Genomic DNA, 71,603 nt, shown 5'->3' with positions numbered 1-71,603 from the left:
TGGATCTGTGGTTTCCATGGCGAATAGTATTCAAACCACTGGGAGTGAGGGTCCCCCAGGGTGCCTCCAGCCGCCACATGCTGAGATCGCACGGCTCCTCCCCGTCTCCAGTGGCCCCAGATGCACCTGCTCTGAGGGAGGTCAGTGTGGCGAGCGCGGTGTGCATCTCAGGCCGTGGTTTTCCAGGACCTCCTCGCCGAACGGGGGCAAAACAGAAGAGCGGGGGAGGGTGTCATAAAGGGAAGTGGGGAGGAGGCGGCCTGGGTTAGTCTTGGCACGTCCAGGGAGCAAGTAAGCAAACACTCGAGGGGCAGCCAGCCCACTGAAGGGAGCTAATGTAGCGGAGGGCATAACGGAGGGCACCCGTGCCCCACGGTAGTGAGAACATGCGGTGCTCCCGCCTGCCCCAGCTGAGGCGGGCGCGGCTTTTTTGGCGAGGGGGGCATCCGGTTCCAGGAAGGGGCCAGGAGCCTCAGGGGGAGGGCACCAGTGACACAGCAAGGCATTGAGGTGCCATGAAACTTTCAGATAAAGAGACACGTTTTGCTTTCTTTTTGTAAAAAGCCCCAAATAGCAACGAATGAATCTCTCACTTTCCCTGTGTTTCTCTCAGTCTCTCCATCTCTGTCTGTCTGTCTCTCTCATCTATCGTCTGCTGAGCGGTAATTTTCCAGTAATCCAGGGGTCTTAAGGTCCTTTTTTGGGCTGGTGGGAAATTAGCAGATTACTTAACCTGTCCGAATATCCTTTGTCAGAACAGTTCGAAGGGATTTAGGTTAACCTTAGGTTCCTGAAGCTAATCACATCTACCTTCCCAGTCTGTTTTGGTGGCTGTGGTATTGCACAGGCTGACCGCGCCTCTGCTGCCCCTGCACGTCCGTGCGGACACTGCGGTCACGACTTCGCGCCGTGTCCTGTTCCCTTAGGCGAACGCAGCCCACCAGGCACGTGTTGGGCTGTGTGAGCATCTCATTTCCCGGGACTTGTGCAGAGGTCAAAGAATACAAGTTTGGAGGAAACATTATAAAAGAACGCCTTGAGTCTCAAGGGGCAGTTTTCTGCTTCCAAATTCTCATCTTTTCTGACCGCCTTCTCCCCCAAATCTCCAGCCTTTTCAGGAAGCCTTGCCAAATCGAGCAGCAGTCAGAAGCAGGTGTTGGCAACCCCGAGATGTGAGCTCCAGGCCCATCCTTCATTTCTTGCCTGCTTTGGGGGGGCACACCACTTCTGGTCTGGTCTGGCATTTCCTTTTCTGGCAAGTGAGCCTGTTGGACTTAATGCTTCTGAAGTCCGGTCAACCCCTGGAAAGTTCTGCGAGTCTCTCCCTGCCCGTCCTGAGGCCATGGTTTTTACGCTAAACTTCAGAGACCCGGTCTGATGAGTTCCAAGTGGTGATGGAGAAGTTGAAAGATGTCTTTGAAGTGGAGAGAGTGTGTGCCTGACTCCTGGTCAGTATTCTGACGACGTGAGACCTGGTCTGTTCCCAGGCCTGTTGCAATGCGTTCCGTTCCACTTTGTATTAAGTGTGTTGCGAATTCTGCATTTTTGAAGTTTCCAGTTCTCTGTCTCTGGGCACTCTGACCCAGCCTCGTCGAGAAAGTGTAGTGGCCTACGGTGTGGGTTCTAGATCTAACTACAAAGACGGATGATTTGAGTGTGTCTGATAAATTTGCAGATTCACCTGTCGTGTTTTGGTGTCTAGCTTTGTTTTTCTGAATGCCCTCCCTTTTATAAAATTAAAAAAAAATTGTGGCAAAATATGCACAACATAAAACTTCCACCTTCATCATTTTTCAGTGTCTAGTTCAGTCGTGGTAAATGTATTCATATTGATGTGCAGCTAACGGAATCTCCAAAAGACTTTTCATGTTGCAAAACTGAAATTCTGTCTCCATTCCCCTCCACCACAGGTCCCCATTCCTCTCTCTCCTAGCCTCTGGGACTTGCATTCTGCCTTCTTTCTGCATTTGACCTAGACACCTCATATAAGTGGAATCGTACACGATTTGTCCATTGTGACTGGATTATTTCACTTAGAGAATGTCTTCGAGGTTCATCCATGCCATAGCATGTGTAAGAATTTCCATCCTTCCTTAAAAAAATTTTTTTTTTTACATTTATTTATGTTTGAGAGACAGAGTGAGATAGAGCGTGAGTAGGGGAGAGGACAGAGAGAGAGAGGGAGACACAGAATCCAAAGCAGGCTCCAGACTCTGAGCTGTCAGCACAGAGGCTGACACGGGGCTCGAACCCACAAACTATGAGATCATGACCTGAGCTGAAGTCAGATGCTTAACTGACTGAACCACCTCAGGCAACCGCCACCCCCCCCCCCCATCCTTCCTTTTTAAGGCTGAGTAATATTCACTGTGCATATATGGCATTTTGTTTGTCCGTTCATCCCTTGATGGTCATTTGGGTTGCTTCTAGCTTTCGACTCTCCTGGTTAATACTGCTGTAAACAAAGATGTACGTTTCCTCTTTTGTTACAGCATTCTATTCTTATTTCGTGGGGGCAATGTCTGCATTATCTTGCTTATCACAGGAAATTAATAGTATTCTGTACTTGTTTTTGATTTTCTCTTGGTTTTCATTCTCTTTTTGTTAAAGTTCCCGTCTTTCCCTCTTCCTGCCTTCCCTTCTGTAGTGGGTTGAATGGTGGCCTTAAAATAAATATGTCCACAACCCACTTGGACCCTGTCACTTTGTTTGGAAAGAGGGTCTATGCAGATGTTACTAAGTTAGGGGTCTCGGGACGGGGTCATCCTGGATTACCCCTAAGTCCGTTTGCAATGTCCTTACACGATACACGAGAGAGAGAACAGAAGCCCAGGTCAAGATGGAGGCAGAGATTGGACGACAAAGCGAAGGTGCTCTGGGGGTCCAGGAGCTGGACCTTAAGGAGACCCGCCTGTGCATACGCTGTATGTTATGTACACGAGGCTCCTGTTCCCGGGGTGGAGACTTAGAATCACAATGAAGTAAAGGGACCGGCCCGTCTCTCCGTGGTCCATCTGCGCAGGCGTGAGTGTGGGGGGGTGGGGGTGGGCGGGATGCCCAAACTGGTCTGGCCGGTCTGTCCCTGTGGGAACCTTGAGCTGTTATTGCTTGAGGGATAGTTTCCATCTCCATCATGGGATGTTAGGGTCCTCGCCTGAGTAAGGAGGCGAGCTGGAAAGAAGAGCTGAGGGAAAAATGTGGGACAAAGGCCGGTGGCTACAAGCAGGTGAGCTGTAAAGGTCAGGTCTTGGGGTCCGGCTGTGACAGCTGGTGTCCTGGATCAAGGTCCTTTGGTCCCACACCTCCAAGCTGACCCCAGGTCTTTTGCGAGGGTAGCTCCCCAATTGCTTGTATAAATTTCCACCACCCTGTCTGCTTCTAGAGCCCCAGCCCTGCCTTCCAGCATCCACTGTGTTTTCCAGTCCACTGGCCTCTGCCCGGCCCGAGTCCCGCCTGTACGGGTGCAGCATTCTTGGGGCCCGGGTTTCTCTGGTCTGCTGAGTCCGGGCCACTGGGGTGATCTCCAGCGCTGAACTCCCCGGACCTCTCTGCCCGGCGTCTTCTCCCGTCCTCTTCGTCCTTTGAGTTTTTGCCTTTTATCTCTTTACTGTCATTTTCATGGGACTTGGGGAGGGAAAGATATTCAGTCCGCCTGTGTAAACAAACCTCCCCACCCCCCCCCGCCCCAGCTCTTTCTCTAAAAGCTACGTTGAATACTCTGGGCGGAACACAGGGGAATAGCTCCAACAGAAGCTGAATTTGGTGCAGGAAAAATGACTGCAAAGGAAAGAGGAAACGGCCAAAATGAAAAGCGTCCTGCACTGTGATCGCTTCACAAGCGTCTTTTGAGGTCCAAATACAGGGAAGTGAAAACAGTGCAGTGTAGTGCAGAAACAATCCCCTGACCCTTGAAGAAAATTGGGAAGTCCTACGTAAGGATGTAGCCTTAAGAAAGAACCCTGAAAGGTGCCTGCGTGCGTGCACAGCGGCGCTCAGCCCGGCTGTACGCCTCCCTCTCTCCGGATGCACCTGTCTCCTGGGGCTCCTCTCTCCCCAGCCCTTGACTGAGGGTAGACTATGTAGGAACTGGCGGATTTGACGGACGACGGACCATCCCACCCCCCGCCAGTTGTTAAACATTTACCAACACATCACTGCATGTGGTTCACGTGCACACACACACACACACATGCACACACCTCTCTACAGGTGCTGAGTGAAAGTTGGCATGTATGGTCTTCCCTGATGAAGGCTTTTTACCCTGCACTGGCCTTCCATGGTATAAGACCCTCGCGCCTCTGTGAGTGTGCCTTCCTCTGTCTGCACCCCTCCTGTCCTTGCCCTGCACTGACAGGGCAGGTTTCTCTGTGTGCCTAGGACCTTCTCCTGCAGGGAGCCTCCCTGTGTCCTTCAGGTTGGATTTGGAGTCTCTCCTCTTTGCCCCCAGAACAGGCTCTGCTGACCTCTCTCTGAGCCCTCATACTCTGTTCTGGAATCTGCCGCTTTCCCTGGATCCTGAGCTCCCCGCCTCCCCCCTGCCCCAGCACCTGGCCCCAGCCTGCTTCTCAGAAGGGCTCAGGGACTGTTGAAGGAGGGCGTGGGCACAGCAGTCCTGATGGTCTGCGTGCGGTAACGGAGCGGAGCCCCAACCCTCGGCGGGAGCACAGGACATCTCACAGATGACCACCTTGTGTCCCCACCTGCTGGTGACTGCCTCGACCCCAGCTGGTCCCCAACTCTGCGGTCTCGAGCCGTCTGCACCGGTTTCCTGGCCCACGACTGTCCAGTGCTCTGTATTTGTGCCTCCATATGCTGAGACCCACGATGGGGACCCAAGATGAAAAGAGGTAAGCCCGGCCGCCAGTCGCTCACGGTCTAGCTCGGAGACAGGCGAAGATACACCAGGAACATTGGAAGGGGGGACTAATGTGCAACAGGAGAAGAGGAAGCTCCTCAGGAAGGATCAGGAAAACTTTTCCCCGGGGGAGTTAGGATACACACCGGAAAGGAACACGCCTTATTTCTTGTATGAGAAGTCGGGAAGAAGGAGAAAGCCAGTCCAGAAGATGGATGTGGTGAGGGCGGGGCGGGGGGGGGGGGGTCCTGAGAGCACGTGGGTGGAGGTAAGTAAGTTGAAGGCGGTCCCCATGGGGCATTTCCCCCCTTTTGCTGCGCTCACCCACGCAGAGATAAGGAATCATTTTCCCGCGCATCGCTGACTGTTCCTAGGGGATCCTTGGACTTGCTCTGCCTCTGGGGCCGGGGACCGGCCTGTTGGCAGTGGGGAAGGTCGTGTCCCCATGCAGGTGGGAAGACGGGGGGTGCATGGGGTCTCTGTGTGGGTCCTGCATGCCCCGTGTGAACACTCGTGGCTGGACCAGGCCCGTGCTCGCCACCCAGGCACGCCTGCTCTCCCTGCTCTCCCGCGGGGCGTGTGGAAAGCCTCACCCAGAGACACCAGCCATGCGACGAGGGCTCGGAGAGTGGCTCCATGACCTGCGGAAATGTCGTGACCGGCAGCCTCCCCGGTTCTCTGCCCTCAGCTCCCAGAACGTGGGGAGCTCACCCATCAAAGGCAGTGGTGACGGGGGGACAGGCCCGGAGCCCCTTTGGCTCTGAGCATCTCAGGAAATGAAGGGACGTGAAGCTGTTACCCGGATAGACTGTGTGAAAATCTCATTAATTCATAATACAAGGGAGCAGGCAAATGGATTCTGAATTAATTAGACTTGCCTTACGCGGAAGTGTCGCTGGGGAAAAGAGGGCGTCCCATGGCTAAGAAATCCCCACTCGTTACACTGCCCGATGTGGCGTCGTAGGTAAACCGAGCGGGAGGAGGAGGTGTCCCGTGTTTGGGCACAAGTGACGCGTGGCTGGGGGCGCGGTGGTCACGGCCCTCTTGGCTTCTTGGTCAAGTCGGCTTTATCTTGACTGTTGCCTCGGCCTCCGGCCCATCTGGGCGGTTCTCAAGCCCTTTCCTTCCATCGTTGTCTTTCTTTCCTTTCGAGTCCAGACCAACCGAATGGCTAGCCAGCTCTCCCATGGTCTGCTTCGGATTTATCGATTCCTAAAGATTCACTGTTCTTTCTTTTTTGTGGCTGTTGTTCATTTCAAGATCTTGGATCCTGTCTTTACACGTGGCTCCCGTTCATCGGATCGTGTGCGGCTTCTTCCTCTTTTTTGTTTTTAAGGATCTTATCATTTGCATCCCATTTTCAAACCGTACAGAGATTCTCCGGGGATCCTGTGGACACCCTCCCCCCCACCCCCACCCCTGCTCGCAGCCGCAGCCGGGCTGTCTCATCTTTGGCTGCCGAGCACGACTTAGCGAGTGTGCGGAGATATAGATGAGCAATTATCATGTCTGTGCTTATTAACCTTTTCTTTTTCCGTCAGAGTCAGCTTAACCCAGGGCTTTGAGAAGATTAGGCTGTAATGAAATACTAGCCTGAACGAGGGGGAGAGCGGCCCTGCCAGGCATGGAGTCGCGGAACCCCGAGAGGGCGGTAGGTGTGATAAAGAACACGGGAGGGAGCCCACCGGGGGTCCCCACTTTCGCAAACGCCCTTCACTGCCTCGTGCCGGTCCCCTCCCCGTCCCCCCTCTCAGGCCCCATCTCCTGCCAGCCGTCCATGTCCCACAGGGGCCAAGGGAGGCCTCTGCTGCTGCGGCCTGGGGCAGGCCAGCCCCGCACTCTGTCCCGGGGCACCAGGCTTGTGGGCCCATCTCGATCCCCGGCAGCAGCGGCCTCGTGGAGGGAGGCGCCTGAAAGGCCTTTGCAAATCGGTCCGTGGACAGGGGGTAGAGAAGGAGTGCACCAGCTCAGGAAGGATGCTCGGGAGCACAAGAGTGCCCTCCCTCCTGAGCTCTGCCTGGTCCCATGCCCAGGCTGCGCCGCCCACTTGGGGACCAGCCCCGGAGAGCCGTGGGGTGGGTCTCAGTCACCTAGGATGCCGTCACCAGGCTGAGACGCTCACAAGGCAGGCAGCCCATCCTCTGCACACGCTGGCCCCAGGGGCCTCCTCCTCCCCCTCCTCCCCCTCCTCCCCTCCCCCCACTCCTCTCCTCCCCCTGCTCCTCTCCTCCCCCTTCCTCCCCCTCTCCTCCTCCCCCCTCCCCCTACCTTCCTCTTCCCTCCTCTTCTCCTCCTCTCCTCCCCCTCCTCCCCCTCCCCCTCTCCTCTCCCTCCTGCCAGCTCTCAGTGAGGACCTCACTGTCCTTGGTGCTGGTGACTTTTCCCTTTTCAGACTGTCTTTCTAGAATGAGAAGGAAGGAAGCAGACGATGATCAAGATGATAAAGCTGGAATCAAAGGAGGCTGAGCTCCTTTTTTTAAAATTAGCAAATGGATTTGGGACGTTTGAATAAATGTGTGGGTCAGGGCAAAGGAGTTGATGGAGGGAGGAGACTGAAGGTGTAAAGAAAGAGTTGAGCATCGAAGCAGAGCTGTGAGGGACTGTCAGAAGGGGTGGGGTCCTATGGTCAGCCCGGTGGCGGGGGGTGGGGGGTGGGGGTGGAGCGGAGCCATTGGGCTGCACGGGACCGACGGCCACTGCGTTCCAGTGAGTTGGGAAAGAAGGAAAAAATCGTCCTACAAGGCAATTTGTGTCGGGGCTCAGCTTTCTTTAGCTTATTTTTAAATCCAGGCTGATTTAGGATTTTATCCATTTCTCCTGCACCCTCTTTCGAACCCTTCACTCACAATTAAATTTTTGGTTGATCATTTCCTTGCCATGGGTGAGTGGCTCTCACTGCAGGCCACCTGTCCTGCTTTGGGACACCCTCTCACTGCTTTACCCAGGACTAGAGAGGGAGGGGTTTCCTCTAAATCTGCAGTGGGTACTGGGTGGCCCAGGGGAGCCAGAAAGGGGGAAGAGACCGACATCTTAACCTGAAGCAAGCAGGTTTTCGTTGTTGTTAAAGAATATTGTATATTTAAACGTAAATTCTTCATGCTTTTTCACAGCCTAGGAATAATGTGTTCTGCACGCAGAAAAAGAAATCTGTTAAACTTTCTGAAAGAAATTGATTAAATGCGCACATGCTCGAGTCCCCCGCCCCCCATGGCCTCCTGGAGATGGCGGGACAGGGATTTTTAGTTTGCATGGTGTCAGGGAGCACCTGTCTCTGCGTCTTGTGCCTCCGTCTCCCTCAGAGATGCACCATTCCATGGGGATTCGGATGGACGATCCTGTACTGGATTGTCTTAAGCCTCCTTCCAGCAGTAAGAAAGCGTGACTATTCAAGTTCAAGTTTAACCTGAGAGCAAACCATCCCTAAGCTTTCCTGCATCCATGACTGATGGATGGAAACGGGTACTCTTTTTGTGGCAATGAAACATCACGTGTGTTTCTTCATCAACCCTCCTCTTCATCCTCCTCAGAAGCGTTTCTGGAATTTTCAGCAACACTGGTCTGTGCCTACAGCCACAACTCCCCGGTGTGGACCACACGTTGGTAAGTGAGCCAGCCCCAGCCGCCAGAGAACTTGTTCCTTGACCCCTCACCTGCTTGCCTCACGCTGTCTGGCCTGGCCGTGGCACTGTTGGAAGGAGGGGCCTTCTGCCTCAGTCTCTGGTTCCCATCCGAAGAAGTCCAATCTGTTGGGCAGATATGGCTGTTGCCCCTCAAGCCCCTGGACGGAGGTGCCGGACTCTAAGCAAAGGCAGGAGAATGATCACTTCCCCAACCCAGTGTCAGTTCTCTGTTCAGCGGGACCTCTAACTGTTCTGTGTCCAGACTCACAAAGTTTCTAGTAAAGTTCTCCGTCTTTCACTGGCTCTCCCCCTGACCCGCCATGGGGAACAGACACTGTAGCGTCTCTCCCAACCACCTTATCTTTACTCCCGGCCCCTCAGATCCCCCAAAACTCCTCTCTCTTTTCCCCATCACTAGGCAAAAGCTCCCATCTGCATCAATGCATACAAACAATCCCCAGTGGTGTTGCGTTGTCTACACTGGCAGCACGGGAGGGGGGCGGCTCTGGCGAACTCTATTACACAAAGTCAAAAAATTGAGAGTCTTTTGAGCTCTTTGAATATGAAACAACTGTTTTCTGAGCAATCAGAAAACCTGGGAAAACAAGTTTACTTATGGGACAATGGGGTAGGGCATTTGTGATCAGGAGTCTACCCAGGAGTCCTGGATCCTGGGTTGACGTCTCGGACAACTGTGCCCTTGGGAGGGAACTGCCTTAAGGAACATTTGGAAAACAGGCTAAACCTGGACACGGAAGCCCTCGGACCGTACGGGTGACACCACAACATACCATTATACCCTCGATACTGTCCCAGGGGCTTTGTCTATACTGATTCTCATAAAACCACAGCATAGATATGGGCCATCTTCTTCTGGAGCTGATAACATTGTATCTCCAAGAGCTGATCTGTCTAAACACACATAGACAGTGAAGGGCGGTCAGCTATCAGCATAATTCTAACTCAGTTCAGACAGGTTCTGAAGCCGTGGCTCTTGTCACACTGCCATGCGCTGGGAACATGTCTAGTCTCCCCGACCCCTTTCCTGGCCCGGGTCATCCCTTCCAAGGACCCTGCATCCTTGGAACAAGGATCCAACAGGAGCAAGATTCAGATATTTCAGCTCTTTTCACAACATAGTTACCAATTCCTCTTCCTTCTCTCCTAAAGTTGGATCTCATCTCGAATTTCATTTCCAGATTTCCCTGGCTTTGGGTTTGTGCTTCCTTCCCCCAAACCCTATCTTACCCTTTTCCCTGAGGACACATTTGCCTTCCCTGAGATGAGGCTCTACGGTCCCCCTGCGGGAGGGTTCTGGGCTTACCCTGGCTCCCCCTGATCTAGCTCTGGGTGCTGGGACTTGCCTGTCACTGGACATCTTCACTTCCAGTGCCTCCAGCACCGTCTCCAATGGAGGGTCCTTCAGTCTCAGGAGGCGGGAGGGTGCAAGGTGGGATTCCTTCAGGAGCCACCTAAAGGGGCTACCAAGGGACCCAGTGCAGCCAGAGCCATGTTGAGAGGCATTGGGACAATGCACCTGGTCATGGAATAAGACAAGAGGAGGTGGGCCACATTAGTGCATCCCCAGGCGATGATCAGAAGCCCTCTGGAAATGGATTGGAAAAGAGCCTGAGACATCTGGGCTTGTGGTTTCTGTCCTTATCTGCTGCTTGACCCATGCGTGTCCTCATCAGTGGCTGTGTGATAACCCTGCCCTGACCTTGTGGGCTCACTACCCCGAATAGCCTGTGATGTTATGAATGGCTCACATCAAATCTGACCTCTTAGATGCCGACTTCCAGCTTTCAGTTTGCCTAGGAGAGGCAGAGAAGACCGGCCATTTCAGAATATGCCAATAAAATTGCTCATGGGTTGAAAGAACCGCAGGCCCTTTTGATTTATATCAGCACGTCGTGCTGTTCGTCAAACGTGCTCGGAGGTTCTCTTCTTGAAATTTCAAGCTGTAACTAAGACAGGCACCTTTGCCTGGGAAGCACCTGCCTCCGTACCCCCATTTTGGTAATTCGTATAGTAAAACCAATATGGTGGCAACTCATGGCCTGCCAAGAATGAGCAACAGTGTGGCCCTTGGCATATGCTACATCAGAGGCCCTTAGATGATGAGATAGAGGTATTCTGATACCTATTTTTAAGTGGCCGATAAATTATTATAAGAACAGTACAGGATTTTCATTGCTTTACATTCACAGAAAATTTGTAATTTCAGGGTATATGATTTCCGTGCAGCTGTAATTGTGGCACGTAGAAAGTTTAGTAAAAGTCAAGTTTTTTGAGCTTATCTTCAGATGATCAGGATCATTCATTAGTCTCATTTTATGTTGAAACAACATAAAATATCATAATATTTATTAATATGTATGTATCAACAATGGAATTTTGCACATTATTAATAAATATGTTCATCTTCAGATACGTCGATTTCTTGCAATCTTTTTTGAACTCATGTTATCTATTGCACATTTTTATAAACTGGGGCATCCATGGAGGGGCCTCAGAAGGACTGTAATCCACTTGAAATTATATATAAATTTTGGCAAGAATGCCTGTGTGCAGTTTCTTTTTTCCCCTGGGGAAAAGACTGGAGTGTTTCATCAGTTTCTCAAAGGAATATATACCCCTTAATTGTGTAAACTCCATTGTATCCAGAATGAAGTCCAAGGTTCTTAGTGGCTTATATGACACTCTTACACACACACACACACACACACACACACACACACCCCTGCACGCACAGTCACATCCCTGAGCACATCCTGCACACGCACACACCCCTGCACTTGCATATACTCCTGCACATGCTCACACACTCCTGCACAAGAACATACTGCTGTGTATACACAAACACACTTCTGAGCACATCCCTGCACATGCCCATACCCATGAATCTACCCTTGCACATGTATGCACACCCCTGCACACGTGTGCACATACCTGCACATGCACACACACCCCTGAGCAATCCCTGCACACACCCATGCACACACACACCCTTGCACATGTGCAAAGACCCCTGCACATGTGCACACATACCTGCACACACACACACACCTCCGAGCACATCCCCACACATGCACACACCCATGCACACATGCACAGACCCCTGCACGTGCACACACCTCTGAACACGCACATACCGCTGTGCATGCACACACACACACACCTCTGCAGATGCACACACCCACACATGTTGCTCTAATTTGCTTTTTTAAAAAATTTTTTAAAAATGTTCTTTGAGAGAGAGACTGACAGAGCGTGAGCAGGGGAGAGGCAGAGAGAGAGGGAGACAGAGTCTGAAGCAGGCTCCTGGCTCCGAGCTGTCAGCACAGAGCCTGACGCGGGGCTTGAACCCATGAACTGTGAGATCATGACCTGAGCTGAAGTCAGGTGCTCAACCGACTGAACAAACCAGGCGCCCGTAATCTGCTTTTTCTCATTTACACTTCTTTCCTTCTGGCACCTTAGCCTACAGCTTTGTCAAAATTCTCTCTGTTCCCCAAAATAGTTATTATTTCCACGGAGGGTGTGCTTCATGTCCTTTGACAAACCGCTGCCCCTGCGGGGTCTAATGCCTCCCCTGCTGACGTGCGGTCTTCCACTCTGTCCACCCTGTGCCCTTGAAAGGGCCTATCTGCGAGCCTGTCACAGGCCACCCCCAGCAGCCATCACAGTGCCCGCGGACCGCAGCTCATCATCAGCACTCGCGGAAGACAGAAATGAGCTAACTAGACAGTTGTAGCCACCATCCTGTAAGCGCTCGTGTTGAGAGGTGTATCTCATTTTCCTGCCCGTGACTGAACGGCGCAAGTTCCGCCAGTCTACATCTTTGAAGAGGGAGGGAGGGCAAAGGGAACGCCATCTTGTTTTTGTGCGTCTGCGCCCATTCATCTCCAGTCTCTGTGTCACTATTGTTACGTTTCCAGAACATTCTTTAGTCATTAAAAAAAATGGAGGCGTGTGATTTTCCATGATTTTGTACACCCTCAATGCGCTATTTATCATCTGTTCAGATATGTTCTATTGATCAGTAGTATTCGAAACCCACCATTCATGCCTTTTTGGCAACAAGATTTGATTTATCTGTCGTACTTTGGCACGGCTCCGTCCTGATGCAGTCCATTTGTTTCGACGCCATGCTGCTTCGCTTCAGCATCCACAGAACTTTCTCGTTGTTTTATCTGGCTGAAACAGTGGGTAGGTCTTCATGTGCTCTTGATCTGGGCTTCACAGGCTTTCTCTGGGGAGTGGATTTTGGGAAGGAAAAAAAGAAAAAGAAAAAAGGTTTAATGGTGGGAAGTGAGCCTGCAAATGTGGGCGTATAAAGCCCATCCTTCGAGAAATGGGCAAGGTCATGGATGCAAGATAAACCTAAGTGCAAAATGACTGTGGTGAATGAGTGTGTTAGTGTGTGCACGCACGTGTACATGTACACATGTGCACACTGGTAAACGTTTATTTCCTTAGCTCTCGTTTTGCATTTCCCAACCGTGGCTGTTGTGAGGAGGAAGGAGATCACCTGTAAAACAGTCACGGGCTGTTGGCCACATGTCGGAGCTCAGGAAACATCGGCTGATATCTTGAAGCTTCTCATTGTTCTTTGGAGTGGTGCTGATAGTTCCAAACAGCCGCATCCTATGTAGGGTGTCTGTGACCCTTCTTTCTTGGTGCCTTGTGCCTTTAAAAGGGCATTTCCTGTCCACAAAAGCACAGAAGCCCATGGAACCCAACCGGTGCTGACCTCCTGACTCCCGTGCTCAGGTCCTGATCCACGGTTGTCCCTCCATGTCCCGATCGGCAGACCACCTGGTCCTGCACCCCAGCTCTGGAAGGTCTTCTGCTGTGCGCTGTTTTGGACATACGTCTTCAGCTCAGCCTTTGGCCTTCACTCTTATTCTTTGATTTTTGTCTCCAAGCTTCTTGATCTGGTCTCAAGTTGCATCCCGATTGAAACACTGAAGCAATCACCTAGAATCTTCTGGCCTGGATCCTTAATAATTCATGCAAAAATCGCTGTCTGTTACTGAGGAAAACACGTTTGCCATGTGGAAATGAGGTAGGAGTGCGTTCTTTAAAACTATGAGCTCCAAAGAGCCAATCCCAGACCTTTTTCTTCTTGCAAGATTTGTGACAGCAGAAGTCCCCATTTGTAAAATTTGCTCATACTCCCCACCTCTCCTGTCTGTCGGCATTGTCTGGTTGAATGAAATTCCCAGATGGACTTTACTTCTTCTTCTTTACCGTTCCTCGAGTCAGACGGTGACAGCACAAATTGTGTGTGAGCAGCGATTGGAAGGATCCTCATTCCATGTAATTTAGAAACAGAGACGGTCTGAAAGGCTCACTGATTTAATTACAGGATGTAAAAGTGGGCGATGCATGGCGCACACAACTGACAGCTGATGGGGGACCCCGCCGGATAGCCTTGTTTTCATCTCTGAAATCATGCTGACAACCCCCAGGGGAGTTTTGAGAGGACAGTCATAAATAGACACTGTTCCTGAACTGCCGGGGTAAATTACCAGGTAACTTCGGGGGAAAGTTGCGTCAATGTAACATGATCTCTTTCCCCATATTGCCTTCTTTTCTTCTCATACCTTTTAAAGGCCATCTGTCTGCTGGGAGGACGAGGGGAACAGAAAACGTCCCTCACGTAGGTATTTTCTGAGCACGCAATGTCCTCATTTGTAGTGCGTGGCATATCTGAGCAGGCTGGTGATGGGCTCCGTGCAGCACAAATCTACAGACTTGCCCTGTGTGGGGACTGACCTCAAACCACAGGGGAAGTGTGCCCCGGGCTTCTAGAGATGTCACCAGTCACGCTCGTGGCCGCCCACTTTCCAGTTTGGTAGCTAACCTTCCAGAAGGTCTGACTCAGGATGGAAACCTCCAGTGACCTTATTCCTTACCTTTTATTTTGGCCCCTGGCTGGGAGGTTCTGCCCCGGGCCAAGTTGTTGATTCCAGATTGTTGGAGAACAGAAGGACATAATTTCATTCCACCCTGGAAACCACTGTACCCCCTCCCCCATCCACACCGCTCCCTGCTACCTCGCCTCACGCAGGGCTCCTGGACCACACACAGGCGCCCCACCTGGGGCTGCTGGCCGGTGCCTCCGCACCACGTTATCCTTGGTCGGACGCCTCGGCAGCCATGCGACATAGTTCTTGTGTTTGAGCTTTTTATCTACCCAAGGGATAGAGGCACATGGATGACCTGTGGACCAAAGGCTCCAGGGCAAGGCTGGACACTGATGAAGGGCCACCATGTCACCAAATGAGAAGCTCTGGAATGACATAGCAGAAGAGAGGCTGTGACAATCACAGGGACAGTTTTCCTCACCTTGTCCTGCACTTCTCTTCAGGATGTCGAGTCTAGCTGACCCATCCCTTTGCTTCCTGTAAGTGCCTGCCTTCTGCCATCAACTCACACCTGAGCATGTGACCTTTCCCCTGTCCTCATGCACCTCAGCTATCTCCTGAGGGCCAGGTGGATCAAGTCCTCTGTCAACTGCTCATATTGCTGCTCTGGTGACATCACTGCTGTCTCGTTCGTGTTGGCACTCTGGTCCCTCCACTGTCTTCTGTCCTCTGGTGATGGTGTCACAGCAGATGCATCCGAAGTGTCCTCGTGATGTTTGGCTCTCCTGTTCCACGAACCCCACTGTCCTTCTCACTCTTCAAGACGAGGCTAGACTCTTCCACCCTCCAGGAGCTCGCCTTGTCATCTCCATCCACAGTGCTCAACAATCAACAGCCACCAGCACCACTTTTGGTCCTCCTAGTATCATTGTGACATGGTTATTATTATTATTCCCATTTTGTGGATGAGAAAATTGATGCTCGGAAAGGTTACAAGTTGCCTGAATTGTTACAAAAAATAACAAGTTTTAATCAAGTGCCTATCAGGCACTGAGCTGAGCTCTTCATATATGCTATTTTAATTCTTAAAACACCCCCATGCAATAGGCATGGTTTTCGCCCATTTTGCAGAGGAGAGTAAGGTCAAGACAGCAGAAATGACCAGATGATGCACAGAAGAGCCAGGATCTGAACCTTAATGACTATGGTTCAGCTGCTCATCCAGCCCCATAGTTTCGTTTTTAAACCCCACGCCAAAAGAGCTTAGTAATGGGCAACTGTTGTCATTCTTTAAGAAAGCATTCCACAGATCACAAAAGACTCTGCCTGCTTCCCAATCAGGCGCAAGGCTTGTTCTTACTTGTAGGGAAATATCTGTAGATGTGCATCGTAGGAGGCAGAGGCAAACCACTAGCATCGATAGGAACACTGTAATGTGTATTTTGTACAGGTGGACTCGGACCCAAAGTGACTAGACGATAGTGAAAACAGAAATAAATAAAGCAATAATTTGTCTCATTGTATATCTGCTTAATTACCCTGGTCGATGTGCAAATGTATCGTTAAAAAAACAGCTTTACTTGGTCATGTTTTGCATTTTGCTTCCCTGCTTCAGCTTTTTCTTCCCCTAAGTAACTCTTAACATACTTCAGTGCTTTAGAAATAGCCTTATCCAAGCTAATGACATGAAAATAAGGAGTAATGTATACTCAATTGTACATAATAGGGTTGTAACTCCACGGAGAGATGCCTGAGTGCTTTGCTAATGTCATCAGAAATTCAACACGGAATTCTAGGCTCCAGTTAACGCGCGGGATGGTTTGATTGGTTTGCCTGTCGGGCAGCCTGAGCTGACTTTGCTGCAGGATGCTGCTCTCACAGGGGCCCCTCCAGGGACCTGGGCTATTGGGGAAGTGGAGGCAACGGCGGGGTCTACCAGCTCCTCTTAATGCATGAGGATGCCCTTCCAGAGTCCTGCCTATAAAGAATACGACGCCAGGGACCGTCTGGGTGTAAAGTGTGTTCGGTGGAGATTGACATTCCCAGACCGTAATAATACAATATCATTTGCAATATAGGTCAGATTCTTCTCAGTGATCAGAGACCTTGAGCTAGGCATTCCCACCCCGGCAGAACACCCTGCTCTTGTTATTAAGTGCCCTCCCTCTCTGCCACACCAGTAACCAACCAATACTAAATGGTTGGATAAATGTGTAAGTCTCTGTGCTCAGCTGCAGTGGGCATGGGAGTGTCCCCCGTAGGGCTAAGAGGACCCCAAGGGGAGCCCACTGGGAATGTCCTGAGGTGGCGGGGACAGCGTTGCTGATGATGCAATCGGGGCCATCGTCTAGGCGAGCCGGGATATCCGCCAAAGCTGCATGTGAAGGCTGGCGGAGTCAGGGATGGAGCTGAAACAAGGCCAAGGGTGAGGACGGTGAACGAGAATGAACGGCCCCACTCGGCAGCATGTGGCTCAAAGGAGCCACGTGAAGGCCACGCAGTAAGGAAGATGCAACCGTCAAGAACAGCAATGGTTTCCGTTTTGTAACTTGCGACCTATTTTCACATGCATGATTATTCTCACAAAACCCCGTGAATTCCAGGAGGAGCACCGTAGGTCACATGACCTAGACCAACATTTCTTAGCCTGGGACTCCCAGATCCCTTGAAACACCAAGCCGGCCTCAGGGTATCGCGTGCTGGTTAAGAGCCTGGAGTGGGAGGCTGGCGAGCGCGGGACCCGCCTGCCTCCCCGCTTAGTAGGCACGCGATCGGGATGAGTCACTGTCCCCCGGGTCAGGTTCCTCTTCCTCAGAGTTGGAAGGCAGATGCTACTTTTCTCACGGTGTTGTTGACATAATTCACTGAGTTAATAGGATGGCACACAGGGACCACTACAGAAGGTGAGGATCACTGGGCACATTTTGTTTTGGAGGGACTGTCTCTTGCTTTCATCACATTTTTGAAGAGTATAAACATCTCTCCCCCCACGAACAAACCACACTTGACCTGGAGGAGGAGAATGAACGTGATTAGCTGAGCTGCCGCAGCCCGGAAGGTGGCATGAGGCACAGGGATTCCAGCACGGTGGCGGGGTGGGGAGGGAGGACGCATGGAGATACGCTGGGCAGGGGCCACTGGCCCTTCTCACAGGGAAGAGTGGGGACGACGTCCACAGAGGGCGTGCACGTGGCGGACACAGGCTGAGGTCTCTATACACCGTGTGGCACTCGCTCTTCAACACTAGAGGGTGAGTCCCCCTGTTACCCTGACTCGACACAGCAGGAGCAGAGCTCAGGAGCTCCCCGGCCGAATCACAGCCCCCATCCTTCTGGTTCTTGGGGACAGGCTGGTGACGTCAAGGCGGGGGCAGTGTTTGAAATGGGGCCCTGATGCTTCCTTAGGATCTAGGAGAGTAGGGAGGTGGGGTGGAGACAGGGGACAGGGCGACACTGCTGGGGGCTATGCTGGGGGTGCTTGTGAGCAGAGCCTGCAAAGAGCTGGCAGTGACGTGGTCTGGCTCAGGTGCAAAAGGTAGCATGCAGGACAGGTGCTCTTAACCTCTGCCTCACCTTCTTCTCTCTTCCTGTCAGGTCTTCAGGCTTTTGTGGAGAAGGAGGTGAGGGGCTTGTGGGGTGGGGTCAGAGAGAGCGAGGGGACACACCAGAAAGTGTGGTGTGACCTGCTAGGTCCTTGACTTTTCTTCTGGAAACTCAGTCTGGACATGGTCACGGTTGCAGGGTCCCCGTGTGTGGCCCCGTCAGCTCTCACAAGGGGCGGTGTGCCGCCGGGGAGGAAAGGACCCTCTGGGTCAGGATGTCCACACGGGCTGGGCGGTGCTGGCTTGCGGAGACCCCACGCAGGCTGAGGTGGCACAGGCCACCTCCCGCCCACCACGCTTAGCTCCTGCCCCTCTGGCGGCCTGGGGCCCCCACGTTGTTCCTTGTCACCGCGCCTCGCACAGAATTAACTTTTCTGCCGGGCAGGGTCAGCCCAATTGAAGCCCGAGAACCACCATGAGCTGGCGTCTTGTGTCTCTGCATTTCCCGGGGTTCAGGTATTACAGCTGATGTCTTCGTCGTCATCACCCCGTGCTCCCCCCTTCGCGCTGGGGCTCATCGGTGCTTTCTCCTCCTCGTTGTGTCTCTGTCCCTAGCTTCTCTTTCTGTATAGCTGAAGAACAACGACAGTGCGTCTGCTATCTCCTCCAAATGCAAAACCAGACAATCGGCTCTTACGCCGGACATACTGATTTCTTAACGCTTGTGAAATCCTGGACAATTTGCAAATCACCTTCCTTTTGCTTGTTCATGTGGCTGTCCATTCAACAGGTGCATCATGTCTCACTCCCACCCTCTTGTTTTATCTGGCCACTTCTTTCCACTCAGTGTGAGGACGGTCCCTTCACAGGGTGGTGCCGAGACCCAGGAACCCCAGCGGGTCACACAGTAGGCCCCGGCTCCGGGCATCCAAGCTCCTCGTCCAGTGGTCCTCGGTCTCCAGCAGGTTCAAAGACTCTGGTTAGCGACAGAGACTGTACTGTTCGGGAAAGCGGGAGAAGTGAAGTGCCCGGTAAAATCCCCGTGCGCCTCCGGAAAAGTGATCTTTTCATTAGAGTGACTTACAATGGGATTTTCATTCTAAAAAGCTCCCGGCTCCAGAATGATATTTGTGAAATGCTTAACCCCATGGGGGATTCCTTCCGATAGGCAGACGAAAAAGTACCATAAATCTTTTGTTTTATGGAAATACATGAGCTACGCCCTCACGCGGTGTGCCAAATTCGGTGCATATAGGAAGCTGAACTTTCATTAAAAGGTGACCACCGAAGGCCATAGACCAGCAAGGTCAGACCTGTCCACAGTTCTCTGGAGAGGCAATGGGGAAACACCTGGCTGGGTCGGCGGCTGCCAAGGCTAATTTCAGGTGGTTTCTGAGCAGGACGTGCAAATGCCCGGTACAGAGAGTATGGACGTTGGGCCACTAGCTAGCACATAGCTGCCGTCAGGTCGGGGCAATTCACCCCTGCCGGTCACCAGGGAACGCGCACAGAGAAGAGTGCACGTCAGACACTGAGAGCTGAGCAGATGCCAGAAGCGTGCAAGAGCCAGGCACAAGGAGGAGGCAAGGCGGAAAACCCGCAGGCTCCTTGTCTGGGCCGGGCCTGACTCGCTGAAGTGGCCTTCACTGCACACAGTCTGTTCCGCGGGCCATCGTGGGATTTCACCGGAATCTGGGACACTCTGTACCCGTGGGTGGGTGAAACAGACGACTCACTTGGCACCGATTTGAGGAAGTCGGAAAAGGCCCAGAGAACCCAGAACGAACCGGACTTCCCCCTCCCCAGAGCATCCCGAAATGCCAGCCACCCGCAGTCCCTGAAGCCACCGCTTCGGGAACCTTCCCTGCCTCCAGTCCCAGACGCGGTGCTGACGCGTGTCTCTGAGGGAGGCTCTGGGAGCGACCCCGCACCGGTGAGCTCGGCTGCGGGGCCGAAGCACACGGAAGGGAGAGAGGCAGGGGGCTACCGGTGGGCTCTTGTCGGATCCGCCCTGCGGGCAGTGAGCCCAGGCTTCCGCGGGAGTGTCGTGTGCACCAACTGTGTGCCTGGACTTTCCTTCCGCAGGCTGATCTTCGACACGACCCCGGCCAGGGAGTTAGGACGGTGGTCCCCGCTGAGCTGCTGTCGGGCAGGACTCAGGTCAGGTTCCTCGTGCGCGGGGCACAGACGGACTTCGCAAGGGACGCGTATAAGACAGAGGTAGCAGGAAAGCAAGGCTGTCCCCAGAGGGGAGCTCGGGGCCGGGACTCTGTGCCGGAAGTGCAGTGTGCGTGCGTGTGCATGCGTATGCGCGTGCGTGTGCATGCGTACGTGTGCGCGCACGCCCAGGCCGGGAGACGGGCGGTTTCCTCGCCCGCTCGGGCTTCTTAAGGCCACGGTGCGAGGCGGCCGGACCGAGGGGTCCCGCAGGGAACTAAGCGGGTCAAGGCCTCGGGACATGTGTGAGGACACAGGCCAGCTTTGCGGGAACTTTCTGGTAACTGACCTTGGGTGCAGGGGGCTCAGGTTGCCCGGAACCTGCCTCCGCCCCCCAGGGCCGCCGGCAGTGGGGACGCCGAGCCTCCCGCTCGCTCCGCCTGGCTGTCCCTTCACTGCCCTCCGTGCTGCCAACGCAGTGGCCACTTCCGGCACGTGACGTGTCGTCTCGGGCCTGCGTCCTTCCTTCTGTTGGCCCTTTTCGGGCAGCCGGGGTTCTCACCTCTGAGGACACCCTCTACACACATCCTTTTCGCACACCTGCCACCCCCCCCCCCCCACGCCACACCACCCACGTGCCAAGGCACACACATGCCACGCCACCGACGCGCACGTGGCATCACACACACCCCATACCACACACACGACACAAGAAGGGAGCTAATAAGGATTGAGTGCCTCTTCTGGCCGTGCCCTTGCGCCGTATCTTAGACCCAAGTAAGTTTCGCAGCAATATGGAGAGGCGTTTATTCTGGTTTATGTAAGAGGAAACCGAAACTAAGAAAGTCGAAGTGACTTCCTCCAGCTACACAGCCAGTGCCTGCTGTCGTGTGGGAAGATGACGCCAGCCTGGCCGGCAGCCAAACACAGACATCTGTTTCCACAGAGGGGAAGAGCGGGTGCGGGGAGGGTCCCCGGCGGGGCCGGGTCCTGGAGCAGCTGTTTCCAGGCGTCGTGGCCTCCCGTGGCGCCCGCTCCCTCCGGGATTCTGAGGGAAGCCGCCCTCGACCGCGGCCACCGGGCGTTTGCAGCAGAAACGGCTGGTCCCGGGAGCTGCCGTCGAGAACACGAAGCAACGCTGCCTGCAGCTGCCCCTTTCGTGACCTCTGGGGCAAACGTGCTCCTCAGAGCCACCGTCGGCCACAGCACGAGGACACCGGGCTGGGTGGACCCAGTGGCTCGGATGTCTTCGTCTGGCCATCTCGTCTCTCCCCCTAGAGGAGGGGACGGCTCCGTGGTCTTTCAATGCCTGTCTCTCTGGGGAGCGAGGGCAGGGGTGGGTCAGGATCAGGACCGGGACGCTCGGGCGGGAGCCACGCCAGCCGAGCGTGTGGGGCAGGCAGTGGGCGATGCTGTCCTTCTGCTGGACTTCAGGCGGTGCTTGATACCTCAGGCCCCTCCACCCCCCCCCCCCTTCCTGGGTCCGAAATGAGGATAGTAACATCTAGCGCATCCTCAGGATCATCGTGAGGAGTTACCTGAGATTATGCGCAGGGTGAGAAGTAAGGGAGATGATTCATTTTCAGAAATGCCAAATAAAAGCTGTGCTGTCTAGTTAACAGTAGGTTTACAACCTGTTGGAAATATGTAGGAACCCCTGCGCCCACCCGCAGTGGAGTCCCAAACCCTCAGGCCCTTCACTTCCTGGTTCTTCTTCCCCTTCCCCGTTTGGCGGGCTTTGCAATGAGCATGCGCCAAAGGACAAAGGAGGGACTGAATGTCTCTGCATCACCTCAGGGAGTGGACATTTGTTCCAATCAGGCTACTTTTCACATAGGTGTCATCTGGGTCAGGCTGTAACCTCTGCAGCACTCAGCCAATGAGAAACCAGGGGAGGGACTTACCTCTGCAGCACTCAGCCAATGAGGAACCAGGGGAGGGACTTACCTCTGCAACACTCAGCCAATGAGGAACCAGGGGAGGGACTTGCGTGCTGGGAAACAAATTGTCTGCTGTAACCTCCCAGAGCGTGCCTGTCAGACACCTGCTTCTGAAAGAACGTGGATTAAAGCCTCGCTTCACCGTGCTCCGAGTCTCCTCTAGCCTCCTGTGATTGGGTCGGTGGGCTTATTTCTCACAATAGAAAGTCCAGATACAACATCAGTGGGATTTCTGTTCCCCTGGCCCGGGGTCCTCTTCCTACACAGCCTCTGCTTTTAGCTTGGATGCCACTCTCTCCCATGGGCTTTCTAGGTCCCCTCGTCCCGTCTAGGTGTGTGAGTAATTTAGGGAGGCTTTTGGCTGCGAGTGGTGGAAGAGACAGGAAAGAGGTGAGGTCAGTTCTGCTACAACAGATTGCAAGGACTCCTAACACTTGCCAAACTATGCAAGATCGGACGATTAGTCGGTGAGGGGGAAAGTGGAGGGAGGGGCACAGCACCGGGAATCGTTATCAGTGACATCAACAAGCGTGAGAACCTCATAAAAGCAGCCCTGCGCTTTTACACACGGTTGAGACTGCATTGGTCCTACAGTAAACACGGTAGTGTCGTAGCTCAATTAACACCGAGAAAGGCCCAAGGTTTGCCTGAGGACTGGAGGCTGGACGGTCAGCCTGCGAACGGAGGGGAGCTGAGGAAGGAGGCAGATGTGGCGTCCGAGGGCAAGGTCTAACACCAGACTGGTGGGTGCGGCTCATAACAGGCCGGGTGGTCTGTGGCAGCTGGGAGGTGTGTGTGTGTGTGTGTGTGTGTGTGTGTGTTCCCAGGCTTGGACCGGCGGGGTTCAGTCTGTTCTGTTGAACTCATGTTTCTGCGAGTGGAATCATCCATCTGCAGACACAGCATGTACTTAATTCTCAAATTGATCCGTCATATATGAACCACGCTGACACAAATGTGTGTGTCACAACCAGCGTCAGAGCAGAACTGGCCACTGCAACGTGCACAGGATCCCTGGTGCTCCCACCGCAGCGGGCGTCAGACAGCCTTCCTGAGGAAGAGCGGGAGGTCCCTAGGGCAAGGATCCGTGGCAGTGTCCGTGGCCTCGCACGTTTCCAGTGCCACGAGTGACTGCAGGTTACTTGTCCCCGGTCGAGTGCCTTTGTAGATTATTTCACCTGGTTTGACTTTGCTAGAGCTCCAAAGTGGGTAAGTACCTTAAAAGTACTTCTGCAAAAAACATGGATTGAGGTTAGTTACTAATATTGCGAGCGCAGATCAGCAAAGAGGAAAAAACAGAGCGGCTGGATGTCCTGCTCTCGATGCGAGCTCTTCACCCGTCACAACTGGATGAAAATGGCAACAGCCCGACAAAATCTGACAGTAACATACACCGACTTCAAAATTAGGAAAAATCATTATAAATATAGATTTACATCCACTCTTGTTAACTGTGAACCTCACCTTCTGTGTGCAGAGAGTAAATGCCTCGGGGTCTTAATGAATACAAGTAGGCATCTATCATAATTAGCGAGGCATTGAAAACTAAATCCAAATATGGGGGCAGGCATTTAGAACTCCTTTGGCAAGGCTAGAAGTTTTATGTTGTGTAATCACGTACCTTGCAAAATTCCCCTAAACTCAGTGATAGTGCTGTGAAGCCTCTTTTGAATTTCCTTAGTAAAAGAAAACAAAACAAGACAAAAAGACAAAAAGCTACACCAATTAATCAAATATTTTCCGTTCTGCTTGGTAAAAATGGCTGAAATAACACAGAGGAAACAATGTGGCCTATATACACAACGGTACCCTCTGTCTTCAAACGTTTTTGGAAGATGCATGCAGATATTTTGGAAACTGGCAAGACACCAGTTCGTGAATAAATTACTCAGTCTTGGAGGTCAGCTATACCGTTGGGTAAAGTACAGATGTTGCTGACACGTTCAACCTTATGATATTTGCTGGACGCAGTTTCAATAATGGAACACACCAAGAACAACTTCTTTACGATCTACTAAAGAAAGATGTGGTACAGCTCTATTCTGAACAGCAAATTATTTGGTTAACAAAGCAATATTTTGTAACAAAAATATATGTAAGGGTAACCAATGATGCTTTGCCTAATTACCAACAACAGCCCAAACGAGAGTTCTGGTACCTATCGTTCATTCACAGCATTATTCTTAGGAAGGGAGCCTCAACCATGTTGCAATACTTTTTAAAGACTTGGAAAATAAATACGAAAATGTTTTGTAGGAAAGACGTGTTTGCTGTTTATCACGTTGCCGAGTACTTGAAAGGGTTGTCGAACTTAAACATCTCCATATAATTGCTGAAAAGAATCGAGACGCGGTACCCAAAGTTAGGAAGTGCAACGAATGATTTGCTTCAGTTTGGATCTCTTATGCTTTGGTGACATCTATTTTTCAACTATGACAACGATTTAATATCAAAAATAAGCCGAAACTTTATTGTACCACAAAGCGTCACACCAAACAAAAAAAGAACAAATACTTCATCATATTTCTTTCACTAAAATATAATTACTAACATACTTCTTATGACAGCACAGATTTTTGTTGATACATTAAAATTAATTTTAAGAATTATTCATTTCTCTTATCTCAGCCTTCGAAGAGTTAATTTTTGCCCCCATTCTATAATGTACGCATACGAGTAGTTGTGTGTCTAGAATGAATGAATACATCGATATGCACAGGCATTTTTTATTTGCTCAGATTGTTTCACCAAATGGGTACGTGATCAGAGAAAACGAAATTGGGCAATGCGGTTCTGAAATGAGTGCGGCTGTAATACTCTGACAAAGGCTGAGACCGACTGAGAGACCGCAAGGCCAAGGAAGAGGGAAAAACGCTCGAGGACATCCGACGATCTCACCACTAATGAACCCAACTTTGGAATACACAGACACACAGACACCTGTAAAATGACCGTGACTGCTAGGTGTGCTTCCCCCAGAACCATTCTCGTGGGTAGCTGGAGGAGAAAAGCATATTTACACCACCTCAGATTCTGACCGCCAGCATTTGTCAGTAAGACTTTCCCTATTGTTTTGATCTTTTTATTCTAAATCCAGTAAAATTTCTTTTAACGTTTATTTATTTTTGAGAGACAGAGACAGACACGAGCAGGGGAGGGGCAGAGAGAGAGAGAGAGAGAGAGGGAGAGGGAGACACAGAATCTGAAGCCAGGTGCCCTCAGTTCATTTTAAAATTAAATTCATGTTGGGACGCCTGGGTGGCTCAGTCGGTTAAACGTCCGACTTCGGCTCAGGTCACGATCTTGAGGTCTGTGAGTTCGAGCCCTGCCTTGGGCTCCGTGCTGACAGGTCGGAGCCTGGAGCCTGCTTGCGATTCTGTGTCTCCCTCTCTCTCTGCCCCTCCCCTGCTTGCTCTCTGTCTCTCTCTGTCTCTGTCTCTCTCTCAGAAATAAACACCAAAAAACATTTAATTTAAATTTGTGGTTCTCAATAAATGGTAGCTGGCAGATCGCTGGTTCTCAATAAATGGTAGCTATTACTGGACAAGTTATCATTCATTACAGCGAATTCTTTACGACGCAATGGTAGGATGGTGATCACTTACTGTTGGATTACAGTTTTCAATCCTCAGAAGTCCCTATAATCCAAGAGCATAGAGACCGAGCAATGCCTTTGTCTCAATTACTTCAGTCCTAAGATGCCCGACATAGTAGACATTCAACTAGTATGACTGAATTCTCTGAGAAAAGATATTTTAGGTTATATGTTATGAAATTACTCATAGTTGATGATTTTTTAGGCCATAAAATAGCAATATCACATGGTTTAGTCTACTGATTTCCAGGGCTCACTAAATAACCTTTTCTGAAATAACTCACTTAAGGGAGAATTTTAAAGGTTCCAGTAAGTGATTAGTTGAAAACTTCTTGGAAAAAAATGACACTATAACATTTTCTTTCTAGCACAATCTCTTCTCTATAGATGAGGGGGAAAAAAAAAGTCACAGACACTGGGATTACTCACATTGATTTGGAGAGATAAGGCCAGAGATGAAGTTCAAGTACGGATACAAAGATTTTGCCTTTGTACTTTCTGCCTCAAGATTCGGGCATTTCTGGGGGCACTTGGGTGGCTCAGTCGGTTGAGCCTCCGAATCTTGATTTCTGCATGATCTCATGGTCATGATCTCATGGTTTGTGGGATCGAGCCCCATATCGGGCACTACGCCTGAGAAGGCAGAAGCCTGCTTGGGATTCTCTCTCCCTCCTCTCTCTCTGCCCCTCCCCTACACGCGTGCTCTTTCTCTCTGTCTTTCTCAAAATAAATGAAAATTAAAAAAAAAAAAAAGATTCAAGCATTTCTGATTTGAGAACTAACCTATTCAGCAACAAGGATGTTTAAGCATCCACCGTGTGGCTAAGGAACTAGGGGGATGCTAAACAAGGAAAACACACGAGGAGACCCAACGGTAGAACAGGGGCGCCCAGAGCAAGATTGAGGAGCCTGGACACTAGTGAGGCATGCTGGGAAGAGGTCTTGGGAGCAGAGGCCAGGACCCAAGTTGGGCTTCCAGCTCTGTGAAGGGGACAAGGGCCAACGTCCGGGGAGAGGCAGAGCGTGAAGGATGGCGTCAGGAAGATGGGCAAGCTTCAGCCGGAAACTCGTCGTCGTAACTCTCATTGCCATCGACGTCATCATTTGTAGCCACGTTCTCCACGCATTTTATTCCACAGGTGGGAACACAGCAGCCCCCACAGTAAAGCGACTAGTCCAAAGTCATCAACCACGCACGGCCCACGTTAGGGCACGATTTTAACCTATGAGGTTGTGACTCCGAGTCCTGCGGTATCTCTGCCACTTTTCCCTGTTGGGGAGAGAGCGCACCCCCCCCCCCCCCCCCCCCCCGCCCCAAGTGAAGTTTCACTTGTGTAGATCTTTGGAATTGGATTGTGGTATATATCCACAAACTAATTAAGCAATTCAGTAAATGCATTTAATTTAATTTTCCCCTGGAATATGTCATCACCAGTATAGCTATTTGGGGGGGGGGTGGTGGGGAGGGGGGGGAAAGAAAGCGAAACAAAACAAGAGAAACCATTCCTCCGTTCTGTGCTCACTGCCTTTTATGGGCATTCTCAGATTTCCCCATCAAGGTGGCTTTGAATCAGTACCAGGCCTTCTTTCATGTGGATAACAATTTAAAGATGTGATTTTCGGGGCAAGCGGCTCATAGGGGCTGGTTTTCGGTGCAGTCCGGGGACGGCGAGCGAAGACAGGGAGTACCGGGCGCGACCACTGGGGGGCACTGTGGCTCCATGGAGGGCTGCCAAGGGCTCCCCAAGGACCCGCCAAGCTGAGCACAAAAGGTGGCATTTCCAAGGTGTGCACAGCGAATTTCTTGATGAATTTACCTCCTCTGTGGAATTCTTCCTTTGAGGCGCCCCCCCCGACCCCCCCACAGCCTCGCTGGAGGTTGGCTGCTCTCCGACTGCGGGGTCCGGGTAGAGCACGCGGGTGTGGCGTGGCCCCGGCCAGCGTCCCGCCACCCCACGGCCCCACGGCCCCCCAAGAACGCAACTTCATGTCACAGGGACAGCAGTCCTGACGACATCACTTAGAAGATTAAAAATAAATTGAAGCACATGTCACTTCAAAGGGAGCCCGAAAAGGACATTGGCAGGATTTGATGCATTAATGAGAAGGAGCCTGCTCTCGATTTGAACTGGATGGAAAGAGATAAGATTTTAAAGCTTGTAAGCTGCTAGTATTTCCAAAGGAATGGTTCGATTTTACGATTTAAAAAAGGAAGCCCTTCCCTCCCCCCATCCCTGCACTTGAAACCTCCTGGCTTTGACTTGGCTGTGCGCCCCACGCGGGGCTGGAGGGCGGGCTGGGGTGTGTGGGGTGTGGGGCCAGGCACCCGGTTTCCCCACGCCTGGATGGGGGGGGGGCAGTCTGCAGGGCCAGCAGCCCCCTCCGGGCCAGGCCATCTGTGCTGCCTGGGCCACCTCCCCCTGGGTGGCCTCCATCTGTAGACTCACCTAAAAGCCATCCACCTCCGGCTGGTCTTTTGTTTCAAAGACCTTCCCCAGCAGACCCAGCCCCTCTCCCAGCCTGAAATCCCACAGCTTCCAGCAGCCACTTCCTGGCTAATGGGGACGGAGCCTAATCATTCTTGTTTCTCAAGCCTCATCAGGAGGCCTGAGCGCAGAGAGAGAGGGCAGCTCTCGGGGAGGGGAGCGTGGGCAGATGTCCTCATGAAAAATTTACAAGGAATAATCAGAGGCTCTTGCTCTTCCCCCTGCGGGCAAAATCCGCCGCCCCCACCCCCACCCCCCTGCTTGTTGCTCAGGCCCCCGCAAGAATATTGGAAAATGCCCCATCGTTTTGAAGAAAATCTGGCTCCGGGAGGCTAATGCATGGTGTTTGATGCGCTCGGCTGTCCTCCTGAGACTGGGTTGCAAATGTAGTTCAGGCGAAATTGATGAAGTATCAGTTAATCTGAGGCTGACAGTTTAGAGAGGTCACAGCTGTGAGGGCGGCCAGGGTCTCAGAGAGAACAGACGAGGAAGAGTTAAAGAGGCACAGAGAGCCCGGTGGAAGGGAGACATCGATCTTCTTGGTGGACAGGTCCCAAACCTTTGTATGTTGCCATATCTCTGAGCCCCCTCCCCCCGCCCGCCCCCTTAAGGACCATCACACACACACACACACACACACACACACACACACCCCTGCAGAAGTCCAAACCCACGCCCCTGATGTTCCTTGCTCCTTAGGAAGGAAGGCGGAGAGGGCTCCTGTTCCTAATTGAAGCAGGCAGTTAGCTCGCCTAATGCAAATTTCCTTTTTTTAATTGGAACTCTGAGTCATGTCTGCCCCTTCCTGCATTTCCTGCTCCAGGAAGACTCATCTAGGTAGATGGCGTATCTGCAGAGGGGGAGCCATGCACCGCTCAGAAGAGGTTTTCTGGGAGTGGTTATCAACTCTCTGGAAAGAGATGAGAACAGACACAAATTCACATTTATCCCGAACTGTTTTCTGTGTGAAGATCTAGGACTCCAGGACCCAGGGATCCAACACGGAGCGATCGATGGCTGCCGTGTGGCCGTGTTATCCGTGTGCCTTCCAAGTTACCATGTGGCTTTTACGTCTCGATTCGCCAATCATCGGGCTTTATGGGATATGAAGCCGCGGGGGGTGTGGACTCGAACAGCCGGACTTTCCCTGAGCTCCGAGAAAGATTTCAGCATGACTGCCATTTGCTTGCGGGAAAATAGGACAAGAGGTGGTAATGGACTGAATGATTAAATGGCTGGTAGACCAGAGCTGGGATTCTGACCCAATGATAATACGGGCCGTGGTTAACGTTCACCCAGCCTTTATAAGGTGCGGGCTGTGCTAAAGCCTTGTATATGCAGGGGACTTGTATCCCTCGCTGCAAACTCGGGGGAAGATATTTTCATTATTAGTGTGATTATTACCATATTATCTCTTTTTAAAAGAAAGGAAAATTGAGGTTTGCAAATTGTTAGCACGATCCATTCCCTCTGTCTCTTCGGGGCTGGGAACCTTTTCCTTTTCCTGGAGGTGGTGCTGGGATTTTGGGGGGGGGGGTGGCTGTTCAATGCAAAGGCTGAAAAATATGACTATGAGTGATGATAGCCAGATTGAAGTAACCGCTACTTTGAGTAATTACAAGTATGTGTCTTAACAGAAACACAAGTGCTTCTTCCCGAAGTTCATGGGGGTAGTGTACAAAGACAACAGCAGCCCCTGGAGAAAGGAACGAACTATTTCCCCTGGAAACAGGAAGTCGCCGCACCTTCAGAGGCACCTGTAAAGTTCGTGCACGCCAAGTGCAGCGTGTGGGGGGGGGGGGGGGGGGTGGGTTGGGACTCGCCCCGGGGCGCCAGGAGCAGTCGCAGTCGCAGGCCGGGCCCGTGGTGCCGTGTGCACTGGGCGGCGCGGGAAGCGGACGCGGCGATCCTGGGTCCGTCACGATCGTACAGGGTGTGTGAGGTGTTGTTCTGAGGTCCTGGATCGGGAGTCCCCCCCCCACCCCGCCGTCTCCTCCCCGCGCGAGGTGGGTGCCGCAGTCGCCTTCCTGGGCCCTCCCCGCCGCCCCCCCTCTCCCGGGCCTGCACCGCCTGAGGGCCCGTGTCTCAAACCGCCTTGAAGACGGTTCGCCTGGTGTTTCCGCGGCTTCAGGCTTGAGACGTAAATGCGATCACTCCCCCCCACCCCCCACCCCCCCAATCCCCCGCGACGGCCAGAACCTCACAGCTTGTGCCTGTGGGTCTAACCAGACAGCACACCCCACATGTGGAACAGCCTCGTGCCCTTTAACCTTTGATCCTTAGTTGCAGAGAAGGGAGAGAGAATCTGTGAATGGCATCTGAAAACGTGCTTCTAAACGTGGGTGCAAAAACGCATAGCAGCTGGCATGTTGTGTTCTTGTTTCTGACTCTATAACAAACACGTCAGTGCAGCTACCAGGGCAGTGACCAGCGACCGGTTCCCCCCCCCCCCCAGGGACAGAGAACTGACCTTCACTTGGGTGTGAGGAGCAAGCGCCCCCTCCTGGCCAAGGAGAAGCTCTGCACACAGGTGACTCCAGCCCACCTTGGGAAAGCCACGCCCAGCGCACATGCGCTTTTCAGTGCCCTCCTCTGCATCGTCTTTCTAAGGAAGAAGAGGGAGGTGTTTCTGTGCACCTCTGTCACATGGGAGGGCTTTGGGGAAGCCCTCCAACCCCTGGTTGCTCCCCAGAGCAGCAGCACTGGGGAGGAAGCACGCAGGAAATGTTCCCGGAGGGCCTTGTTGCCTTTCTGCAGCCTGAGTTGATTTGGGGCCGGGGTGAGCCATACTCTCCACGAGTGTACGTATTCCACCCTGCTTGCTCTGCTCTTTAGAAACAATATCCAGGGGCGCCTGGGTTAAGACTCAGTTGGTTAAGCATCCGACTCTTGATTCTGGCTCAGGTCCTGATCTCAGGGTTAGTGAGTCAGAGCCCTGCGTTGGGCTCAGGGCTGACAGCACGGAGCCTGCTTGGGGTTCTCTCTCTCCCTCTCTCTCAGTTCCTCTTCCCTCATTCTCTCTCTCTCTCAAAATATATAAACGTTAAAAAAAAAAAAAAAAGAAACAATATCCATTAACGGTAGGGTATTCTTCTGATCAATTCAAAGAGTTCCTAACTTTAGAAAACCTTAGCTAGTTGTCGTCTTAATTCAAAAAAGGGGGAAAAAAATAGAAGACCACCAAGCAACTCCTGATGATTTATAATTAGTATCAGTATTAGAATTATATGCATCTAATACAGCGATCCAGTGAGGGCCCGGGCCCAGTAGTGCCACTGACAACTTGTTGGGACTACAAATCCCCGGCCCACCCCGGACCTACTTATAAATATTATAACTCCTCCAATGGTTTCAATCGATAGCACATCTTCTTTTGTTTTGTTTCACTTTGCTTGACTTTTATAAGAATACAGTCAAAAGTTCAATGAGATACAGTGAGAGAAGAAAGGCAGGAGCCCTGGCTGCATTTCAGGGGCCTCAGAAACTTACCTTTCTGTGTTCATCCCCGTCAGTACCTGGGTCAGTACCCGGGTGCCATGTTGGATTTCCCCAAACGAAACCAGTGAGCCGTCGGCATCATGTGAGATATGAAATTAAAAATAAAAAACATTCAAAATCTCCTAATCTCGCAGCTATGTAAATATTTATCTCAAAGGAGGTTTTCAACATGGTTTCACTAGGATCGGTTCTCTGGTAGGCTGCCCAGTTTTAACAGATGTTTTGAAAACCAACTCCAGTGAAAAGTCGGCTTTGTAACTTTATCGCAGGACCTCTGAGACCACATGGGTCAGTGAGAAGCTGCCTTTAGATTATCACGATACTAAGACAGGAAAGGAAAGGCATCCCCTGTGGGCCAAGGTCATGTGCCTGAAGACCTTTGATGGAGAGTTTAGGGCTGTGTTGTCTGCCCCTCAGCCCCGGGGAACCCTTCGGCAGACCTTCCTGTATCCTTCAGGGAGCCAAGTTGGCCTTCGTCGCTAGTCTAATAGATGAACCTTAAGACACAGATCTTCAAGCATCAGTCCTCTGAGAAGGACACAAGCAGGGGTACTTGAACATCTGGTGGTGAGAAGGTGGCGCAGAGGCTTCATCTCTAGGTGTGCACGTTGGCTTGGGCAATTCTGCTTCCGGTATGTGGTTGGAGCTTTTCACGCAGAAATCAGAGGCTCCCGACCACAAAGATGTCTTGAAGGCAGTGATTTCCTTTAAAAGAAGATAAATGGCTTCAAAATATAGTTTGCATGTGAATCAACCTGTAAAGTACATTAGCCTATATTGCTAAGTTGGATTTGGGCAGACCTGTTTCAGGAAGTACACTTTTAACATGTGTTCAGGGCTGATAAGAACTGCGTCTAGGCGCTGATTTCTCTGGGCACATAAAATGCGGGAGGCATTGACAGGTAGATCAGCACAGAGCAGGCTGTCCTATCAAGGACTCATTTACATGTCAATGCCAGGCCCGGGGCGGTTTGATTACTTGGCTGGAATCTGAGCTTCCAGAACAAATAAAAACAGATAGATAACATTTGTGACTCTAGAGTTTCTTTTGCTCTCTGGTTACTTGTGTGTGTATTCTTAACAGATAATAATGTGAGAATGTGGGAAGTCTGGAACTGTTTTCATGTTCTAGTGCCCTTTATGCAGTGGTGGCCATTTGGACGGCGAGGTGAACTGTTTAACAAAATTGCCCATGAGGCCGCTCGTGTAATGTCTTAAATTCTGTGATCAGTTTTGAAGGACAATATCTAAACTATTATAACAGTGAGGGTCTGGGGTAAAAAGGAAACAAAGGACTAGTATACCAGTGTTGATTCCTTTTCAACTCTCTGTCCCTCTGTCCCCACCAATGAACAGCCCCTAGTGGACACTGTCTTCTCACATTAATGCTCGAGATGAGTATCTGTCCTTCAGCTGGGATAGTTGTCACTATTAAAATTTATTTGGTACCAAGTGACAAAATGGAATTGTCCCTTAATTGGACACGCATTTGTTGAGAGGGTAATATATTCGCTAGCTGTCTGCCATGGACATCTGGTGTCTTCCTCTGCCCAGCATCCCTTCCCGTCTTTTCCTGGAAACAATACCTTCTTCCCTAGAGGAGCGGCCCCTCCTGCCTTCCATGGGCATCCGGGACCGGCCCCTCCTTGTGCTCTGTTCTCCTGGCCCCGGTGGTTAGCGCAGGAGTGGCATAGCCCCCAGGAGACAATCCCATGACTTTCGTATGTGGACTCTGGAGAAAGACAGTCCCTTCCAGCCTCCTGTGGCTGAGGTGATGAAAACCTGTGTCTTCCTGAGGTCATACCTCACGGTCCCCTGACACCCGGAGGAAGACTGTGGACATTGAGATGAAATAATGTCACCCCGTGAAGGAACCAAAGCTGAGAGACAGACAGAATTTGGACAGAGTCAGCATTCGAGTCTCTGGACTCTGTGAAGTCAGCCCCATGGTTCTCACTCACTATGTAGGAGTGAACAAATTCCTCGTTGTGTTCAAGTGAGTTTGGATGGTGTCAGACATGTGCTACTGAAGGAGTGTGGAATAATACTCTGGCCTACAGGATAATTTGTCTTTGTGTTTACAGTATTTATGAAGCTAATTATATCAAGTCATTAGTTCTAAGCACATTATGGAGATTTTTGGACACCTCTAAAAGGGATTGATAGCAACATTCCCTTGTGCTCTTTTCCCCCTTCTCTTGCTTCTTTTTCTCATGACGAGGATTAAAATGCCATCCTCTGTTAAAAAAGAAACAAGGGGCCCCTGGGTGGCCCTGTCAGTTGAGCGTCCGACTCCGGCTCTGGTCGTGATCTCACGCTTCATGAGTTCGAGCCCCTCGTCAGGCTTTGCGAGGACAGCCTGTCAGCACAGACGCGGCTTTGGATCCTCTGTCCCCCTCTCTCTGCCCCTGCCCCGCTTTTGCTCTCTCAAAAGTAAATAAATATTTTTTAAAAAAAGAAAAACACGTGCAAAATAGGGTGATTTGCCACCGTGAAATGAAACCAAGACCTGATTTACTGTTTCGGTCTCTCGCAGAATCGTGACCGTTTATTTTTTTTATCTGTGATTTTGTTTTCAATTATCTTAGGCCTTATCACGTAATTTACACATCTGTGGTGATGCTACGTCTCCTCTATTTCCAATGAGTTGGCGAGAACACCATCTCTCCATCTCTAATCATACATACGTGGTAATTCTACAGTTGTAGTTTTGAAGAGCCGTTGAGAAGACAGCCCTGAATGGTAACTTGAGTCTGGCTTACTAAAGAAATCACAAGCCAGGTTGGCTACAGTATCTTGTCACACTGAACTTTGAAAGCATCTGACCTTCTGGATCATCTATAAAATGCGAGAAGGGTTACATACTCTTTATTTAATATCATATGTAAACCACACTAAAATCCTTTCATTAAGCAAAGGGCAACATTTTAGGTGCAGGGAATTTTATTTTACTTTTTTAACTTACTTTTTACTTTTTACTTTATTATTTTTTTATGAATATAATTAATTGTCAAATGGGCTTCCATACAACACCCAATGCTCATCCCAACAAGTGCCCTCCTCAATGACCATCACCCATTTTCCCCTCTCCCCCACCCAGTCCCCCACCTTCAGTTTGTTCTTTGTATTTAAGGGTCCCTTGTGGTTTGCCTCCCTCCCTCCCTGTTTGTAACTATTCCCCCCCCTTCCCCCATGGTCTTCTGTTAAGTTTCTCAAGATGCACATATAAGTGAAAACACATGATATCTGTCCTTCTCTGACTGATTTCACTCAGCATAATACCCTCCAATTCCATCCACGTTGCTGCAAATGGCCAGATTTTATTCTCTCTCCTTGCCAGGTAGTATTCCATTGTATATATAAACCACATCTTCTTTATCCATTCGTCAGTTGGTAGACATTTAGGCTCTTTCCATAATTTGGCTATTGTTGAAAGCGCAGTGCAGGGGATTTTAATTAAACTGACATAGTTGAGACCAAAAAGATACCGTGGACCTTGTAGCTTATCTTCAGCTCTTGCAACATGACTTGAAACACAGCTGGGTGTTGCTGTTCTATGAGACAGTGAAGAGATTTCTTCGGTATTTAAACATATTCATATGACCCGTTCGATAAACCTAAATATAAACGCAATCTCCTACACATTCAGAGATGGCATTCACCATGTCTGTGAAAAGCTCACATTGCTAATTGATTCCAATCGTGTCTTCAGAAGGGGAAATCAGTGATGGCACTTGGGAACCAGAATTCCTGTCAAGTTCTAAACGCTGGGCGTATGCATTTAGCCATGAGCCAATCTGATTTAAATCAGCACTGTCCATGAGAAATATTCTACCTGCCATTTGTGATCTGAATTCCGGTGTACGAGAGCCATTGAAATACGGCACACGTAAAAAACGGTCATGAGGCATTTTTGCTCGTAAATAAATAAGGCAGTGGCTGACTGTTGCTCCTTAGTTGCCTTTTGGAATAAGCTATCAAGCCTGCCTTTCTCCCGGTCTTCTTAACGCCAACAAAGATGGTTTTGTTCTGCGGATGCATTTCTTGGGATACTCCAAATGCTCCATCAGTGTCTCCCCTCCCCCAGGTGAGGCCTTTGTTCTTGTTGGCAGCCATGTAAGAAAATCCAGGGGCCCGGCCTCTCTTTCACCCAAACAGACCACAGAGATTTGATAACAGTCTTGTTCTTGCCTTGCCTCTCTTTTCGACAGCATGGTGCCGGGCACGCTACCGAAAGGAATCTTCTTGCCCTTCTCAACGTCATCCATTTTTATTTTTTTTAATGTTTTATTTATTTTGGGGCAGGGGGAGAGAGAGAGAGTGAGAGAATCCTAAGCAGGCTCTGTGCTGCCAGCCCAGAGCCTGATATGGGACTCGAACCCATGAACTGTGAGATTATGACCTGACCCAAAGTTCGATGCTCAACTGACTGAGACACCCGGGCACCCCAACATCACCCATTCTTTCTTTTCCTTTTTCAGTTTATTTGTGTATTTTGAGAGAGACAGAGAAGGGGGGTGGGGAGAGAATCCCTATCAGCACAGGGTCCTAAGCGGAGCTCGAACTCATGAACCCCTGGACCATGACCTGAGCCGAAACCGAGAGTTGGATGCTTAACCAACTGAACCGCCCAGGTGCCCCTATTTTTAAACGGCTCTTCCATCACGTGCAGAACAAAGGTTCCTGCTGGCAAGCCAGATGTCAGAAGTCCTTCTGAAGTGTCCTGGCCAGCTCTGGGAAGGCCATCTGCGGGATCAAAACCCTGCTGTTCTTTCCCCCCGAAAAGAACACGACCTGGCCTGAAACAAGCCTTCCTTTTCTTCTGCCGGTCGCTCCTTGCCCTGTCGTCCTGCCTACGAACACCTGCCCCTGTGCGGCTGCTGGGGCCTCTCTCTTCTTACTGGATGCTGTGCTGCCTGGTTCAGGAATCGCTCAATAAAGCCAGCTGGGTCTTCCCATTTTCTTGGCTGAATTTTGTGGGGGTTCTTGAAGGACCTCAAATATCACCTGGACTTGCTAATTCAAATCCATCTACTTAGAAACACACGTGCTCGTTTGCACTTCGCGTATTTTAAGACGCCAGAGAGGCAGACTTAGCGTTACAAAACAAAGGACAGCTAGTTCCAGTATCAAAGTAAGAACAGTATAAATGCACACAGAAAGGAGTTACCGTGAGATTTTAGTGCTATTAATTATGTCAAGTTGTCCCCAGAACACCGTGTCCACTGTGGCCACGCACAAACTCCTGGAGGCAACTTTGTACACAAAGGAGGGGAGGAAGGCCACCTAATACTTTATTATTAGCTAGCTCACTGGACCCCAACTTTAGCACAGGGCAGAGTGAACTGGGCTGGACATTGCAGAAAACTTTATTTTCCTTTCATTTGTTTAAAAAACACATTTTTGTAGCCAAAAAAAAAAAAAAAAAAAAAGGAATGTTCGCTGCTAGGAGTTTGTTGCTGTGCTAAGTTTAGAATCTGGCACTTTTACCGGAAGTGCTGTAAAATATATGCTTTCGAAAGTGCCACCTCGGGGCGCCTGGGTGGCTCAGCTGGTTGAGCGCCTGACATTAGCTCAGGTCGTGATCTTGTGGTTCTGGAGCCTGAGCCCCACGTAGGGCTCGCCGCTGTCGGTCTCTCAGCACAGAGCCCACTTTGGATCCTCTGTCCCCCTCTCCCTGCCCCTCCCCTGCTTGCGCTCTCCCGAAAATAAATACATGCTTAAAAAAAAGTGCCACCACAATGCCTTTCTGTTTACGTGTAATGTTTTCCCTTCACTTTTACATTTGTTACATTCACGAAGGTGTTCCCAGCACTTATGAGGTTGCACTTATATGAGAGAGAGAGAGAGAGAGAGAGAGAGAGAGAGAGAGAGAGAGAGAGAATTGCATGAAACCTGGTGGTTATTTGTACCCTTTGTGGTCTCGAGACCTATTTTTTCCTTCTTTATTTATTATGTGGGTGCTATGCCCCCATGAAACGCTACTGTGAGCCCAGGAAAGGATTGTTGCCGTGCCCTCAATATCTCAGATGTCCGAGAAACCCAAGAGCCCTCTGTGCTTCTGGATGGATCTGAAGATAGGGAAACTCGAACAGTCCACGAGCAGAATATGGAAAGGACTTCAGAGCATCAAGGGACGCCTGGGTGGCTCAGTCGGTTAAGCACCCGACTTTGGCTCAGGTCATGATCTCATGGTTTGTGGGTTCGAGCCCCGCGTCGTGCTCTGTACTGACGGCTCGGAGCCTGGAGTCTGCTTCCGATTCTGTGTCTCGCGCTCTCTCTGCCCCTGCCCCACCCTCCACTCAAATATGAATAAACATTAAAAAGACTCTAGATGAGCATCAACTTGCCAAATCCCTCCTACCACAATCCTGATGAGGAATGTGGGGAGGGTCTTGAAATTGGGGGAATAGTAGGAAGTATTGTACGGGGGGAAGGAGATCCTTGGAAGTGACAGATGTCCTGAACAAGTACATCCGCCTCTGAGAAGGTGTGGGGTGTCACATTGCCTGCCTGGCGAGCAGCTCTTCGGTGTCCCTAGGAAAAGGGCATCGTGCAAGCCTGCACCCAGGTTGGTCCTGGCCTCTCGGAGCTGCCCTGCAGGCTAGATACCGTGACTCCAGCTGTAGCCAGGAATAGAACGAGAGCTTAGTGTTTTTTCTTCAGTGGATAAAACCGAGCTCATTCACAGACATTGAAAGAACCTGCCACTGTTATTGATTCAGAATAAAATCCTCTCTTATTTATTTATTTATTTATTTATGTTAACATTTATTCATTTTTGAGAGACAGAGCGTGAGCAGGGCAGGGGCAGAGAGAGAGGGAGACACAGGATCCGAAACAGGCTCCAGGCTCCGAGCCGTCAGCACAGAGCCCGATGCGGGGCTCGAACCCATGAACTGTGAGATGGTGACCTGAGCCGAAGTCGGATGCTGAACTGACTGAGCCACTCAGGCGTCCCAGAATAAAATCCTTTTAAAAGGAGACTCTGGAAAGACTTTGAGCTGAGAAGGATCCCAGCTTGGGATGTTGTCGATGGACGAGTGGTCGCAGCTCCAGAACTGAGCTCCAAAGGCCTGCAACTCTCCAAACCCTGCTACCTCACTCTGGTGGTGTTCTTTTCTGAGTGGAATGTTTTCAGTGTTCGGACTGTCCTACTTGTCCTTTTCCTTCCCTGGAAGCTCTTCTCTGTCTCCTTTGCCATCCCACCCTCCTTCCCCCGTCCCTAAAGGATGAAGTCATTCAGCTTGGCCCCGTAGCTTCCTCTCTCTCCTACTTTCTGGTGACCTCATGCGGGTCTGCAGCCTCAACTGGAAGGGAGTTAGTTCTGCACGGAAGGCCCCACATTTACATCTGCAGCCATCTCTCTGAGCTCCAGGCTCTGACCTCCACCTCCTTGTGAGTCTCCAAGTTTCCCAGGCCCCAGACTTGGCAGTTACCCTTAGAGATTCTCTTTTTCCACTGTGATCTCTAGGCCCAAGCCATTTCTGCTGTTCCACCATCAAAATGAATCCCACATCAAAAACCCATCGCTCTGTGTCTCCTGCCAGGGTCCCGGCCAAGCCGCTCTCACCTCTTGTCCAATGAGTGCAACAGCATAGTAACTGGTGTCCTTGTTTTCGTTGTTTCCACTCTTCCTCACTTCCGACGCTCTGGACCCTACCTTCAGGAACGTGTTACGTGAAATAATCTTTTCAAATACAGAGAAGTGTACTTCTGTCCGAGCCCTCCGTCGGCTTCCCATTGCAATCAGAACCAAAGCTAAATCGTTCTTCACGGTCTGTGGACTCTGCCTTCTGCCTTCTGCCTTCCTGGCCACCCTCTACCTCCCTCCTGGCCTCCTGCACAGCCTCCGTGACTCTCTACAGGACGTACTCGTCAGAAAGGCCCTCCCGGCCCAACAAGTCTGCATGTCCTTTTTCTTTCAGCTCTCAGATCGCAAGTGTCCATTGCCAAGAAGGCTCAGTTGACCTCTCTCTCTGGTGTATCCAGTCCCCCTCCCCCCGCCCCCACCACTTGTTCCGTTTTCATAGATTTCATTTGTCAACATAAGAGATTATCTTCTTGATTTATTTCTGTATTAGTTAATTATCTGTTTCCCAGTGAAATATAAGATCTGTCAGCACAGAATCCGTGTCTGTCTCATTCACTGCTTTGTCTGGCACAGGGTTCCAAGTGCATTTGAAAACTGCACAGGTGAATGAATGAACGAACGGATGGATGGTTGAACGAAGTACAATTGTAGAGCAGGGCGATCTCTGAAAACCTACCCCGCACCTGAAACGCCCAGGCACGTCCACGGCTGCCATTTGTTTCTTCATTAAAGGGAGAAGTGGTCCCTTTAGTAGAGGTTTTCCTTTCGCGCTGCTGGTGTGACAGATCCAGAGAGGGGTGCCTCGGTGCCACAAAGTCTGTTGACAGATTGGAGGGGGCTTAGAGAAGAATATGGGATGAAAGGACCAAAGAGATTGATTTATGAGCTGAATTAAACCTGCGGAATGCATGCCTAGAGGACTGCAAAACACGGGCAGGAAATACTGTACAAAATTTGGAACATGTACAGAGGTAGGACAGAGATGAATTATTTAGCTCTGTGTGCATATTTGTAATTAGCAGACGGAGGACGAATGGAGCCTTGGCTGTTAGGCCCGAGGAGCTGCCTTCCCCAGGATGGTCACGGTGGTCCTTTTATTGATGGACAGAAAAAGCTACCAAAGGCAAACATGGGAATTGGGGATTGCTACTTCCAGCATTTTCCTAATGAGGCCAATACTCCGAAAATCTTTGAAAGAGCAGAGGAGCATTCTGGAAAAGTGTCATCACTTTTTATGTTTACTCGAACTCCTTATCCATCTTCTGGCTTGGACTCAGAATTCAGTCGAGGTGGTCCCAAGTTCAGATTAAACAGATTTTCAGGGAATGAAGTGGGAATGGTGGCTTCTCACACCTTCTACTGTATATGTCCTACTGCTGCTGTGACAGATCACTCAGCATTTAGCAACTTCAACAACACAAATGTATTCGCTTAAAGTTCTGTGGGGTGGAAATATGACACAAGTCTCACTGGGTACAATCCGTGGGTCAGCCCGCTGTGCTCCTTCCCGGAGCTCTAGAGAAGAATCTGTTTCCTCGCTTTCTGTGGCTTCCAGAAGCCTCCCACGTTCCTGGCCTGGTGGCCCTTCTTCCATCATCAAAGCCAACAAGGATGTACTCTCTATGCCTTCCTTCAGTGGCCGCGTCCTCCTCTAACTCGTCTTCTCTCTCCCCTTCTGCTGGGAAGGACCTTGGTGATTACAGCGGGCTTATCTGGAGAATCCAGGATAAACGTCCCTTTTACCGGAGAGCCGATGTGTATCTTGATTCCATCTGCAACCCTCACTCTGCTTTGCCGCATCTCATAACACATTCACAAGATCTGGGGATTGGGACATGGGCATCTTTGCTGTTGGTGGCAGGGCATTATTCTGCTGATGGCATCGAATGAGGGCATCTGTGGAGATGTCGGGGGTGGTGCTGAGGCACAAAGAGGTCCTTCCTGAGCTTCACACCTCTGGTTCTGAGCACTCGGGCTCTCCCGGTGATCAGGTTCACTTTTAAACCCGTATCGAGGACACATTAGTACTGTCGGCCAGTCAGGATCCCAAGGAGAAACAAAGGCATGCTTTGTGACCTGCCGAGTTCTACCAGGAGCCTGGGGCAGGATGGCCTGGGACACGTGAGGGCATAGAGAGGAGCAGACAGCAGACATTGACATGCAGAGTTTAGAAATGAAGACATGGAGAGGCAGGAAATTTGCGTCTGCGGCTCATGGTCAATAACCAGTGAGTTGTGGAGCTGGGTCAGAACCAGGCGTTGAATTCTAGTGCTTTATTCGCCACGTTCTACCTCATTAGCCATGACATGCGTCCCCTTAGCCGACTACCATAACACAGGGAAGGACACTGAGAGGTGACGGGAAGAGCTGTTCCCCTGAGGCAAACAGAAAGATGCCGAGCGAAAGCCAATAACAGGGGCACAAAATGAAGAAACAGTGAATGTGTGAGAAAGATCACTTCTGGGGGAGCTACAATATTTGCAAAGTAGGTGGTGACAAACAGAGGCCAAGGGCAAACGGAATGCTCACGTTCCCAATGTGGTGGCCGCGGCCAAGAACACAAACGATGGTGAGAAAGGAAATTGGTTCCACAGCTTTGTGGGGCAGCTACTAGCCCAGGCGTTGGCTGATGCGCTTTGTGGCTCTGAGCCTTCGTGTTCATGGCCAAGGACTCAGGATGGCCGGTGGCTTAGCCCCAAAGAAGGGACTCCTTTCCCTCAAACAGACCTGAGCCGCGGCCTTGACTTAGATCCTGAGTTACACCTGTGTGGGGATTCAGAACACACACACACACACACACACACACACACACACACTGAGCTGGTAGCCACTTAAGAATTGCTCGTGATAATTTGGGATTCTAGCATATTTACATTTCTTTAAATGGATTTAAAGCTCCTCCCCAAACCTCCTCCAACCACACAGTGTTAATAAAATTTCATCCTACTACTAGTTAACGATGGGTTTTGATCGAAAAGCTCTAAATAATGCTCCGTAATGGTGTCATTCATTGTGACCCTACCTGCCGTCGTTTGTCTGGGCACATGGACCTCTAGATCCTGGATCTCACCTTGTATCTTGGTAAAATCAGAACCTAAGTTTTAATTTTTAAAAACCTTGTACTTTTGTAATGGATGTCGAATAAAAAATTTCCACATTACATATCTGCAAGGCAACATTTAAAACTTGGTGGAGGCGGGGTGCCTGGGTGGCTCAGTCGGTTGAGCTTCAGCTCAGGTCATGATCTCATGGTTGGTGGGTTCGAGCCCCGCGTCAGGCTCCATGCTGACAGCTCAGAACCTGAAGCTGTTTTGGATTCCGCGGCTCCCTCTCTCTCTGCCCCTCGCCTGCTCATGCTCTCTCTCTCTCTCTCTCTCTCAAAAATAAACATTGAAAACAATTAAAACTTTGTGGAGATGCTGCCCTCTTCCAGCTCAGACTGCAATTCCATATCGAAAAGAAAATGTCATGCTCCTTCAGCAACAATGATCTTTCTGTGCGTTTTGTGTTCTTGAGCCTGTTTGTTTACATTGAAAGTGTTTCTCATAAGCTGTGTTTCATATGAATATGCGAAAGGATCAGTCCAGCTTATCTTCTGAATTAAAGTTCTATATATGTGCTCTCCCTGCTACTCTATGAGGCAATTTCAGCATTTTCTTAGAGTAATCAATAAAATGAAATTTTAAAAAGAGAAAAAAATTACAAAGACGTCTCTGTTCAGCTGCCGTAGGCAGATGACTTTTCTTATATAAAGAGAACATTCCTGGAAGTGGATTTCATTAATTCCAAATAGCAAATACATGTAGTTTTTAAAAGGGGGAAAAAATAACATTACCCACCTAAGCCAACAACACTACAGCGTGGGATTCTTTATAAAATCATAAATCTAGTTACTTCAGTGAGCATCACAAGCATAATATAAGGTGTTATTGCTACTTATGTTATAAAAGGGTGCATACATTAGCATGCATGGGGATTGTCTGAGACTCTACCCTGCATGACATCTGCTTCCTTTTAACAACGACAACAAAAACGAAACGAAACAAAACCACGCTCATTGCACCTTAAGATTTCAAAAGAATAAAATGCGAAACTGGATTATGTTTCAAGGTGAAAGTCCTCTGTTGACTAAGGATGCTTCCATTTCCATTGCAACTGTGGTTCTTGGTCTCTTTTTGGTAAACTTTTTGCCATCACAGGCTGAGGCGTGGATATATTTATAGTTCAGTTTCATTTAACTATGTTCATTTGTAATGATCTGTGACAGATTTATACGATCATAGATTCTTGGTGTCACTGTTGGATTATTTATATTTCTATAAATTAAGGCCATTATTATCAAAGATGGCCCCTGACAGTACGATGCAGTGGTTGGAAATAACATTTAATATTTCCTGAGCCCTGATGAATTCTCTCTGGATTGCATCCTGGTGTAGACTAAGAAATCATTGTCTTTGCTGGAAAAAAGGAGGTCTTGAATAATAATAATAATAAGCCACTAATGAAAGACAAAAATTTCAGGACTATTTGTAGACACTGGTTTTTAATCTTCCTAATGATAGCCCTGACGATAAATAGATGAGAGGGATAATACACAGCCGATAACACCAACGGACCAGGCTCCTCTCCCTCCTCACTGCGTGCGATTAGCCTCTAGGATAGATTCACATCATGCATTTTAAATCTTCCTTTTATCTCTGTGTTGGAGGATGATGTCTCTACCAAGCCCTTTTTAAGCAAGAGTTTTATGACAGATGGGGCAGATGAGAACCTTTCTCTCCCTGGCACCAATAAAACAATCAAAGTTAATTGGTGACTTCAGCATAAAACAGTTTATTTGTGACTGTAAAATACTGCAAATTAATAATCAGATATAGAGGACGGGGGCAGAAAAGATGAAAGGAAAATGGGGGCCTCAGACTGCTTTTAAAAATCTCTTTATAGAGCCAACCTGGTTGCACAAGCTGGACACAGCAGGGCTGGGGTCCTGGCTTTGCCCCATCCTGGCTGTGTGACCTCTGTCCAGTTGTCCAATCTCATTGAGCTATGTCTGTGATACTGGGCTGCATTTGTCACAGAATTTCAGGAGTTAAATGCAACGAATTAAATTAACGTGGATTAATCTAAGATTTCTAAAAAGGGTAAATTTGCCAGTCATCTGTCCAGCATATGGAAACAGAATGAGCATTTATTATGGGAGAGCTAGAATATTCGACAGTGAAACGATTGGATTTACCAGCCTGGAAACTGGAGTGTGTGCTGTCAGGAACGCGATCCTGTCTCAAGAAAGCAATCTCTACATTACCAGCCGTTTTAATTTCCCATTCGGATTAAGCTACTTGAGCGATGGTTCATTTATAGTCAACAACACTCTCTGGTGTAAGTGTGGAAAATACCTCAACTTCATAAATTAAAAAAAAAAAAAAAACAACAACCCTGAGTTTCCGCATTTGGTATTTATCGAAGTGCCATAAACCATTAAGCGCATTTAAACGTAAAAAAACAAATACAGGAGGGAACTAGCCCAGGACTTTGGTGTTAGGTTTGACTGCGTCCTAATCCCAGCTGTACCTTTCCCGAAAATGCTAGCTTGTTTTTTCAAGCCGTGGTCTCCTATGTAACAAAAGGGGAGCAGGGATGCCTACTGATGTCGTCTGCAGGCTGGATGGACGGTGGGCACGGAGCCAGCTTGGCGATGGCAGCCAATCTCCTGGGGCTTCCCCTTCCACCAGACCGTGGCCTGTGTCTGGTCCTCACCCGGCCCCAGACATGGTCCCAGACGTATCACTGAGGCAGTATTCCTGAGCTCAGTACGAGAGGCAGCCCAGGTGGGGGGTGTCCGGGAGAGATTTGGACTCGGGAATCAGAGGGACTGGAATCCGTGTTGGAACATTCTAGTTATGGCAAACTGGAGCCATCCGTTGAGGCTCGAGACTCCTCGTTTTGAAATGGAAGGCCTGGGGGCCCCTCAGGTGGTGCCACATCGCCCCAGAAACTTCTGGCAACGGTAGGAACCGCTTATACTCAGCTGCGTTTCAGCAACATCGTGGTAGTTTCATTCAGTGAACCCAGGTTCGGAGGATTAAACTCTCTTGAGCGATAGCCCCTGTGGTTATTTCTCGTTCATCTGTAAATATGAAGTTGATTTCAACCTTCTGTATGCTCGTGGCAGGATACAACGTCCCTCTGTCTTTGGTTGTGGATGAGAGCCTGCTAGCGTTTAACCCGCTGGGATGTATCTGGCCGGCAGAGATTGCTAGAAAAGAGCAGAAGATTACCAGAACACTTGCATTCAAGGCTGAGCTTTAGAAGGGGAGATTAATCAGAGGTTAAAAGGGACATCATATATATCGTTTTAGTAATTTCATTCCACTGTAGGTGGCCGATCACCGTGTAATGTTTCTGCCCCCGAATGGATTCTCGTAGAAGCTGAATTTGCGGCATCATTGTGCTCGGGGCCACCCGCGTCTTGTGGGGTAACTGGAAATGCAAGGGCTCAGCGGGCTTGCGTTTAGTGAAGGCCTGGGGGCAACCCATCTGGTTCGCACCCGTCTTGGTTAAAAATATGACCTCGCCAAAAAATGTGTGAGATAGTCCGTGTCAGGCCACTGGGGAAGATCACCCGAGATCTAGCGTATGGTGTTGAGATGATCCAGATGAACTAAACCTGATCGCCACCCCCCCCACCCCCCACTGGATACCCTTGATCACTCAGTGTGTCTGACATGCCAGTCCCGTCCTCACCAGGCATCCTGCTCTTCAGCAGCAGGCTCTGGACCTCCTCCTGGGGCTGTTCACCGAGGGTACTGTGGCTCTCGCTGGCGTACCTGTCCTACTCTTCCTCCTCTGCTGTCCCTTTCTCGTTCAGGACCCTAATCTCTGCAGCTCCTGCTCTGACCATTGTTGGTCAGTACTTGATCTTTCCTGGGTCTGAAACCCCGCCTGACCACCCGGCTCCTGCTTGGTTGGTCCCTGGATTAATGAACTGGGGCCCTCATCTTCCAATTCCCGATGTGGGCTTCCCCTACCCAGCCAAGGGCGGCGGGTGGTAGGAAGTACATCTGGAGCAGGTGGAGTGTGAATGGACGTGACCTTGTCTTCACTAAGCCATCCCTTAATTAACACGGTGGCCACCACCTTCCATGTTGGCTTTCTGAGCATGGGTTTCCCAAGCTGACCTCACGGAAGCTTTCCAGCTGTGCTCACCTGCGAGGATTTTGTTCCTGGTTTGGGGTCTATTTCCATCAACAAAGCCGTTCAGGAAGACTGAAAGGAAAAGGAACTTTTATAATATTGTAAATCTACCCAGTTCCCGTCTCCGTTTTGTAAGTCTGTTCACAATACCTTATCTACTATTTTCTTTGGCTAGGTTCGGAGTTACAGATTGGGGAAAAAATCTGAACAAAATTATGACTTTAAGTCAATTATACGGTTTTTGTTTTTGTTTTTGTTTTTTTGCACATGATTTAAGTACTTCATTTTTGCCTTGCTTCTTTTTATTTGATAGTTTTCTTAAGAGTGAAGAGTCAAATAAGATCAAAGAACTCTCCCCTTAGGAGAGATATGCTGCGTGAGATCACCTGAGCAGCCTGGGAACTAACCGGCTTCTCGGAACCCTGCTCCACGGCGGGCACCTGCCCAGGGAGAGGGCACGTGAAGGGCAGTGAACGCTCTGAAGTTATGTGTTGTGGGAATGCGATCTCTCACCCCAGGGGTCAATTCCATAGCAGAATTTCAGAACAAATTATGATCCTTGAAGTTTACAAACCACTAATCTGAAACTGGGGTCCCACAGGAGAGGGCTCTGGGACTCAGGAGTGTTAAGATCCAGGGGTGAATGAGCATCAACGTGGGCGTAGGGCTGGCAGCAGTGTCTGGTCACTCGATTTGTCTCCCTGTCACAAACACCGGGACGTGCTCGCTGTCGGCCAAATTGCAGCACTGGGAGTTAGAACAGTCTGCCCTCTGTCTCTCGTTTTAGCGGGGGACCGTTGGGCGGATTCACATAACGCCCTGAACTCCAGTCTCACATAAGAGTGATAACACCCCCATTGGGGTGCCTGGGTGACTCAGTTGGTTAAGCGTCCGATTTCTGCTCAGGTCATGATCTCACGGCTCGTGGGTTCGAGCCCCGCCTCGGACTCTGTGCTGACAGCTCGAAGCCTGGAGCCTGCTTCGGATTCTGCATCTCTCTCTCTCTCTCTCTCTCTCTGTCTCCGCCCCCCCCCCCTTCTTTCTCTCTCTCTCCCTCCAAAAGAAATAAGCACTAAAAAAAGTTTTTTTGTTTTTGTTTTTTTTTTCCAAAAGAATGATAATGCCTCCACTATAGAGCTGTCCTGGGATCAAAGAATATGGTGTATGTGACACTGACCACAAGCTTCTATGTCTTGAGGAAAGATTTGTGAACGATTTGGTAGTCTTAAACCCCATTTAGATGTAAGAAATCTGGGGGCCAAAGGTCGCATAACAGGACCCCCTGCTTTCTAACTGTTGCAGCCAATGCTTTTCCTGCTTATTTAAAAAATTTCTTTTTTTTAATGTTTATTCATTTTTGAGAGAGGGAGACAGAGAACATGAGCGGGTGAAGGGCAGAGAGAGAGGGAGACACAGAACTTGAAGCGGGCTCCAGGCTCTGAGCTGTCAGCACAGAACCCGACGTGGGGCTCGAACCCATGAACCTTGAGATCACGACCTGAGCCGAAGTCGGAGGCTTAACGACTGAGTCACCCAGGAGCCCCTCCCTGCTACTTTAATTGGCTCCCATCTCCCGAGGAACTCGTATGGCTCACTTCATTAGAGAGATCGGAGAAAGGGTTCTGGCACACTAACACTCTTTAACATGTGTTTTTTGTCCTTATCTTATTGACTCAACCTGCAGATACATCTGCCAGAAATGTCCAATTGCTCCTTTGTCTGAAGAAGATTTTATATTGATCTTAATCTAATTAGCTGGTTTGAACTATGGTTTGTGTCAGGATTTCTGTCTTGATCTAATTAGCTACTGTAGTCGAAGCAGCATGGAGCTGAAGTCATAATTGCTGGTGTGCAGAAGGCTCTCCTGTCAGGGTCTATGTGCTGGATGGAGACATTTCTAAACACTGCAGACCACTGACGGCTTAAATACGTCTGCTCAGTTGGCTCCAAATTCTTCTAGAAATGTCATTGGACTCGAAGCCAGAAATATCCATGAGCTCAAACCTCGGCTCCTCATTTTCGAGCTGTGTGACCTTAGGCAAGTTCGCTTAATCTCTTTAAGCCTCATTTTCCTTATCTGCAAACTAGGCAGGGCTCCCAGGATTAAGGGACCAGACAGCTAGCCAGGTAGCTGTGTACAGATTCCTACGGAACTAGCTTAGTTCCTGGCACGTGGCAGGTCAAAGCTTCTGGTTCCCTCCTTGCACATCTTCCTGCAAGTCTGGCTGAGATTTTTTCTGCCCTGCATGATTTCCCATTTCCTTCTAACCCTCCCTCCCTCTCTCCCTCCCTCTTTCCCTCCCTCCCTCCTGCCTTCCTTCCTTCCTTCCCTCCTACCTCCTTCCTGTCCTCCTCCCTCCCTCTCTCCCTTCCTTCCTCCCTTCCATCCTTCCTTCCTTCCTTCCCTCCTCCCTCCCTCCTTCCTGTCCTCCTCCCTTCCTTTCTTCTTCCTTCCTTCCTGCTTTCTTCCGCTTTTCAACCGCACACAGGATTCCCTGAAACCTATTCCCCAAACAAGATCAGAGAAAGACAAACAGCATTCGGCATGTGGTAACATTTAGGAGGAGGGTCAAAGTAGATGAGGCGCCAATCTGAGCAGAGTGAAAGCAAAGCCAGGGGATTGTCTAAAGCCTGGAATTTGGAGAAACACTAGAAAACATAAGGCCAACTTCAGGTGAACACGTGAATTTCAGTCGGTGGAGCCAACTTGGGCAGGACCTGCCGGGGCTGACACAAAGCGGGTCAAGGGTGGGGAGCCCAGCACCTTCCCCCAGGGACTCAATCCAAACTGTGGAGAATTTTAGTGACTTGTAACTTTACAGATCGCAGAGTGATTCCTTATTTGCCATCGTACACGGTGAGCATTTTGACTACATTCATTTTTTTTTTTCCTCTCCTACTATTTTGGCCTAGACCATCCAGCCCTATGGTTAATTAATGGTTAGTGCTGCCCTTTGAAACTCAGATGAATCTTCCTGTAGGATGCATCTATAGAAGTACACGAAACTTTCTTTCTTTCTTTCTTTCTTTCTTTCTTTCTTTCTTTCTTTCTTTCTTTCTTTCTTCTTTCTTCTTTTTTCTTTCTTTCTCTCTCTTTCTCTCTTTCTTTCTTTCTTTTTCTCTCTCTTTCTCTCTTTTTTCTTTCTTTCTTTCTTTCTTTCTTTCTTTCTTTCTTTCTTTCTTTCTTTCTTTCTTTCCCGTATACTGTTTTCTCATCAGCTCTTGAAAAGAGAAGGTTGGCATTTCTTTTTCAGCTTCGAAGACTGGTTTTGAGCTGTGGTTGACTTTTGCACGGAATCCTGAAGGTTCTGCACCTACGAGAACAACACCATGATGTTGTCGAACAGCAGTTTTGAAATCTAGCAAGTTCTGTTAACAGCCTCTGTGGCTACTGCATCGTCACGAAAGCTCCTTCATTGGGAAAGCCTGCTCACCTCCTTCTGGGGATGCAGGAGCCTATTAATTATATTAATTTTGAGGAAATATAAGTGTTACTGCTCAAGATCGTAATTAGGACAGATGTTACTAGCAGCTCCATTAACCACTCCCATCCTTACCCTAAGATGAAAACCATAAGGGACTCTTAAATACGGAGAACAAACTGAGGGTTGATGGGGGAAGGGAGGGTCGGGGGGAGGGGAAAATGGGTGATGGGCATTGAGGAGGGCACTTGTTGGGATGAGCATGTAAGCAATGAATCATGGGAATCTACTCCCGAAGCCAAGAGCACGCTGTATACGCTGTATGTTAGCTAACTGGACCATAAATTATATTCAGAAATAAAAAAAAAAAGGAAAATATCTTTGGTGTCATGGACGAGATGAGATACCATCAGTTGCTAACAACACAAGCAAAAGTATGGAAATTGACAGTTAAGCAAGGGTAACCGCTTTGCACACTTGAACTAACTTCCGAAATCTTCAGACCTGGCAAAGTCATAGAACTAAAATCAAAGAGAAGTAAAAAAGAAAACGAAGATAAGCACAGGTGTTCCAACACGCAGATCAGTCTTCTTTTCGGCAGTCTGCGTTATTTCTGTCGTGCCTACGTGCTGCCCGAATAGGCTCATGTGACATCTTCCGAAAGCCTTAACACCGCAAAGTCAGCAGGGAGTGAAATTTTGGAGGGCGGCGCAGTGGACGGGCCTCAAAGTACCTGCGTGCCTTGGCGGTCACCACCGTTGGTCCCCCTCTGTGTTGACGCCTTGTCTCCGGGACGTCGCAGACATGCCAACACATCAGAATCCAGGGGCCATCAAATTACATAGGAGGTTAGGTCAAGATGGCAGAAAGTTCACATGGCCGGACTCCCTTCCCCCCTAGACCTTTTGAAATGACAAGTGTGCGTTGAAAGCAGAACATGTTAGTGTTAGTGAATTGGGAAGCGCGGTCCCTGTTTTGGGATTGCCCGAGAGTTTGAAGAACCCCAGAATCTAGGCAAGAGAGGGGAGTGGATTTGCAGAGAAACAGAGGCAGAGAGCTGGTCTGGGCAAGTGCTCAGGGGCTCAGTGCTAGCTCCTGGGAGGCTGAGTGCTTTTTACCGCGTGTGTCCCTTATTGGTTTCCGAGCCCCACGTCCTGTACCTCCTGGGAGGCGCTGCTGCGGGCACGTCTTCACAACTGGCACAGAGCTGGGCTGAGCACCAGGCTCAGTCCTGTCTCCCCAGAAACTAACTTTACATGTTTCCCCCAGGTCATCGTAGGTCTGAAAAGGAAGAGGGATGAGTCTGTACTTCCTAAGTACTTCCTAAGCTTGTCTCCCGGCATTGTCCCTTGGGACTTGGATGTGGGCAATGTCCCTTGGAATCCAGGAGCTAATCGGGGAGCGGGATCCAGAGTGCCCGCCGCGGTGGCGTTGATCTTACTGACTCTACAACAGGTATCATCGTAAGCTTCCCAGTTTTGCAGACGAGCTGATATGGCCCTTTGAGCTTTGCAAAATGTGCTTCTGGCTGCTTTTCATCTGCGCTTCTCCAGAACGTGCCGCATGGCTGGCAACGTGCTGACCAGACACAAAGCGACTGCAGCCGGTCGAAGCCTGGTCTGCTCCCAACGGCGTGGGCTGGGAGTCCCGCAGACCCTTCAATACCAGGGGAGCCCCTCTCCAGCACCCCCGGGGCTCCCCCCACGCCTGCCCTTCTCTCTCTTCTGCACCGCAGCGTTCAAGGCTCTGCAGCCCGGCTGCCATCGGGCCATCGGCCTCGTCTCTCTCAGCCGTGTCTCTTCAACCAGTTTGCAAACTCCGCTCTGGCCTTCGCTAAGCCCCTTCCTCCTTTCCTGTCCACCATGACCTCGGATCAGATCACGGCTCTTCTCAGACCATCTGAGAGATTGTTCACTGTTTTCCGGCTTTTCTTCTTCTTGCCCCAGAAACGAGCCCCTCAAGCTGCATCCCCGGTAACCTTTCTAAAACGCACATTGCCTTAGAATCAGGCAGTGGCCTCCTCTTGCCCTCAGGATGAAGTCTCAGGCTTGGTCCTGTCCCTCGCAGTAGGCCTACGTCAAGCTTTATACTTGAATGAATATTAAATCGTGGCTTCCCGCACACGCACACACACGCGCACACAAATCCATGCCCCTCTATCTTGTGTGTTGTTCCCTTTATGTGGATTCCCCACCACCTCCCCCCGACTGTGTTAGTATTCGGAGTCTGTTTCTTCCTTTGAGACTCAAAGTAGCTGTTCTCTCCTCCAGGAAGCCCTCCCTGAACCCAGGTGGGCAGACAGTCCCTCGTCTGAGTTTCTGTAGCACCGTGTTTATTTATTCACGTAACATTTGCCGTTTTATACAGGAATTATTTGTTGATGCCTTTCTGTGCTCTGGTGTACTATGAGCTCCCCACCGGCCGGGCTGTGTTCCAGATGTTTTGGAGTTTCCAGAACCTGTTATAAAAACTTTTGAAAAAATGTTTATTCATTTTTGAGAGAGAGAAAGAGAGAGAGAGACAGAGGCAGAGAGAGAGGGGGACAGAGACCCAAAGCGGGCCATGCACTGGGAGCCTGATGTGGGTCTCGAACTCATGAACCGTGAGATCATGATCATGACAGGAGATGAAGTCAGATGCTTAAGTGAATGAGCCACCCAGGCGCCCCCGAAGTAAACTTTTTAAAGCCTAAGTTTTCCGCCTGGACACATCTTCTTTTATGATGAGGGAGGTTACAAAGCGAAGTAGCATTTCTTGCCGGAAATATTTCCCTTGACTTTCACACAATTCTGTGAACTAGAAGGATCGGTTTCCTGAGCATCCAGGAGCAAACACGGGGATTTGAGCTCCACCCACGGCCAGACTCCGGGCCGCGTCCCTGACACTCACCATCATCAGGAACACTCGGTATTAATCAGTGATACTCAGGATAACCTGGGGAGCTCGTTGCTCTTTGTGCAGATGAGGACACTGAGACACAGCCTCCTAGGCCACCAAACGTGTGGGCGTCAGCACGGGGGTCTCCCGCAGCTCTCCTGACCCCGGGACCTACACCCTTGACCTTGCCAATACTTGTATTTCACTGCATTGCTCTCTCGGGCTGCGTGTTTGGGGAAAGTCCCTAGCAAGATCACGCACATGACCAGAGACAGGGAGTGTGATTACGTTTGTGTTACTGCGTGAATGCTCAGCCAAATGAGAGACGTGTGGCAACAGATGAGAAGCCGGCCAGCAAGGGGAAGACGCATCTTTCCACTCAGCCCCCACAGGATCATTTCCCAGGGAGTGGGGAAGCTGGCTCACCAATAGGACGCCGGCCCTTCCCGCTGATGAATTCCTCCCGGAGGCAATAAATAATCTTTCTGGGCCGTGCTGATGATACTTGGAGCATGTGGCACGTCATTATGCATATTGCCACTAGCCTCCAAGTGCTGGGGTGGAAAGTGATGTCTAATTCCATTAATCAGTGTTTTGCCGCTGTCTGTGCTCTGGTGTCATTTATTATTTGAGTTGGGTTCGCACTGAGGAAAAGACATCTTTCCCAGAATCAGGAGGCGCTGAGCCGAAGGCCAGGCTATGCCTAGAACTAGATCAGGAACAGAATGGAAGAGCTGAGTGAAAAAGTATCTGTGACCTTTAGTTTAGAAACCGTTCAGGGTAGAAATCACTAACGTAGGCGGCAGTGTGGAGAACTTACCAATACGAGACACGTGTCCCAGATCTCCAATGCAGTAGGCAGTGGTCACAGATTCACTGGATACCTTCGAGACGCCCTGTCCGGGCCACTGCGGAATAGCCTGCAAATGTTTCCCACAGACGCGTAAAGGGCAACAGTGGGAGTGGTCCAGCAGCAAGTCCCTTGGCCGGCCCTGTGGGTCTCAGTCACAGAGAAGTGCATCTGTATTCATTTCCTCTCTGGACTCTCCTAACGGTCTTAAGACGCAGGACCCAGCCCCTGATCGCCTCTTCTCAGATTACGAGAGCGAAGCCCTAACGGTCGTTAAATTATTTGCCAAAACCCCAGAGAGGTGAGTGTTGGAGCCGTCTCGAGGAGCCGTGGCTTGTGTCTCTTCCCAGAGTTCCCTTTCTGGCTCCGTCGGGCCGCCTTGAACTTGGAATAAACCATTCCCGGGTCATCGGAGGAGCGTGTCTTTGCGGGACACCAAGAGGTTCCTGACTCGTGGCGAAGCACGTGGCACTCGCCCCCACGTGGGAGTGGCGCTTCTCCGGGGTCCCTCGTGAGCTTGTGGGACGGCCTGCCTGGAGCCGCAGGAGATGCCACCTTCTCGCGGGATGTGGGTCACGGGCACCCCTGAAAGCAACTGTGCAGAGGCCATGTCTCCTTCCAGGGGCTCGGGGAGCCCCACGCATCAACTCAAGGCATGGCAGCCAGGTGTGGGGCAACGCACGCAAAGACTGTGGCCAGTCACGTTGGGTTAGAACTGTGGGCCGTGCTTTCAAAAGCGTGCCGCAAGAAACACGTGGAAAGTGCCACCAGCCAGAAGCTGGGGAAGCCAGGGCTGCTTCCTGAGCCCGCGGACCCCCTCTAGGTATGAAGCCTGCACAAGCGTGTGCCTCCCACCCTTTGCAGTCATTGCTTTAGGGTTCACGAGGAAGGAAGTCCACAAGGTCCACAAAGGCACTTGGAAAAGAGAAACTGATGATACAGATGTAAAAATAGATTAAACGTACATGTGAACACAAAGGAACTCGTAATATTTGTTCAGAAGAAAGAAGGGAGGGCGCCTGGTTGGCTCAGTCCGTTGAGCGTCTGACTTGGGCTCAAGTCGTGATCTCACAGCTCGTGAGTTCAAGCCCCGCACTGGGCTCGCTGCTGTCAGCGTAGAGCCTACTTCGGACCCTCTGTCTCCCTCTCTCTCTTCCCCTTCCCCGCTTGTGCTCTCTCTCTCTCCTCTCTCTCTCTCTGTCTCTGTCTCTCAAAATTAAAAATAAGCATTTAAAAAAAAGAAGAAATAGAGGAAATATGAGGTGAAAGGGTAGTGTTTGTTCAAAGACTAAGCTATTACAATTTTTTTGGTAAGCTTCATCTTTATCTTTTCAAATATTGGGCACAGGGGCACCTGGGTGGCTCAGTCGGTTAAGCGTCTGACTTCAGCTCAGGTCATGATCTCACAGTCTTGGGTTTGAGCCCCGCGTCAGGCTCTGTGCTGACAGCTCGGAGCCTGGAGCCCGCTTAGGATTCTGTGTCTCCCGCCTCTCTGCCGCGCCCAGCCTCATGTATCTCTCTCTCTCTTAAAAATAAAATAAACATGAAAAAAAGTAAAATAAAATATTGGGCACAAAAGTCTCTTGATTCTGAACGTTTGATTTTCCCACCAGTAACTATTGGCAACAGAATTGTTGTTTTGTTGTTTTGTTTTGCGCACCTCTATAGGACTCTGTAAAATCTGAACGCCCTTAGGGAAGGACTGCAGAAAACAGCTATCTTATGAGTGCCTGGGAAGGGAGACGGGGGGTGGGGGGCAGGGCAACAACACACACTTTGGCTAATTATTGTTAACATGACTTTATTTGTACTGATATTACGGTAAGATTTTGCATTTAAAAAATGTATATGTGTATATAAATACATACACGTAGATATGTGCGTATGCATGTGTATGATTGTAATATATAGTTGTAGATGCTCTTGTGTGTATGCACACACATGCATGCATGCACATACTTACATTATACATACCCATGCATGAAGTGTGCATAGGTATATACGGGTTTTGGGGTTGATTTATTGTGATTGTGTTTTTAAATTTTTTCGATGTTTGTTTATTTTTGAGAAAGACAGAGAGAGATACAAAGCATGAGTGGGGAGGAGCAGAGAGAGAGGGAGACACAGAACCCGAAGCAGGCTCCAGGCTCTGAGCCATCAGCACAGGGCCCGATGCGGGGCTTGAACCCACGAGCCGTGAGATCGTGACCTGAGCCGAAGTCAGACACTCAACCGACCGAGCCACCCAGGAGCCCCCTGTATTGTGTTTTTTAAACTTAATATTTCCAATAAATATTTTCCCAGCATCGTGAAAAATTTAAAAACATTTAAATGACCTATTATAATAGGTTTTTACTCCTGTCACCTTATTTTATGCTGACGTTTATGCATTCGTATTCTTTTATTCTATCTTTGCTTAATAAACTACGTTTCGATGGCTTCACCTTATTTTCTAATAGAGAGGATTTACCTATCAATTGACATGCTGCTTGTAGCTATATTTAACTTTCTCGAAAAGATTTTAAAGTTGTATTCTTGTTATTAGTAGAGTTCAAAATGAAGTTCTCTCTGGAATTCCCTGGCTTCCTCCTTCCATTTGTAAGCTCGCCTAATGGGCTGGTGTTTTGAACTCAGGTGAATAACTAGGAATCACTGTCCGCGTATATTTCATAAGAATAAATCCTGCAGTTACTTTTATCACCAGATCCTAGACTCTCAGGTTTAAATTTGTTTTCAGGGCTCCTAGGGATTCTTACCATTTTACGTTTCCATTTCTAAGTCCTTAATTTGTGATTGAAACACGTCTTTAAGCAACTTTAAAGAATGGGGTAGTTAGTACTGGGGTGCCTGGGTGGCTCAGTTGGCTAAGCGTCCAACCCTGACTCATGCCATGATCTCGTGGTTTGTGGGTCCGAGCCCCACATCGGGCTCTGTGCTGACAGCTCGGAGCCTGGAGCCTGCTTCACATTCTGTGTCTCCCTCTTTCTCTGCCCCTCCCCTGCTGGCACTCTGTCTCTCTCTCTCTCTCAAAAATAAACAAACATTTTAAAAAATTAAAAAAAATGGCCTTGCTGTAAAGGATGGGGGTCAGGGGCAGGGATGCCACGACAGGCCCGTGTGGAGGGCAGCTGGGGAGGATCAATTGGTCGGGGAGCAGGGGCAGAGGCGGGGACACGTCAGGAAGCCTCCAGAGGAGAGGGAATGGGTCCTTGTGATTTCCCAGCCAGGAGCTGGTCAGCCCTGCTGTAACGTCTCAAAGAGAGTTAAGGACACGGCCACTAAAGATAAAATGTGGGCTGTCTTACAGGGCCATGCAGCACCTTCAGAAGCTGTCCCCCAGCAGTCCCTCACACAAGCCAGAAAGGATTTCCCCTCTGCTTTGTCGGGTGACCTTGTGGCAGCCTGGCCAAGAGCAGGGTGATGGGGGCACGTGCAGCCGTGAATTATCTGGGCTGGAAGCAGCCGTATACAAGGCCACACCAGGCCATAAATCAGCTTGGGTTGCTAAGGTTACTCTCTCTTCTCTGGCGCCCACTGTACCCTTTCCAGAGAGGCCCCTCATGGAGCAGCGTCCAGCCCTTCTGGAAGGTGTCCTTGCCATGGCCCCAGCTGCTGAGCCTACGTAGCCTGCAAATGGTGCCCGTCCACACCCTGGGAAAGGGCCCTGCAGGGAGCCCGTGTGGCCGCTCTGCGGGCCTGTGGCTGTGCCGTGCCTTGTCCTGCTGCCCTGGTGACAGGTCACTTGCTTTGGGATGATCATAGCACAGACTCTTTTCCTGAGAGCTGAGTGCTGTTCCCCTGCTGGTGGGGGCATAGGTTGGTCTAAAGCTTTTAACAAGATGTATTACATTGCTACGGCTGCCATCATGAAATACCACAGGCTTGGTGCTTGAAACAATGAAAATGGGTTTCTTCACAGTCCTGGAGATGGAAGTCTAAGAACTAGGGGCTCTGCTCATGTATCTCTCCTTGGTTTGCAAATGGCTGCCTTCTTGCTATGTCCTCACATGGTCTCCCCTCTGTGGGTGTTTGTCCTAATCACTTAAAAAGAATTTTTTTTTAATATGTATTTATTCTTGAGAGAGAGAGAGAGAGCACAAGCAGGAGAGAGGCAGAGAGACAGAGGGAGACACAGAATCCGAAACAGGCTCCAGGCTCTGAGCTGTCAGACGGAGCCCGATGCAGGGCTTGAACCTATGAACCGCGAGATCACGACCAGAGCCAAAGTCGGCTGCTTAACCGACGGAGCCACCCAGGTGCCCTTGTCCTAATCTCTTCTTATAAGGACGCTAGTCAGATTACATTAGGACCCACCCTAATGACCTCACTTTGCATTGGGGGTTGGGGCTTTAACATATCAACGTATGGGGACGCAATGGAACGAATAACAGCAACTATTCAAAGTTTTAACTACATTCATAACTTTGGACCAAACAAGCTTACTTCTGGAAATTCCCTTTATGGATAAATCTGAGATGTAGGTAAAGCTTTAGGCACAAAGACTTCAATGGAAATGTTATTTGCTTTACTATAATGGAAGGTTTACCAGCATTCTAGTGGGGCAGCTCATCTTGACAAAACAGTCACTTTCAGGAGCTCCTTCCTTCAGAAGGGAAAGACGAGGGAGACAAGGTGGCGAAGTATGTTGGGGAAAGCATGTGGAGTTGCAGCAGCTCTGTGAGGGCAGATTTTGAACGGAGAACATTCTAGAGACGTTATTTAGGAAGTCGTGCTCTGCAATGTCCTATAGAAATCTGCTGCTGTACTCTTAAACGAAACCCTCCCTAACAATCCGTAGTATCGTTTGAAACTTTGGTCAACGGACTGAGAGCTTTGGTCTGTGAACATCAGCTGAAATTGACCCTAAGGTGGTTCAGCCTTTTAAAATCTACATTACTAATGTGGAAAGATGAAAAAAAAAAAAACCAAACAACTAAATGCCCCAAATGTGCCACCATTAAGAAAAATAGATCATTATAGTACCTGCATTTAAAACATTTATGAAAAATGACGTTTAGAAACTTCCCGTTGCCGGTTCCACGTATAAGAAGGTAGGAAGTTGCTACTTCGGCCCAACAGTAAGTAAAAAGTTGAACGGGCTGAAAAATTCACAACTCTTGGTTCATAAGAGACGGGAGCACACGGGGCGAACTACCGATTCCAACACCGGAGAGAGAGACAAGTGCAGGGAGTCCTGGCTTAATGGCATAGACGCCCAGGAGCAGAAGCCGTGTTGGGAACCAGTGCAAGGGAGGAAAACTTGACCTGTGATGGACAAGCTTGTGGAGGCTCAGTGTGGACAACTCTGAGAGCTAAAAAACTCCAGGGGGACCTGGTTGAGTGTGGGGTGGGGGCACAATAGTGTGAGACTTAACCTCTAGGAGCTTGACCAGGTTCCCACACTAAATACTGGAGAAAAATGTCTCCGTCTTCCGGCAGAGAAAGGGGAGGAGGTGCTCTTGTGATACGCTAGAGCCCTCCGTTCTTCCCCAAAACGTCCAGCCTTCGGGGGAAGCTGGTCAACCGCAGCTTAATCTGCAGGACCCAACTGACCCGGGGAAGGGAAATAGCCAACTCCAGCCCCCGATCGCCATCATGTCCCACCTAAAGGGGGAAGAAAAAATGAGAAGCATTTGTGACGTTTACATTCCGAGGACAAAAGATCAGTCAAGGTGTGAGATGCCACTGACCCCCTACCAGGATGGCCAAGGCTCGAACACTGGCAACACCAAATGCTGGTGAGGATGTGGGGTAACGGCAATCGTCACACACTGGCGGGAGAGCAGAAGGCACAGCTGCGCGGGAAGAGAGTTTTGGTGGTTTCTTATAAAAGTACACATACCCTTGCCTTATGATCCAGCAGTCATGCTCTCTGGCACTTACCCCCAGGAGCTGAAAACTCAGGTCCACACAAAAACCAGCACACCAACGTTTATAGCAGCTGTGTTCACAATGGCCCAAACTTGGGAGGAACCAAGATGTCCATCAGTAGGTGAAAAGAGGAATCAACTGGGGTCCATCCAGACAACGGAATATTATTTACCAGTAAAAAGAAATGAGCTATCAAGCTCTGAAAAGACATGGAGTATCCTTACATGCATGTCACTAAGTGAAAGAACCCACCCTGAAAGGGCTGTCTACACTGTATGATTCCAGCTGTATAACTGCGTGGGACAGGCAAAGAAAATGGAGAGAGTCAAAGGGTCAGGGATCGTTGAAGGGCATTTGGAGAGATAAATAGGCTGAGGACAGAGGATTTTTCGGGGTGTGAACATACTCTATGACATTATAATGGTGGATACATGTCCTTATATGTTTGTCCAGGTCTTCAAAATGTACAACACCAAGAGTGAGCCCCAAGGTAGACAATAGACTTTGGGTGATTATGATGTCACAGTGGGGGTTCTCCATCAGTAAAGAGTGTTCCATTCTGGTGAGTGATGTTGACGGTGAGGGAGAGGTTGTGCCTGTGTAGGGATGGGGGGCGGTTCTTAGGGCATATCTATAGCTTCCTGTCAATATTGTTGTAAACCTAAAACTGCTCTAAAAATAGTCTTTAAAAAATAATGATCTCTCTAAAATAAAAAAAAGGGGGGCACCTGTGTGGCTCAGTCAGTTGAGCATCTGACTCTTGATTTCAGCTCAGGTCATGATCCCAGGGTTGTGGGATCAAGTCCTACATCAAGCTCTATGTTACAGATGGAGGCTGCTTAAGATTCTCTCTCTCTCTCTCTCTCTCTGTCCCTCTATCCCTTTCCCCTGCTTCTGCACATGCTCTCTCTCTCTCTCTCTCTAAAACAAACCAAAAAGTAAATAAATAAAATAAAAAATGATGACAGCTGCCAATGTGCATCAGAAAGAAGTAAAGAGACAAATATTAAAGGAGAATGATTTTTTAAAAGCATATAAAATTAAGTTCTCTCATTTGAAAAGTGAGGGAATAGTCTGTAAAAATTGCCAATTCTGTGGTTCAGCCCAATGGTCTTCCACACATTTAGAGTACAATAAGTTTGCAGAGATTATTTAATAAAAATATTAGCATGAAAACATTTAATATGGCCAGAATGTTTTTATGAAACTGATGTATGAAAGAGGAGGAAAGATGCTTAGAGAATAATCACTTTATCAAAAAAATACTATGCACCAAAAAAGGAAGAAAATAAATCCAATGATGACCCGTTAGTTCCTTTCAATCGGGGAACGCTTAGCATTTTCCCACTTGTATTATTTCATATATATATTGTTTCTCTGACAACTGTGTTGGGTACCGATTCACACAGGTCTGAAGCTGAGTTCAAACAGTTCAACATTACATGTTTAATGTAATTCAATCATCTCTCATTATTGTTACGCACTGTTCACGCTAGAGCCCAGAGATAAGACACGCTGTGCTACTTGAACACGAGGAGCTTCTGTACTGGAGGAAAAGCCAGACATGGCAACAATTGAAGTGCAAGGCCGTTTGGAAAATCCTGTTAACTAGAGAGAACCGCTCTGTAGAGGCAGTGAGGAAGGAGCTAGTACTTCCGACAGAAGGAGAGCCAGGGAAAGTACTGCAAAGGGGCATATGATCTGGGATATTAATATACAAGGTATTTGGGCTGCATGGGACACCGTCAAAAGGGTGTTCTAGACAGTCTGTAGTTCATTCAAGAGGGCTGTGCTTTTCCGTACCTCAGAAGACCACTCTGACATGAGTGTAGGGACAGAGACAAAATCTGGGTGAAATAAGCCGGTTGAACCTCTTCCTACAGTAAACAAGAGAAGAGAAACATGCTCTCATGAAGTGGGTTCAGGCAGAAAATTGGAACACTTGAGGTAATTCTCTTTTTCCTCACATCTTTCATTTTTTTTAACTTTTTTTCTTTAATGTTTATTTATTTTTGAGACAGAGAGAGACAGAGCATGAACGGGGGAGGGGCAGAGAGAGAGGGAGGCACAGAATCCAAAACAGGCTCCAGGCTCCGAGCCGTCGGCACAGAGCCCGACGCGGGGCTCGAACTCACGGACCTCGAGATCGTGACCTGAGCCGTAGTCGGATGCTTAACCGATTGAGCCACCCAGGCGCCCCACATCTTTCTCCTCTACAGTTGTGTTGCCTATATTTTCGAGAAAACTATTTGTAAAATATTGGCTTTAGTAGGGGGGGGCCAAAGAGCTGGTGATGTTGATTGCGAAGGCCAAGTAGTGGGGTGTTAGTATTTTTTGAAGCATGTGCCATTAATTACTCTTCAAACCCTCATTCCAGCGACTTGTCACGCCGTTCGTGCTGCTTCTGTTGGATTCCAAAGAGCCATTTTTATTTTTATTTTTTTAAGTCTTTATTTATTTATTTTGAGAGAGAGAGAGAGATGAGGAGGGGCAGAGAGAGAAGGCTGATGTGAGGCTTGAACTCACGATCATGACCTGAGCCGAAAGTAAGAGTTGGGCACTTAACAGACTGAGCCACCCAGATGCCCTGAAAAGGCCATTTTTAGACACCCCCAGAGAACACTGGGCTTGATGCTTTAGAGGGGCACCTCGCTGGCCTCCGCTTGTAATTTTGAGCTCAGTCACCTTCTTCATTCATTTTTCTTTGTCCTGATTGGGCTTTGGCCACATGGGAAAGGAAACTCCCCCTCCAAAGGTGAAGGTCTGTCAGAGGAAGATACTCTTGATGACTGTGTCCCAAATTCGTATGACGTGTTCTAATGACTACTCCCCAAACGTCTTGGGGGGTGACTTGAAAAAAACCATCCCTTTGAAGAAGTTAGGTTTTCTATGTTTGTTGGAAATACAAGACTTTTTATTTTTTAATTATTTAAAATTTTTTTTTAATTTTTGAGAGAGAGAGAGAGAGATGGAGAGAGAGAGCATGAGTGGGGAAGGGGCAGAGAGAGAGGGAGATACAGAATCTGAAGCAGGCTCCAGGCTCTGAGCTGTTAGCGCAGAGCCTGACACGGGGCTCGAACCCACAAACCGTGAGATCATGACCTGAGCTGAAGTTGGATGCTTAACTGACTGAGCCACCCAGGTGTCCCGGAAATATGAGACTTTTTAATTTGCAGTGAGTACATGTGTAAAGTCTGTTGGGTATCAGAATTGTTTATTTATTTATTTATTATTTAGTTTTTACTGTGTATTTATTTTTGAGAGAGAGAGACAGAGTATGAGTGGGGGAGGGGCAAAGAGAGAGAGAGAGGGAGACACAGAATCTGAAACAGGCTCCAGGCTCTGAGCTGTCAGCACAGAGCCCAATGCGAGGCTCGAACTCACGGAGCTCGAACCCAAGAACCATGAGCTCGAACTCACGGACCGCAGGATCATGACCTGAGCCGAAGTCGGCCGCTCAACCAACTGAGCCACCCAGGCGCCCCAATAAAGTTTTATTTATTTTTGAGAGAGAGAGACAGAGTATGAGTGGGATATGAGTGGGGGAGGGGCAGAGAGAGAGAGGGAGACACAGATTCGGAAGCAGGCTCCAGGCTCCGAGCTGTCAGCACAGAGCCTGACACGGGGCTCGAACCCACGAACCGCGAGATCGTGACCTGAGCTGAAGTCGGATGCTTAACCAACTGAGCCCCCCCAGGCACCCAGAATTGTCAATTTAAAAGGAAAAATGAGACAAAGCCATCTTAATTTACCGAATGTGAACAGACATTCGGGAAGTCCTCGGAAGAAGGAAACCACAGATAGAGATAATACAGAAACAGCAAAAGCCCTGGCACGTTCTCCACGCCTTCCTTTCCCAGCTTCAGCTCCTGCCACTCAGACGCTGGCACTTTGTGTTCCCGTGGTCCCAACCCGCTGTCCTCCCCAAGCACCAAAGGCTGCTTCCGGATCCCAGGGCTCTGACTGCTCCCGGTTTTTAAAGGTTCCTCCTACTAGTCCCGAGGCATTGCTATCCTTTGAAACCCAGAGCTGACAGAAGTCTGCCCTCCTGGAAGATTTCCCTGGCCTCCTGGAGAGACTGAATGCTCTGTTTTTGTAACACTGATCACATAGTATGGCACTTTATTGGCTGATGTGCCTGTCTGCCTGTGACATTATGATCTTCCAGGGTGGGCCGGTGAATCTCGTCCCTTAGCAAAGAGGCTGGCATTTCTGGAATATATTAGCTTCTCAGTAAAGTTTAATGAATAAATTAACACAAAGAATATTCAGCCTTGAGTGTGCCATTTATGGGCTCTGTGAATTGGGAACTACTCAGAACATTCTGGAAACCCACTGTCTTCAGCGCTAATGGAAATAATTTTCCCATATTATTATTTTGAATATTAAGTTAGTTGTTCTTTTTAATAACACTTCCTAAATTATGCTTATGATTGTGTGATAACATTTTTAATGGTTTTAATGGTTTTCTTTCTCGGCTGGGTTTGATCTCTATATAAAAAGGCTGATAGAGCCTAGTGATTTTAAGTGGATTTCCTAGACAATATACGTGAGAACATTACAATAGGACTGAAGGTCATTTTGTACCCTTGGAAATATTAATAATATATTCTTCATGAAGAAGCATTTTCTTAGCTAAAGTGGTAAATGGTGCTTGAAAGCAGAAAGATCAAGAAAGTGTCAGAACCAACGAGAATTAGGGGGCTAGGCCCCATGTCCGTAAAGTCTGCTGGTCTGGTAAAAGCTGGGAGCTCTCTTCCTGCATTTAAAAACCTGTGCTCTCTGAAAACAATAAATGTAGGAAAAGAAGCGAAACAGTCCAAAAGGGTTCTGGAGATAGCCAGAAGAGCATATGGAACCACATAATTCTTTTCTATCACGTTCCGGGCCATCAGGGTAAACGATGTAGAGCCTCTCACCTCTGTGAAGGGTCTTCTGATAAAGCGATCTTCCTGTTTGTGTAGAAGTCACAATTCAAATAGTTTGGGACTCTTTACAATAGTTTAAGTAATCATGTCACAAAGAGAAACCTGAAAAATGTCTCTGAGCTAAGTTCGGTGAGAGAGTCCTCAAGGGTAAGAGGTATGTTTTCTTTGCTGGATGTTGAAAATATAGCCTTAGAGTAGCTAATGGAAGGTTTCATTTAGAATAGTACAGAGTTGATATCACACAGTTATCAAGGGAAATACACTTGGAAATTATCCTTATGTTTACCTCAAACTATTTATTAGATTAAAACTAGTCATTACTAAAAGCTTTAGATACGTGGAATTTTTCAATGTGAAATTTCCCAATGTAAAAAATATATGTATTAGGTTTCTAATTATCACCTCAGAACACTATTTGTCCAATCTAAAAAGACAAACTCTACCCTACAGAGGTTCCAACAATTGAGTCTGTGGATGCTTGAAGCTGAAGAGAGTTCCAGTATGAAAAATGAAGCATGGAAAACGTACTGTCTCTTGAGCCTCAGAGCGAGGGTCTGTGATTGGGTGTGAGTCTCAGATCTAAATTGCCATGACAACCTCATTTCTTATGCATTATCTTGAAGTAACCGGGATTCAAACTTAATGGGATTTATAGGTTGGAAGCATCACCTCCTATTAACCCAGAAATACATTGCTAGGTAGTGTGGAAAGAGCTTGGCTGGTCACTATTGAACACTTATGGTGTCTAAGGCCCTCAACACATATAGGTGTGGGAGTCATTGCCCGCCCCACCGCCGCCCCCCGAGGTCTGTGTTTCAATCATAATTGTGTCTCAAAATAAACTCGATTTTGGCTGTTGGTCAAGTTGGTGTGAGGCACGCGTGTCTGTGCGTGTGCCCAACAGTGGCTACCATTTATGAAATATGGCTGAGCACTTTACAGACACTCTCTGTCTTCATGGCAACCTCACAAGAGCTTCTGGTTGAGGATGTTGAATCCCAGCATCGAGGCAACTTACCCAACACCACACAGGCTCAAAGCCAACTTTTATTCTTCATTACGTTGTGTTGCCTCATCTGCACGATAGGACTTCTGCCTCTGGGGATGTGCAAAGTAACTCCAGGTTTCCTGGATGTCCAAAATGTCTCTGATGCAGTCACCTTCAGTGAGACATTTGAGCTGTGCATGGCTGCAGAAATTCCATGCTTTTATGGGCGCCCTTGTCTTGATTTTCTGAAAACAACCCAAGTTTTGAGAGTCTGGTTTCCACCTGCCTCAGACCCATCTTGTCACATCTTGTTCTGTGCAGAAGCTCGAGGCTTTGCTCCCGTTTGCTTACCCCAGTCACCTCCCAGAATGCCACACCTCAGTGCTTTTGGTTCGTCCCAGGGGCTCAGGCGTGCCAGGCAGGAAGGAAAGGTGCCCGTTCTCACTGCCCTATCTCAAGCATGAACGCAGACCTACCCTCGCCTCCTGCACCAACTGGCCCCTTGCTTGGATTTCTTGCTCCCCAGAATAGAGCTCCCACCCTTAGTTTTGCTCCTTCCCGAGTTCCAGGTCCTTGTGTCCCCTCCTTTAGAGCTATCAGGGGACGAAAGCAAAATCACTTAAGACCAGAATAAAATCTCTGCAGTGATGTGTCTCCCCACTTCTGCCCCTCAGGACAGAGTAATCTGTAAAACGATTGCGCATCACGGGGTGGTCTCTTTCTCTCTCTCCTTTTTCGTCAACTTCCTTCTACGACTGGCTCAGTTACTCAGATCTTTACATAACCAAGACCATTAAAATATTTTCCCAAATGAAAGAGCAGGCCTCCCACTAATGTAAATTATGTTGTCACCCCTTAAGTGCAGACAGTGAAGCTTAAAAAACAGTGGTTTTAGTATAACTTCTGAAACATATATATCTACCTATGAAAATCACGTTAACAGCTTACAGCATGGGCTCAAGAAAGCCACCATCAGCTTTAGGGAAGGTTTTGAAAATGATGCCATTTTTTAAAACATTTTTTAAAAAGTCTATTTACTTTTGAGAGAGAGAGAGAGAGAGAGAGAGAGAGAGAGAGCACACCCAAGCAGGGGAGGGGCATAAAGAGAGGGAGACACGGAATCCAAAGCAGGCTCCAGGCTCTGAGCTGTCAGCACAGAGCCTGACGTGGGGCTTGAACTCACGAACTGTGAGATCACGACCTGAGCCAAACTCAAATGCTCACCTGACTCAGCCACCCGGGCCCCATCCACTATGTGCAACAAATAACGTGAGTTCTAGTTTGGCTATTAGTGCTACCATGTAAGGGGTCTACAGAAGCAAAGTTACACTTCCAATTCACGCTTGAGACGTCTGAGGTTTACCGAGGCCAATGCAGGTTCTAGAACAAGGTTCTCCTGACCCCAGTCTAGCCGTACCAAGTTTGCAGCCGGGAGCAGTCAACTGGCGAGGAAATCCTGCACATCAAAGAGGGTGAAGGTGCATAGCCATCTTGAGGATCTTCTGCTTTCCCACGTGTGGGCAGGTGGCTTCGAACCAAGCAGGGTCCCCAGGTGTTACAGCTCTTTGGAGGTAAACTGTACTGTAAAGATCTTCGAATCTCATCTCAATACTGTTTGTGACGCGGGAGCGGCCGAGGGTAAGTGGTTCAAGCACCCCAGCTCCTGTTGAAGAGGCTGTGAGCGGCTCCCGAGGGGGACAGCCTGGCAGGAGAGGCAGGTGAGCTGTGTTTCGCTCTGGGAGCCTCCGTGGATGTGACGCAGCAGGGGCGGTGAGAACTGGTTTCTAGAGAACCGAGGTCGTGACCGGAACGCTGCAAGAAACAGACAAACTCCGTGTCTTAGGCAAGGTCAGAAACTTGATTTTTCTGCAAAGGTCCGGGGAATAGGGAAGACAAAATCGGCCTCGCAGCTGGGACGTGACCCTGACGAACGTCCAGGGCCTGCTGGGCTGGCTGTCCGCAGCCACCGTGGGGACGGAGATCCCCCTGATTCCGGTGCGTTGTGTGCTGACCCCCTCACAGGGCTCCCGTGTACAGCTTCCTCCATGGGAAGCTTCTGCCTTGCTTATGAACGGCTAAGTTTTGGCGAAGCTCTCCTTCAAACCCTTCAAAGATTCGATTGACGCTTCGGATCCCTGTCAGCGTTACTGGAGCAAAGCCCGTCACCGGTTCTCTGGATTAGTGGCCTCTGGCTCATGCACCCAGCCTTTCTCAGAGCCGTGGCTCTGCTGGGAGGTCACACGATGGAGAGCGATGGAAAGTCCACGGCCTTTCCAAAGGGGGCTGTGCAAGTGGCCAACCTGAGAGGGCTTCCCAGAAAAAAAGCAACCTACAAGGAAAGTAAACTGGCTTCCCTCCTCAGGCTTGTGCGATGGGCAAGGCAGCTCAAAGAATAGACAGACGGCAGCTGGGCAGTGACAGGCAGGACAGACAGATGAGACTCAAGGAAAGAGTCAGTTAAGTCATTCAAAACTGAGTTTCAAAACACTGTAGCAGGTCGAGATTCACCATCCCGGGATGCCTGAATGCCCTGAACGGCACTGGGCTCTGAACATCGAGGGTTTTTAAAAAAAAAAAAATTTTTTTTTTTAATTTTTTTTAACTTATTTATTTATTTATTTATTTATTTATTTTTGAGACAGAGAGAGACAGAGCATGAACGGGGGAGGGGCAGAGAGAGAGGGAGACACAGAATCGGAAGCGGGCTCCAGGCTCCGAGCCGTCGGCCCAGAGCCCGACGTGGGGCTCGAACTCACAGACCGTGAGATCGTGACCTGAGCTGAAGTCGGCCGCTTAACCGACTGAGCCACCCAGGCGCCCCCCAAAAAAATTTTTTTAATGTTTATTTTTGAGAGAGAGAGACAGAACATGAGCGGTGGAGGGGGCTGAGAGAGAGGGAGACACAGAATCTAAAGCAGGCTCCAGGCTCCGAGCTGTCAGCGCACAGCCCAACGTGGGGCTCGAACTCACGGACTGTGAGATCATGACCTGAGCCGAAGCCGGACGCTTAACCGACGGAGCCACCCAGGTGCCCCTGAACATCACGGGTTTTTACCACGTGGTGCCTCGCATATTATCTTGTTCCTTTTGAGTACAGCGTGTGGATGAATGCAAGCCAGGTATCCACCCGTCTCTGTCCTTATTCCGAGAGAAATGCACTTGGGCTCTGGGTGAGCCTCGCCCCTGTGGGCACGTTTGAGCACGGCCAGCGGGCTGACACCACAGGGCCTGATCCGGGGCCTAGAATGACATTGTGGCAGATGTGGGAGGGAAGGGGGCTGCGACCAATTTGTGTACATATGAAAATCATCATCTCGGAACAAGCTTTCACTGGACTGTGTGCTCTGGAAACAATCATTTGCTCAAGGAAACGTCCCAAATACCCCGTCTGCAATTTCCTTGCATTCTGAAGCATTTTAAGAGATAGTGGGGCTGATGTCTGAGAACCAGGGGAAGGGCTCTTCACCATTTGAATCCAGTGTTCAATGCTTGTTTTTTTCTTTTCTTCTTCTTTTTTTCAATTGTTTTAAATGCTTATTGATTCTTGAGAGACAGAGTGAGAGCAGGGGAGGGGCAGAGAGAGAGAGGGAGACATAGAATCCGAAGCAGGCTCCAGGCTCCCAGCTGTCAGCCCAGAGCCCGACATGGAGCTCGAACCCAAGAACCATGAGATCGTGACCTAAGCAGAAGTCGGACGCTCAACCAACTGAGCCACCCAGGTGCCCCCAGTGTTCAATACTTTCAAAGTGTGACCATTGAAGCAAGTAAACCGAATGCCATGGTCCTCACAATAAACATCCATGGGTGTCCGATCAGTGTTGGTGGGTCATTTTCACCTGGCTCTCTTAAGGAGCTTTTGGTGTTTGGTTTGAGGAAATGTTTGGCATATCCACCACCAGTCCTTCACACGGGTATGCTAGCCTGGTCCCTATAAAGTATACGCCACATTGGGGGCGCCTGGGTGGCTCGGTCGGTTGAGCATTGGACTTCAGCTCAGGGCATGATCTCACAGTTCATGAGTTCGAGCCCCGCGTCAGGCTCTCTGCTGTCAGCGCACAGCCCATCTCAGATCCTTTGTCTCCCTCTCTCTGCCCCGCCCCTGCTCTCTCTCTCTCTCTCTCTCTCTCTCAAAAATAAATAAACATGAAAAACATCTTAAAAAGTATATGCCACATTGTCTTTACCCATTCAGATGTAATGGGATATTATTCAGCCAAGAAAACGAAGGAACTCCTGTCATTTGAGACAACATGGATAAAACTGGAGGGCGTGATACTAAATGAAATGAACCAGACAGACAAGGACAAATGTGACGTGAGGATCACATATTCGTGGAATTAAAAAACTGAGCTCACAGAAACAGGGTAGAACAGTGGTTGCCAGGGGTTGCGGGTTGGGGGAAACCAGCAGATGCTGGTCAAAGGCAACAAACTTTCTGTTACATGAATGAGGCCTGAGGATTTAAAACAGTTAACCCCACTGTGTAATATACGTGACATTTACTAAGAGAGTAGATCTTAAGCATTTTTAACCTGCAAAAATAAGGCGGCTGTGTGAGGTGATGGATGGGTTGATTAACTTGACGGCGATAATCATCTCACCAGACAGACATCAAAGCCTCCCGTTGTACTCTTTAACTATATCCAATATTATGGGTCAATTATACCTCAGTAACACTAAGGGGTAAATAAAAAAGAAAGAAAGAAAAAAGAGGCCTAGCCTGAGAGTTAAATCATATTTAGCTCGCTTGTGTTGAAACATTTATCTAACGAACATGAATTTTTAGTTCCCTGCTTTGTAGCGAAGAAGAACAAATATTTTTGACCTATTCACCTGCTGCGGACCCTGACCCTCTCATAAGCCTTCTCTTTCAACCTACTTAGGATCTACATAAGTTCCCTTTTATAGATGGAGACACAGAGACTGAGGCCCCACGACTATTGAACAGCGGAGTAAAAGCAGACCTATTCTGCTTCAGTCTACCCTACAGCAACATTTCCTTTTCAGGAAGGTAGAGTGGGAGCTCTTGGGGGGCTCAGTCTGTTAAGCATCCGACTTCGGCTCAAGTCATGATCTCATGGTTCGTGGGTTCGAGCCCCGTGTCGGGCTCTGTGCCGCCAGCTCATAATCTGGAGCCTGCTTTGGATTCTGTGTCTCCCTCTCTCTCTGCTCCTCCCCTCGCTCATGTTCTGTCTTTCTGTCTCTCTCAAATATAAACAAGCATTAAAAATTAAAAAAAAAATAGGGTAGAGTATTATTGAAACATCTATTGCTGAAGGAGGTATTAGCAAATTGGTCTCTGAATGACAGAACAAATCAACTTTATTTCATACACACCCTAAGAAACTCCTTATAAATTAAATATCTGCTACAGGCACAAGTACTGTTCATCTACAATCTCGCCATCTGCCTTTTTTTTTTTTTTAATGTTTATTTATTTTTGAGACAGAGAGCGAGCGAGCAGGGGAAGGGCAGAGAGAGACACACACACAGAATCCGAAGCAGGCTCCAGGCTCCAAGCTGTCAGCACAGAGCCCCACACAGGGCTCGAACCCATGAGCCATAAGATCATGACCTGAGCCGAAGCCGGACAATTAACCGACTAAGCCGCCCAGGTGGCCCTCATCATCTGCCTTCCTTTGGTAATGGACCCTTCGAGGGTACCTGGCTGCCAGAACCTTAGTCACCTCCCCAACTGCTTAGAGCCAGAAGTGGCCGTGTGACTGAAGAGTGACCAATGAAATGAGAGTCACAGAGGTGTGAACATCCTCCGAGTTGGCTCTCAGATGAGCTGGCTGTGTCCCTACTTTCTCCCGGCCATCCTCACTGACTGGAATTCAAAGGTGATGCTGGGAGTGAGAGCGGATATCTGGGGAAGTGACTTGGAGGCCTTATGGTAAGGCTTGCGGGAAAGAGCATAAATGTCTCTGGGTCCCGACATCACCACCATGCTGGCTTCTCAGTATCCACTGAGACTCTAAGTGGCTCAGCTGAGAAGCCAAGGCCAGGGCTGTGTGGCCGCAGAGCCTAAAATATATACCATCCAGCCCTTTCCAGAAAATCTTGCTGTCTCTTGGTCCAAGTACAGAAACCTGAAGTTAGTGTTGGTGACGACCTGAAATGATTGGAAGGTGTCCTTGATTTGGACGTTGCCTACGGACCCGAATTGTAGGCTGAGCCCTGCTTCCAGATAGGTGGGTGACGTCGGGCAGATCGGTTCATCTCCCTGAGTCAGTTCCCACCTCTACACAACTGATGGAGTGTTCGCTGATGTGCACACGGTGCCCGGATGTAGCCTCACCTCACGGTGC

General features: G+C 49.4%; 1 long non-coding RNA gene and 1 pseudogene across 1 annotated transcript; both read right to left on the bottom strand.

The window, feature by feature from the left end:
- Nucleotides 1-18,755: 18,755 nt before the first annotated feature.
- On the bottom strand, nt 18,756-35,836 carry LOC131486145 (cytochrome c-like; annotated as a pseudogene).
- Nucleotides 35,837-43,979: 8,143 nt separating this feature from the next.
- On the bottom strand, nt 43,980-53,929 carry LOC131484309 (uncharacterized). Its single transcript, XR_009248156.1, has 3 exons — nt 53,476-53,929; nt 46,369-46,428; nt 43,980-45,418 (listed from the first exon to the last, which is right to left on the bottom strand). It is a non-coding gene; the product is annotated as an uncharacterized LOC131484309 (long non-coding RNA).
- Between the last annotated feature and the right edge of the window lie 17,674 nt (nt 53,930-71,603).

Source organism: Neofelis nebulosa, chromosome 9, assembly GCF_028018385.1.
Source record: "Neofelis nebulosa isolate mNeoNeb1 chromosome 9, mNeoNeb1.pri, whole genome shotgun sequence".
Lineage (NCBI taxonomy): Eukaryota > Metazoa > Chordata > Mammalia > Carnivora > Felidae > Neofelis > Neofelis nebulosa.
This window is presented reverse-complemented; position numbering and strand designations above follow the sequence as displayed.